Here is a 71,296-nt window from a genome sequence, read left to right as displayed (position 1 = left end):
ACACGTAACAGCTTTCCTGTCCCACAAAGCAACTGATGGGCAATGAAAAGGCTGTAAGGTGTGGGCTACCTACCATGCTGATGGAGCTACATAACCCAAAGGGTTACCCAAAGCGCTTTTTATCTCCAGAGCTGCAGGCTTCAGGCAGCATGTGAAGCTCACAGGGCTCCATCTCAGCCACAAAGCCTCCAAACACACCGCAAGAACTAGTGGAAGGGAGAAAATAGCACACCAAACCAGATTGGGTCAAATAAGTAAGCTTACACCCATGGAGATTTCACACTGTTAGCAGCTCTTGGGTGGCTGTTGGGCTAAAAGCAACCTGGGAGGAGGCCACCAGCCCTGGGAACTGGGGACCAGGAGATGCACCTTCTGCTTAGAGCAAAAGCATAGCTACAAAGACTTGCAAAAATAGCATCACTCGGAAGCCAGACAGCAGGGAGAGGAGGGCATATGTAGGAGGGCGTATGTCTGCAAAGATGGGTAAAGAAAATGGATAGTATAAGCAAAGAACAGCATTGGCAGAAGGCTGAAGAAATGCCTCCTTTCCATGTGCAGTATTCCAGTCCCTGTAAAATCCAAGTGGATCTCATCCACTTGGTGCAATCATTTCTCCTGTGGGTAATCCAGCATCTTCTCATGGAGCCCCCAGTGCTACTTCCAATGATTTCAGGTCAGCCCTGTGCCCACGCTGACAGGCAGCACAGCCCAGAGAAGCATGTACAGCAGGATGGCAGCTAGCAGCCTTTCCCTATGCCCCATACGCTGCTGGATGCCACCCCATACCATCGGTCCCTCCTGACTGCGGGTTTCCAGCACAGCAACAAGCTTCAGATTGTGGCTTTATGGTTTCCACTTCTGCTGCCCCCTCCTAGGCATGCAGCGTCATGGCCCCATCTCTGTCCCCATCTCCATCCTCAACCTATTCCCCAACTCCTCTCCAAAGAGCTGCTGTTCGACCTTTCTCCTCCCAGCTCTCCCATGCCTCTCCAGCCATTCCCACTGCTCCCACCCAGCCTTTTGCCATCTCTCTTGGGGCAAGCCAGAGCCGGGGCTACAGGACCAGCCTTGAGCACCTCAAGTCCAGGCATGGGCACTGGCCCACAGTCCTGCATCAAATCTCCAGAAGTCACCCACCAGCAGAGGAGGGGAGGACACGGCCAAGCAGGAGATGTGCTACCCTCCCTCATCCCTGCCCACCACAGCCACTCCGTCCCCTCTGCGTCACTGCCAGGATTTGATCAGCCGATGGATGTGCTCTGTACTATCCCTGGCACAGGCCTGAGTCAGTCCTGGTGCTTGCCAACCATTTATAAGACCACAAAGCATCACCGCGACCCCCGTCAGTACCGATTCCTCCCACCACAGGGCCAGGCGGCCTCTCTCAAGGCTCCTATGAGCCCTCCAGGAAATATCCCGCTGAGAACAAAATTAGATGTCAAAGAGCAGAAGGATTTCAGCTCTGGCTGAGCTCTGGCAGGTCCCCAAAGCTGGGAAGGAGAAAAGTGTTATGAAAACACTCGTCAGAAGGTGGTGAGAAATTAGACGTAGGTCACTTGAACTCCAGCCCCGAGGAAAGGGGTCAAGCGTACAGGGTAAAGCCCAGCTGGATGGGAAGAAGCCAGGAGTTTTTTTGGAGGAGGAACTGCTTGGTTTGTTAATTTGATGACATCCCCTAGGCTGGGTTTTTCTTCCACTTGGGATTACAGGTCTGGACCTACTTGCTCTCTCCCGCTCGAGTGGGGATGGCGGTGCCTCTCTTGCCAGCACCACAGAGCGGCTCATGCCTGTGTGTGATGCTTAGATTTTGGGCACGGGGCACCCAGCTGGCAGCACTGTTGGGTGATTTTACTAGACGAAGCACAAGAGCTGCTCGCCTGTAGGATGCAAACAGATGGGGCATTAATGACATGGTCCAGCCCAGGAGACTGGGACTGTAGGTCTGGTATAAGCTAGCGGCAGTGTGATGTGAACCTCCTTTTAACACATATTTTGGGGATTGTGGAGTGGTTTGCTAACCGCTATTTGACAGCCTTTCACAGATGCCGAACTTCCACTTTCAAAAGCAATTGATTTTTGAGCACATTGTCTCAAAGGGTCTTCGTCTCCCAAGAGAAACTTCCTTTTGAAAACAGTTTCCTAAAGTTCTTGGGGCATATGCAAGATGTTTTGCTTTTATATTATAATTTTTAAAGAGCCTTTAGAGGAAGAAGTGAAGCAATGGATGGGACCCCATGAACAAGCTAAGTTATCAGCAGTCCTTGTGTTTATTTTTTTCAGTGGAAAAAGTCCTTTTTCACTTTCAACTGTTTAGAGTGGCTGCATGCCCCAACAGAGCTTACAAAATATTTCACCTACCTGGTCGTGCATATTTTGGACATGCTACTGAGTGGATTAACTGGTGGATTGATGCCCCGAGCTCTTCAAATAATGTTGCAAATGTTTTTTGAGAGAAGCACATCGCTGGAGATGAAAGAAGTATTTGTTGGTTTTGATGGCTTGCATGTGTAAGTGTTCACTTTGAAATCATGGCCTTTTGGGGATGGGATAGGTTAACTCCTAAAAGATGCCGCTTTCTACCCCAAGGCATCCTGAGGGAGTGTTTGGACCAGTCCTGAACACAGCCCTGGAAACTGTCCAAAGACAGCGTTTCCTTGCACATCCCCCAGGAGGCTATTCCATCCAGGTCCATGCAGCACCAATCAGCAGGCAAGTTTATTCGCCCTCTACTTCTAGCTCCAGCCTACCCTGGAAAGACCGGCATCCTTGCAAGAGCTACTTCTTGGGAGATTTATAGTTCAGCTCGGCGGCCGTACACAGTTCAGAGTTTACATAAACGCTGGGCACAGTCCCAGCGCTGGGTGCTGACTCAGGCGCCCGCCCATGCGATGCTCCCACGTCACCGGTTCAAACAGGCCACACAGAGCAACCGTGCTGACATTTCACACTGTCACGGACTGTAACAGTCACCGGAGCAGCCAAATCACTGGGCTTCGCATCCTGGAGAGAAGGGGTTTTAAATCTTCCCCTCCCCAGACCCTGACCTCAAGCAAAAACAACGTAATTGGGTTGTCCCACTTGGCGACGGCTTTGATTCATTTTCCTGTGGGGAGATCTCTCTGGCTGGTTGCAAAAAGAAGCTCCATGGTCCTGGCTCAGTTTCCAGCGCCTGCAGAAGGACCAGCTCCCAGGAGCCGCTGTTGCAACTCAACAGTGCCTGTTCCGGCACCGCTGACCCCTGGGACACCATCATGGGTGATAGCAGGTCAAAAGGCTGATGCAGAATAATGGTCTCACCTGTGCTTCAGGAGGAAAAAAAATATTCTCCATTGCAAGAAAAGGCCAAGTGTGAGAAGCGAGGGAGACTCCCAAGACAAGGGAGAAGGGCACCCTTGCTGCAGCGGCTGAAGGAGAGGGTCATGGGAAGGAGATGCTGTAAATCCTCCCCATTATGGAGATACCTGCTGCAGCTCCATGGGTGGATTCATGACTTCCAGCCTGGGCACTGCTGTCACAGATCACGCTCCAGCTTGAGACGAGGATTCCTTTGCAGCCTGGGATGCTAAAATATGGCACAGAAAGGCTTTTTTGTTTTTTTTTTTTGTTTGTTTGTTTTGTTTTGTTTTTTTCTTACCCAAGATATCAAAAAGCTTGATTATTTCTTAGCCGTGATGGTGCATGGTATTTAATTTTATGTCTCACTGTGGGTTTTTGGAGCTGCCCGGTTCTCATAAGCCTGCCCTATGTATGTGTATCTCTGTTGTCCTCCTGGGAAGCTCCCCCCCCCGCCTTTCCTGAGATGTGGAAGCTGCAAATGCCATAGCACCATCTGGCTGCAGCAGAAAAATGGTCCTTTCTGCAGCAGTTACGCTGATGCCCCAACTCCTCACGCTGCATCTGAACAGAGCCTCCGGTATCCGCTCTTCCTGGCCGTATCTCCGTTCCTGGAAATTCAAGGCACAGCCACAAGCCATAGACCTGTTTATGACTTGTTGTACAAACATGATAAATGGCTGCTCTGAAAACATCTCCTCTGTGCTGCTCCTCATATGCTCCTTGCCTGCATTTTAATAAGCTAATGTTTGGGAATAGTTAAGTAGCTGTCTTGACTTGTTTAACTCAATAGCCACAGATATTTCACTGAGCTGACGTGGGATTTATGTCTCAATAATGCAATAATGTTTGGTAAGCATCGCGGTTTCGGGGAGATTTATGTCCCATCAGCAATCTGAGAGGGATTTATAGGGCCCGTCAGAGGTAGGGTTACAGGAGGTGCCGTCTGAGAGACACCGAGAGCCCTGTGTCTTACTGCTCGAGAGCGATTCCTTGGAGAGGCCAAGTCCTGGAGCGTTGTAGCCTGCTGACATATTGCCCTGCTAATGTTTTTCATTAATAAAACTAAACACAAGGGCTAAGGGAGCTGCCTGGTGATGGAAAGCATTTTGCAATGTGCTTCCCTTCTTCCAGCTTTATGATGGGTGAGGGACGGTGGCGGGGAACCCACTGCAACCCAGCCCCCAGGAGGGAGGCCATGCCCATCACCTGGCTCATGTTCCATCAGGGAAGAGGCCAGGGGTGACCACGCTACCGCCACATATTCCTTTGGAGCTGCCTCTCATGGGGTCACAACCAGCCGTCGACAAGAGCCTTGAGGCAGCAGTAGGATGCCTGGAGCAGGGGTGAAGCCCAAGAGGCAGCAGTAGGGCTACAGGATATCCATTTCCAAGAGATGGAGAAGGACCATTTCTCCCAATCACTGTCCAAACCAAACATTTCACAACGCTGCCATTTAAGTGCAAACCGTATGAGTTAGGGACAAGCTGCATTACAAACAAACATAAATTCAGTGTTGTAGGTGACTTTCCAGAGCAGTCCTGGTATGACGGAGCTCCCGTGCCTGGGCTTTCCCAGGGTATGCTGGCTAGAAACCAAATCCTCATCTCCAGCAAGTTCAGGAGATCTTTCTTTCTGCTGGGACAGCCTCCTTAACTGTTTTTTGACTGCTAGAGGTTTGATCGGTGTCTTTGCAATTTCCCTGTCAGAGGTTTCCTGCCAGAAATGAAGCCAAAGAAATTCTTGAATGTACAAGGGGGGAAAAAGAAAAATTTTCCTTTGTTTAGGAGAGCTGGAAAAGTCTGTGTAAACTACTCAAAGTGTGGTAGACCTGTGGGAGGCTCAATTGCACCCCAGGACATGAGCTCTGGAGCATCGCTCTTCCTTGAGTTCCAAAAGGCAATGTACTTCCCAAGACAAATTTCTTCAGGTTGAAATTGTTCCCTCCAGGGTCTCAGACTAGACATACATCATAAGCAAGATTCATGTGATAAAAATAGTTGTAATAAAGTGATCGATTCTGCAAGAAGCAGGTGCTGGAGTGAGAAACAAGGCTCCAGAGCAGAGCGTTGGAGCTGCTGAGCTGAAGGACCACAGAGCTGGGAACTGCATCATCTTTGCTTTCCAGCTCTCATGGTGACGGAATAAAACAGGTGAGGGTTGATGAGAATTAAAGTAGCTTTACATGTTGTTTCTCTCCTGGCAGTTATTAGGACAAGTTTGGTCTTTACGTCTGCAAACAACAGCGCCGAATTTCCTGTAACGAAGCTGTGTCTGGCAGCACCATGACTTGTTCAGTCTCATCAAGAGGAGACCAGGACATGCTTCGGCGGCTCCATTCAGCAGCCCTTTGGCTTGAGGGTAGCATTTACTGATTGGAGAATTGTCCAGATATCCTTCAAGCAGACCCTGCAATGGGCTGCCAGAGCTCAGCTGGAAGGAAAGAAACCTGTTGTATGGTTGGATACATCCATACAAGATCAGGATAGATACATCTAATCCTCAGATGGAGTAAAACAACCTATATCTCCTAGGAATGACAAAAAAAAAAAAAAAAAAAAGGTATCCAAAAGTTAAAAATCTCCTTCCTCATTGTCTGGTTTTTGATCAACTGCTCTGAGCGGGCTCTGGCACCAGAAGGAGCAGGCGCTCCCTGCTTTGAAAAAGTTCATCGCTTTTGTCGTTAACGTGGGAATTGTTATTAATCACCAACTGTTTGTGCCCCTGTTACTCATTCATAATGAGACACGACTGACCGCGCTGCCATCCCAGCCAGCAGGCCAGCTTCTTCAAGCAGTGTTTGGTTAATGACCCATACCTTGAAGGTATCCCAGGAAAAACAAGCCTAGGCAGAGTCATACCATGTCAGATAAACCATGAATGTTAGATTTCATTAAAACAGTGATGTTTGAGTACATAAGAGTTTTGGAGGGGGTTTTCACATTTTCAGTCTTCTTTTGAAAGATTTTGGATTTGTTTGTTCAGTGTATATTTTGGCCAGGAAAAACATTTTTTCTTCCTTTTTAAATAAGTCCCTCCAACTCTTTTTTCTTTTTTTTTTTTTTTAAACTAGGAAAGGTGAACAAAAAGCATGGAGAGAAAGCAGATTTTCAGCCACACTAACACAAACTCATCCTTCCCACCTTTCAGAAAATGACCGTTTGGGACAAAGGCCCCTATTGCACCATCCGGGTGGAGGGACAGAAGGGTTTATCCCAGCTCTCTCCAATGGGGTCCTCCAGCTCTTGCATGGTTCCAACCTCAACACACAGCAGACCCTCCCTCCAGGCTCTGCTCACACTCACTCCATCTCTCCCCAGGACCTACCCCCCCTCTCCATCCCTTCCTCTTTCTTTTCCCTTTTTTCCTTTTGCTGCCCCAGTGGAGCTGTGTTACCTGTTAGCATTTGATGAAGAAAAGAGCATGTGCGGTGGCCAGATGGGAGAGCAGAACCTGGACCTTCAGAAGGTAAGCACAGGTGTATTGGTGCTGTGAGGTCCAAGCGGGAGGCAACGTCACAGCTCTATTGCAGGTCCACGTGCGAACTGTCCCACGTGCAGCAACATGAGGAGTGTGGTGTGCCTGTGCTCTGCTGCAAATGCACTGCCAAGGGATGCCCACACCAGCTGGTGTCCTTCCTCAAGGTCCCACTAGGGCTCCTCCAAGCAGGATGAGAACCTGCAGGAGGGGAAACACACAAACCAACGAAATCAAATCTCACCACCGCTGTCCTGACTCTTTCACTTACAGCTGTAACTCTGCGCTCATTAGTGCGGCACAAGCAAACATTAGTTGCATGTGTGCAGCACATGCAACACCCATTGTCCAAACACATATTTTTGAGCACATGCACCTTCCCACTACCGTTAAGCATATGCATCTCCCCGTTGGTTTCAACAAAGACAATGCACGCAACAAAATTAGCTTGAGGTTACACACAGGCAGCAAAGCCATCTCCTCAAAGGAAAGCTGTTGAATGGGACCCACCTTTGCATGCACAGCTTCCTCGGGTTGCGTGCGGGGGATATACACACACGTGCATGTGGCTGCGTGGGTGCATTCATGCTTATGCCCTCCCTGTGCCACCTTGGCCACCTGTGCTGGGATGGCGGGGGCTGAAGATTGACCACAGCATTGAAGCCGCTGTCGGGGATCACATGCAGTGGACAGAGAGCAAACGTCCTGGCACCATTAGAGGTCTATGATGTGTTTTTTTAATTAGGAAAATAATAACTTTGCTGACTTTTCTATTCTAATCCTATTCCATTCTCTGTAACGGCTCTTATTGTAATAAACAGCATCATAGCCCAGACTCGAAGGCTGATGACTGTTGATGGGAAATATTTTGTTTCATAACAGCAGCCACAGCCAGCAGAGCACATGAGAACATTTTTTCAGGAACATAGAAGATGCTATTTTTAACTGTTCTCCCCCATATTTATGGTGCTTGGAGGAAAGATGCGCCAGTTTAAACACGTTGCAGCAATATACACCAATTAACTCTGTCCATGCCATAGAGACACAATGGGCAAAAGTCCCAGTTTTGTGGCCAAGTGGTGGGATGACCATGCTCACTGTAGGCTGGTTTGCTCACCGTCTGTCCATCTATAGCTTTAGAGCACCCAAACCCAAGACTATCACAACCAGGACACGACACTGTGTTCTGTGCACCACCACCCAGCCAAAAAAGGACCTTTTCATGCTGGCTCTGGGCCAGCAGCAGGGAGAGAGCGGGAGTCCATTTGTGGTGAGTGCTGCGGACATCCAGAGAGGGACACAAGAGCCTGGGCAGAACAAGAGGTGGCCGACGAGGATGGTCAACAGGTGGGTGCAAGTTGACCAGGTGTCACCTGATGAATTTTCCCCTTTGTTGGCATCCTTCAGTTCCCGCTGGGAGGGTCCTTCCCCTTGAGCTGGGCGCATCCCCCATACCCACTGTCGTTCTCACCTTTAAAGCCCTGTTCAGCATCGTGGCTTCCATTCCTTTGTGCAGTGCAGAACCACTGAAAAACCAGACCTGCCAAGGCTGGAGAGGCTCTCATGTGAGGCTCCAGGTAGGTCTAAGAGCTCCCAGCCAAGGCGCCAGAGACATTGCAACCCAACAGCATTAATGCAGACAGAAGCGGCATTTAAGTGCATAGTCAGTTGAAATCACATTCCTCCGTATCCAACAAAAATACGTTCTTAATAGTCATGAAGCTAAGTGGAGTCACCCAGAGTTATGATTTCCTTTCAGCAGATATTTCATCTTTGGGCTGTCACTTTCACTTAGGCCATGATTAAAACAATAAACCCCGGAGAAGCCACCCTGCTCCCCGTCAACAGCTGCTTCTCCTCCACAGGCTGCAATGGGAGCCATTCATCACCAAAAAGAGGGAGGGGAAATTAAAGACATATTATTATTATTTATTATTCAAAGCTGCCATGTTTGGCCAGCAAGCTGTCCTTGGTAAAGCAAGGGTGGTCACAGCTGCCGCCTCGCAGATGTCAACTGAGGAGGGAGAAGTCACCCTGCGATGTAAGGGATGCATTACTGTTGCATGTGCTCAGCACCCCTAGGACCTTCATCTCTCCTCTCATGCAACAGGCATGTCATTTTATTGGAAGAATTCCCCTTATTTACCCCTGAAAACCTTGGACATTTGCATTCTATCAGTGAAACCCCACCTTGACAAACAGCTTTGCAAAGGGAAAAAAAAAATAATAATAATAAAAAAATAATCAAGTATTGTCAAAATAACCAATAAGTGAATCACTAACTCCTGGCCCTGGTCCCTGTGATTTTGGGCAGCCTGTTCTCCTGGACTTCTGCTCTTCCTGCCCTGTGTCTCAACCTGGATGGCATCATGAGCCCCCTCACAGCCTTAAATGATCTGGCTGATGGGGAAGGAGGAGGCATCCAGGTTGTCCTCTGAACTTGCAATGCATTTTTTTTTCTGTGCCTGCAATTATTGTAGAGACAATGGACAAGATCTAGCCACCTGGGCTGGCCACAGGCCTCATTGGACAGTTGGAGGAGACCCCTAGAGCTAGCCCATGGCAGTGATGCTAGAGAAAACAGCCTACGTCCTGCCAAGCTCAGGACACAAAGCATCCTGCTCAGACATTTCACTTGGGCCACAAAGACAGGCATTGCAGAAATGCAACAGTTTTCTCAGAGTTTGTTTTCCAAAGGCTCGACATGTTCCACTTCAGTAAGGCTGGAAAATCTATCGTGTCAGTGCTCCTGCCATGCCTGCGCATATTTGCATTTTCCTTGCAGTATTTTTAGAGATTTCCACTCCTTGGTCTGATTTGGGATGAAGTCAAATATGCAAAAACTTGGAAGCTGCCACAGGAAACGAAACTCCATTTTTCAACCAGCTTTAGATACAGCCTTCAGCCATGGTGATAAATTTTCTGCCAGCCTGGAAAGCTGCATTCGCCTCCCAGATAAGGGTGCAACATGGTCCAGAAGGTCTTTGTCCCCCAGCCAGCCCAGGGAGGTGCTGCCGTCCCACCCCTCTGAGGATGGGCTGAAGCTTCTCACAAGAGACGGCTTCTCTGACATGTGGCAGAGCTCTCTGGCTCCTTGTCCAATCCAGCCCTCCTGAGTCAGATGAGTGGAGAGCTCGGTTATCTCTCCATGCCTCATCAGCTCTCCTCCAAGACATCCCCATTCCCCAAGGGTCCCGTATCTACAAGACTCTCATCTTATTGCTGAGGCAGGGGAGGAAATCATGGGGCTGTCTTGGAAGAAGCTCAGTTCCCAGCTCTATAGAAAGACCAGCCTTGGCTTGGCCATGTCGACCTACACGTCTGCTGAAGACTTACCAGCACAGCTCCTCCAGAAACTGTTTCTACCTGCACCACAACAACAGCCGGGAAGTTTTGTGGGGTGCAGTCCCACAGGCAAAGCACCTGCTGTGGCAGTCAACTCCTTCCACTGTGGCAATGGACCCGTTTTGTCCTCCTGGTCAGACACATGCCTTTCTGGTCCACACTAAGCAGTGCTTCCCGGGCAGGGTGAGTCTTCACCTGAGCTTGCTTTCCTGAGAAGGAAGACACCCTTAGCTGTCTTCACACTCCTCGTAGCAGGGGATGAAGCAACTCTGGAGCTGCATTTGTTTTTCCACTAACCACAAAAGGCCTTTCATGGAGCGACATCCCATTACATTAATCCTGCCTTCGTCTCTAGTTTGACCATAGTCCATATGTGTTTCCAAGCGAGTCCCAAGTCTGCACACTTGTTGGAGGGAGAGCCACCACATAAGCTCAGCAGTGTTATGAGGACCCACCTCAGAAGCATGGTGTGACCTCTCCTGTCCAGGGACAATCTTTGCTGGGAGCACCCACCATGCCAGCCCTGTGCTGGGAGGAGGGAGCCATGGGAAACCCCCATGTCCCACGCTCACCTCAGGGAAAGCTCACCACCTCCACCACTTGTTTGGTTTGGTCATGTAGGACCACTCACCTCCTTTGCACACAGCTGCTTTTTGGGCAAGTGAGACTGGTCTCACTGCCCAGCCCCCGAAATGGGGTGATTTGTGGTGTCCTGAGATGTGTTTATAGCGTGGCTAATTTTAGCACCTCCCATTCACAAGGAGGGCTCCACCCGGCCTTGCACGCAAACCACCTCTGGGCTGGAAAACAGCAGCTGTGAGGCAACATCTGGCATCGCTCGGACAGGCAGAGGCAGGAAGCGAAGGAAAACAGCGTCTGTCCGAGGCTGCTGAGGGACTCCAGCTAGACAGAGAGCAGAATTTGGCCAAGACACTGGAAAGAGTAACTCTAATCTTAAAAAAAGTTATTAAAAAAAAAAAAAAAAAAACACAAACACAAGACATTGTAAGATGCTGGTTACCGTTTGTCATCCTTCAGTCTGCTGTTAACTCCCACCATGCCTTTCCCTGCCATGACATGGAGATGTCAGCCCCTCCTGCCTTAAAGTCATTTGGGCTTCATCTTCATAGCTGGAGACCTCAGGGCCCCATCCCATCATCGTCCCGGGACCCCAGCACATGGGCTGGGAGGCTGCAGGGAAGCACAGGGCAAGGTCCAATCGTCTCCTGGCCCCACCTTGATAGAGGAGAAACCCTTACTTTTTAACTTCATTTTAAAATCAACACCTTGCTCTTAGATGATGCAACAACCTTGCTGGGGTTCCCTCCGCTCAGGGCACTCTGGCCCCAGTAGCCCTGCAGATGCCCTCCTGCTCCACAGCAGGCACCAAGGGGTGTAGAAGAGGGTTTGGGCACACCCTATGGTCCTCACCAGCCCCCAAAAAGTGGTTGTTGGCCTGCCTTCCCTCCCAGAGACTTTTTTTTTTTTTTCCCCGTAAGATCTAATTTCTGAATGGCCTTGGTTGCACACCACATCCCTTAATCACCTGCTGGTAGAAAATGCAGGTGCTCCAGGCTTGTGAAAGGAGCTGGGGTTTCCCCACTCCTCTACTCTTCTGAATTTTGCCATTTCATGTGATTTCACCACATTTGGTGAGCAGGCAGAATCACACAGAATAACCCAGTTGAGCCTCACCTGGCTGGAAGGGAAGCTTTTGGTGCTAAGCCCCAAATCCAGGCAGCAGAGACCCAACCAAACCACTGGCCAGCTGCTCCCACCCACCTGGGATCTCGCTGCAGGGGCAGAAGCAGGGAAGGTTGAGCAGCAAAGCCCCCCATGAGCAAACTCCCAGGCATGGAGACACCTGGGGGCTTCCCACAAACAGGGTGATGTGGGTGAGGGGCAGCAGTTGCACCAATGCTCTGTGATGGTTTAGGAGCCAGAGTGGTGTTTTAAGAGCAACAAGGATATTTCCATGGATGACTTTTGGACTAGAGGGGTCCAAGCCACTCAAGCCCTTTTTCTCAAAAGCTTTGCCCTTAAGCCTCAGGTGCACGGAGTTTACAAATTAAAGTGCAGATGGAGATTATTGAGGTATAACATGCCTATTTTGGTAATGAATTGCCAGCAAGAGAAAGCAGAGATGTTAGGGAACACTGTCAAGCACTGTCTGGATGCCAGGGTGCCCAGCCCTGGCCACAGGCACCAAATTTCTCCTCTTCCTCCCCAGAGCTGTGCTCACACAACAGCAGATGAAAGGCTGAGCAGCCTCCGGGACAGGCATATCAGCCAAAAACCTATTTGGCACATTTATTGAGTGTTTTCCTACAATCACAGAGCTCTATAGCTACACAGCTTTTCATTTCAGTGATGTTTTAAGCATCTTGTCCTTTCCCACCAGAATGGAGCAGAGAGGGAGGGCAGGGTTGGGGGCCAGCCTCTGTCTTGGATAAAGCAACAACCTCCCCAAAACCTCAAGACCAGCTCCAACCCTCTGTGGAGCGGGAAAGGTTATACTCACACTTCTCGCAGCTCTCCAACCCCTCTGCCCTTCCAGCGTCCCAGTCCCACCATCCAATCGCACCCAACCCTACTGTCGGGGAGGTGGGTGGGGGGTGGGTTAGGCAATGCAGGTTTTCCAGTGGCTCAGGAAGCCCCCATCTGAGTTTAGGGTCACCTTTGGGCAGGGATTTTTTTGTAAGTACCCAGAGCAGCTGGGCACAGCTTCATCTGCTTTGCAAGTCTCAGTCATGTCTGATCCACGACCAGCCTCTCCTTCCCTACTGGGAACAAGAAGAAAACCCTCCATGGGAACAGCCAAGATGTCTCTCCAGGACAGATGGGGAGTCTGGCAGACAGCTGCGGGGATTAGCTACATGACTTTGAAATATTCCTGGAAGCAGCAAGGGGTGCTGCAGAGAAAGCCAAGAGAGTGAAGGGCCCCCATGGCTTCACCTGGCAGCCCCAGATCTTTCCAGCACACTGCAAAGGGCAAGCTGGAAGCCATGCCAAAGTTTGGGGAAAGCTGCAATTCAGGCACACGTGTTGCTTGACATGGGCTCCTGGGAGAGGCTCTGTGCTGGGCATGGCCAGAGGAGCAGTGCTGGCAGGACTTCAGCTCCTGGCTTTCTAGGACAGCCCATCCAAGCGGGTGCAAGCAGCAGCCACGGATCAGAGAGCTGGACCTAGAAGGGACCAGCCATGCTGCAGAGATGGAAGGTCTCCAGGGGCATGGTGCGGTTTGGGACTCCAGCTCCAGCTGCTGGAGTTCAGGCTCCCTGAGTGGAAAGAAAACCATCCCCAGAACAAGATCAAGGACTTACCTTAACATGTCTCTTTTTCAGCATTCCCACAGCTGTTGGGTTCTCACTGGAAGGAAACCTCAGTCAAGAAGCCTCATGTTCAGCCCCTACATCCACATATTTTTCCAGCAGAAAACTAATCTAACACCTGTTATGATCAGAATAAGCGGGGCTGGATCTGCTCCACCTGATCCCAAAGAGAGGCTGTGATGAAGATAAGCAGTGTCACTCCTTGTCAGTAAGCAGGAGATGTCTTTCCTAGAGAGACGAAGCCCAGGTGAGTTAGGCATCTACTCCCATCGGGGGGACAGTATGTGGGTGTAATGTATGTTCAGCAGATATCTACAGAAGCAGCACACAGCAGCCTCCCCACGCACAGCAGTAGCTGTACACTGCTTCTGCCATAGCTTTTTTTGGTCCTGATGGGAAATCCAGGCTAAACTGGGACCTGAAGCTCCACGGGGTGGTAAATCACAGTGCATTGGTGACTCGCAGCTATCATGTGAGGAGCCACAGCAGTGCCAGGTAGGGAGATGGACACATGCCCAAAGTGAGCTCAGATGAGCTGGTTGCAGGTCCGGATGGACATCCAAGGCTTGTTTCAACTCAGTCCAAACCACTCCACTCTCAAAAATCAACTTGGAAGCTATGTTATTTTCAAGTCTACTTCTTTTGGCAACCAAGAAATAATAAGTAAGAGGCTGATATTATTATTATTTCAGCTTCAGAGGGGTGACTAATCAGGTCTGCAAGGAAAGCAGCTTGGTTGGCTGCTGAGGTCTTTGCAGAGATACCCATCTCCCCTTAAGAGGGACTCTCCATGGGTTGGGATGCTGAACATTATCTGCTCCATGCATTCATCCTGGTTACCAACCCACGGACGGTTAAAAGCCAGATCAGCCAGGAAACACAGACACACTCAGGATTCCCAACTTTTGACTCAAATCTGAATGAATCACTTAGAGACCAAGAAGAAAAGCCAGAAACCCACCAGCCCCACACACCCAGCATCTCCCCCTGCCAACAACAGCTCCCAGCAGAGAACTGCTCTCTGAAGCATAACTCACCAGCTCTACACCACTCTACTATCCTTCCCCACCCCTACTTTATTAGCCTGCACTAATTAGCCTTCATTAGCCTCTGAGTTCCTTCTGACCACCTCCTTTGCTTTGCAGTGGAGTATTTACCCTGCTGAGCCCATCTCTTTTTGCTCCCTGCACAGGTGATGGGACTCAACCCTTATCCTCTCCTAAATCGTGTTTTTCCCTCCTCCTGTCCCTCCTTGTTGGTCACCCACCCCCAGCACCCACACAGGGATTCCCAGCCTTCCCTCCCCTCCCCTCTCTTCTCTGAAGGGACATCCCCCCGCACCCCTCATGCCCCACTTTCAGCCCCACGCTGGTGCCTCACCAGCGCAGTGGGCTGTAGAGAGCCGGGGGCAAAGCCATGGGTGTGTCTTGCCTCTTCCTGAAAACCATCTCTTTTAGGAGAAGTCTTTGCTTCCTGCCCTATGCTCCTGCTGAATTCGTTTGCAGCTGCCTGCGATGCCAGAAGGATCCTGTGGTCCAGGCAAAGGCTGTGGACACAGCATCCATCTTTGCCTGACTCATTGGCTGGCTTGCACAGCACATGCTGCAGAGGGGACCCCATCTGCGACCGGCTGCATGGCGTCCCCAGAATAAGCCTGCTGGGCAGGCACCCACGAGCCCCACTGGCCCCAGTCCCCCTGTCCCCCCACCCAAGGCTCTGGCGTGTTCCCAGCCCCAGCCAACACTGTAGGGCAGCAACACATGACACATACGTGGCAGCTTATAGAAAGGATTGGGGAGACTTTTCCCCTTTTATTGAAAAAGACCATTTCTATTCTAGTGCAAACACTGTACATTTTACATCACAAAGCAAGAGATAATTTACAGGATACATTTCCATCTGGGAATCCCTCCTGTGGCTTCACGCGTCAAGTTCCACCAGCCTCATCAATCATCCATCCCTGTCATGCTCAAAAATCCCACTGAGAGGGAATCAGCCACCTATTTCTGTGTCAAGAAAACGGAGGCCTGAGAAAACAGTGTTCGTACAAAGCAGGTGAGAGGAATGTGCCTCAAGACCATTTTCTCCCCTGAATGGTACCCAAACTTAGTGATAACTGGGGTAACCATGGCAACTTCCTAGAGACTGAAAGTCTGCTAAAACCCTGGAGAACTCCACGTTTTCAGGATAAGGCCCTTAATTTGCACATATATTTACATGGTTCAATAAAATAGATTAAACGTACACGATCATAACATTTCGCTTTGGCTTGACAGACAACTAGACACTGCCTACTGGCTGAAGTCATCAGCAATTAAGAAACAAAAAACAAAACCCGTCCATTCATCCAGCAAATCCATGTTAATGAAGCAGTGTTGTCTCGGATGCTCTGGTTTACATCTTGATGTCACCCAGCTCAAAGGCGATATAAAGGTCTCATCTGTACTAATAACAGCCCAGTCAGCTGTGATGGCATCCCCAACCAAGTAGCCCGAGGCAAGACCCAACTAAAACTGGAGGTACAAAATCTTACACAAGCTTCCCGTGGGAGCAGCCCCATGGAAGTCAGTTCAATCCCTCACACAAATAAAGTGAGAAGGTTGAACAAGGGTTTGCACAGGCATTCATGTGAACCTCCTTCATGTAAACATCACACAGGGATGGATATCTCGGTCCACAGATGGATAATGGGGTAACTGGAGCTTCAAGCTCTCTGAACTGTCTCCTTGCTAACTTCAGAAATGGATGCCTGGACACAGATACTAAGGAAAGCTGCTCAAGGTGATTTTTCTTACTTCAGAAAAAGTGAGCAAAGACTAGGGGAAAGCTACAGGCCACCAAGATGCTGAAGGAAAGAGCTGAAACCCCCAGGGTGGACACTCGGGCAGCCTCAGGTCACTGCAGGGGCATTGGTTCAGGCTGCTGTCTCTGCTGGGATGTTGGTGGATTGCAGAGGAAGGCAGCAAGAGAAGGAGAGGGGAGAGCACCAGGCTAAGGCACTCAATGACCGGTTCACCTCTGAGTAACGTTACGTTGCACCAAGTCCTTTTTCTTTCTGATTGTGCAGACGTGTTCTTCAATAGTTTCTCTGTTTGTGTAGGCACAGGAACGAAGAGTGAGTTTCTAAGTGAAGGCTGAGATTTCCAATGTGATCGCTTGGCTCCAGCAGCTGGAATGACACTACTCATGACAGAAATATTTTGGTTTAGAGATGTTAGCTTCTCCAGACTACAGAAGGAAAGGCCAAAAAAGGGGATCAAACAGAACATCATGGATTTCTTAAAATGCAGTGCTTGTCCAGCCTTGCTTCCCCCGCTGGTGTTCTGTCTGCAAATGTGATCTGCGACTTCTAGGTTTTTGTCCTGATCACAATTATATTTCCTTTTTTTCCCCCTCAAAAATATCCATACAGGATGAAAAAAAAAATCCAGCAGCAACACACACAATCACAGGCCCAACTTACACCAGTTTGGATTTGGGACTTTTTTCCCCGGTGTTAGCTCAAATACTTTGGCTGGATTTCCATTCATCCTCTGCCAGTTCAATTTTCACCTTCACTTTAAAGAGATTTCTTTCTCATTTCCTGCAACATACTATTTTAGACTATCAAAGCCCACTGTCAGACATCTATATATGCCCAGCATGTCTGCAGCAAATGCCAAGATGAAGACCTAAGCCACTCTACCAGAGGTATCCCTCATGACTGAGCTTCATTCTCCTTTGCCTTATGGTCCAGCCTGGACCGTGGAGTAGCTCTGGTACCTTCAGTGGGACTATTCCATGGTAAAGTCTCACTTTGTTTGGGCAGGTGTCCTGCACAAGCACTATTTGCCATAAATAAGTCCCCTCCTCTTCTCAAATTTGAATGACGCTGTCATCACCACCAACATGCAAGATCCTAATTTCCTCAGGATGCTTGCATGGAACCCTTTTGGGGTGCATCTCCTCTACTCTTCATGCAGAGAAGGAGCTTAGGTCCTAATTAGCTCTCCAGATCCCAGGGGAGGGAGGACAGCAGGTAGGGAGAGCAAAGCAGAGTGGTTAAGGCTACGGGACAAGCCTCACTGGGCGGTGTTATGGCAACTGGGGGGAGATCCGGTCTTCGTGTGGAATGCTCCCTGCTGAGACATTATCTGCCCTCAGAGGGGCTGGCAGAGACTTTCCAAGGGGATGTCCTTATTTGTTCCCAAGAGCCACATGAACCTACCTGACTGGAGAGGAGATCCTCATCTTATTCTATGAAGCTACAAACGCCCATGGGAAAAAATCTGCAAAGGAGCATGGCTCCCTCCAGCTCCACTTCTTTGGGGTTTCTCACGGGAAGACGTGAGCTGGCCATTTCAAGCGCTGCCCAAGGCTACCGGGAAGAGCTCTGACAAGGGTGAGAGAGGCTGTGGCTGGAATTTCAATGCACGGCTCCAGGAACCTGGATGCAGCACAAACATCCCAAACATTTTCAATGGATTTTATTTTGTTTAATAAAAAACACCAACCAAGCTTGCATGTATATCTTATATATATAAATATATACAGTATATATAAAACAAATGCATCTGGACAACGCCTTTCCCTGTGGCACAAACTGTAAGGCATAGAAAGGAGTGTCCTAACAGTCCTATTCTTGGCACTACAGAGCAATCCCTCCCACTACAACCCCCCACCGCTCACACACCCACATTGGCTTTTCTCTCTTCTTTGGCTTTTCAAGACGGCAGTGCCGGGAATACTCAAGAAAGCAATGAAGCGCTGCGAAGCCCAAGGAGGTCTTCCTCACACCTCGGACTGGTCCAGGGAACCCGGGCAGGACGACCCCATCTCGTTGCATCAACAGCCTTCTCCCAGACTAACGGTAATGGTTGTGCCTCTGTGGCACAAGGGGACTGGAGGGATGAAGGGTAAGGCAGATACAACGGAAAGCGGTGACCAAACAACTTCTTCTTCTAGGGTGAGCTGGGGCGGAGGGGAGAGGAGCAAGCTTTGCATCTCAGCATGGTGGTGGGTGGGACACGTCCACGGGCTGAGATCGGCAGAGGTTTCTTTTTGCAGTCCCATACAAAAATGGAAACCAACAAGGGTGAGACTGTCCTTTACTGAAGAAGCTCGTAGTATATTGAGCAGAAGCAATAAACCTGACAATAACAAGAAAAAAAATGGTGGCATTATCCCAAAAGGAAGGAGGAACCTTGTCATCACAAGCGGTTCAGTTTGCTCCCAATTTGGTCCCCATGTTCAATTCTGGGTTAGGGTTGGCTTTTTTTCTTCTTTTTTTTCCTTTTTTTTTTTTTTTGTGGTTTTGTTATTTTTTTTTTCTTTCAGCACAAACAAGTTGCAAAGCAGGACGGGTGCTGTTGAATTTTCTCCTTCTGCAAGGCAGCTGCCTCCAGTCGTTAATTGACTGTGGGCACTTGATTCCTCTGTAAACTATATTCCTTTGCCTTCAGTCTCAGGTTGGCAATACTGTTGGCCATATTCATGCCCTGTGCTGGGCTGGCGTTGGTACACGTGGCAGAGTAGGTGGCCATGGCGCTGTGGGATGGAAAGAGAAAAATATCATGTCAGACATGGTCTTCACAGCACGCAGAGAGCAGACGTGCACCACAGCGAGGTTAAACCCCGGGGTTTCCGTACCTGCACAATGTATTTCTTATGTGAGCAGGGAATTATCACTACTTTTTATTTAACGCCCCTGTAAATCTCTCTGCTGCAGTTCACTTACCCAGGGATAGCCAACACCAAAGCTGGCTGAAGTCAATGGGACAATTTCTATTTCCTATTTTCTAACCCAAAAGCTTTACAATGAGGTCAGGGTGCCCAGCCTGCCAGTTAGGCCATTGTCCTTAAAAGTATTCCCACTGGAAGCAATGTCTTTTTGATGAGAGCAATTGCTGGTTTTATTGCTTGTGAAATCACGTCACTTCTGAAACATATGTTACATTAAAGAAACACTCTGGGAAAAACCCATTTCGACAATTGTGATGCTTTTTGGTTTCAGCCTTTTGGAACGAAAATTTCCACATTTTTTCCCTCAAAACTTCAGCTGATCATAATGAGCATGCCTTAAAGGCTGAGGGGAAAAAAACAAAACAAAACAAAACATTTTTCTCCCTTCAAATCATGACTTTATTCATGAAAAACATTACTTTTGGCAGCAGAGGCTGAACAAAGATCTCTGAGTCCTTTCTTATCCTACCAAAAATTTGCAAATCTGCATTCCAGGCCACTAGAAAACTTGTTTAACCCATGCGTCCCAGGTTTCTGTGAAAAACAACCCTCCCTCCCCAGCCTCCCAAACCAGCAAACTATCTGACCTGTTGCATTTCCTATACATGGGTCCACAGACCAAAACCAGTTGAAAAATACCAAAGTGAACTAGAGACACCCATTTAACGCAGCCAGCGTGTTTAGGAGAAAACCACAAATGCTCTCCAGGAGGCAAGCTCAGGTCTGGTGCTTAACCTTTCCACCTGCCTGCCTGTCTGAGGCTCTGGGAAATGCTCTCCTCCATCCCTAGCCCAAGAAAGAAGACAGCTTGGTTTTTTTCCTTTTTTTTCTTTTCCTTTTTCTCTCTTTTTCAAAAAATTCTTCCAGCGCTGACCTCCACGACTGGAAGAGTCTTTGCAACAGCAAATCTCTCTTGAAGAAAATGGTCATTTGCTGTGCAAACAGATCCAGGCTGTGGGCATGTATGCTTGCCCCAAAGCGCTGGTGGTATCTCTGACTTCATAAGGCAGAGCCGACCTGCCAGGAGTTTAAATGCAATCCAGCCCTGTCTGAATCCTCAGCCTCCAGGAGATCCAGACCAGGTTAATACTAGTAGGTCCCACCCCAGGCCAAATGACTCGTATTTCTCACTTTAAAATGAGGGAAAAGAACTTCAGGAAGGAATTGTCATCTTTGCATCAGGACCGGTGGAAACACAACAGCTTACACGCACAGAAAGGACAGGTAAGATCCATAGATACAAAGCTGCATACACCCATCCAGGGAAAAGCGCTGAAAACCCTCCCCAGGAGAGCAAACATTCAGGATACTTTGAGAGTCTCTAACAGCTACTGGAAGGACATGGAGGATGGATATTAAAATACATATATCAAGATAAAGGCTCAACTCTGCCCAACTCAGGGTGCACGGACTGCATTTTGCCGGGGTCCAGGACACAATGGATCAGCGTGCCTGGAGCCTTCCCCAGCCGTCTGTGCACCCCCTCAGCTCCCTCTCCATGGCCGGGTTGGTGACTTTTACCTCTTCTCCCCCATAAGTCAGCAGCAACTTGAGAAGCCGAGTGCTGCCTGCAGAGGCGTTGCATTTTCACAAGGTGTATAGCTCGGGCCTGCTTAAGCACCCATACCCACCCGCTTCCACGGGGTGCATCTCCCCCATGTTTTTGTGCTGGAAGAAATTAGAAGGGCCTCAAAGATACTCTACATTAGATAAAATAGGAATTTTCAGCTTTGGGTGTAAACTGTCCCCATTCAAATCCAGACTGCTGCCCAAGTCTGGTCTAAAACTCCAAGGAGCCTCCTGCTCTCAGCTCCCCAGAGGTGTGGGGAAAATTACCGTTGCCCTGTGAAATCTCTGCTAAACCAAAAAATCTCCAGAAATGCTCTCTTTTAGCAAGTTATCCCACAAGGAGCAGTGTGCAAGAAGGCTGTCTCCAAACATCAGTATAATTTGAGGGTTGCTCCAGAGACTCTCCAGGGTCTAATAAGGGTTGAAGTCACCCTGCTGCCCGCTCCTTCCACCCCATTCAGGCACAGGAGGAGTCTCCTTCCTCTACTCAGCTGCCTGCTTTCATGAAACGCAGAGGAACATCAATGTTTCCGAGGCCTAAAATCCTTCTTTCAAATATGGTTTTCAATGGCCCGTGGAGTCAAAGCCTGTTGGGAGTGGGAAGTGCAGGCTGACAGCGCGACTGCTAGTCTTGTTTTCTTAGGAACCTATGCTAAAAAATGTCTAAGCAAAACATTTCAACTTAAAAAAAAATAATAGTATCTACTTGGCTATCTATGTGACAGATCTGCAAATAGCTTTGGTTGACCTGTGGCTGAATGTATTTGGAGAATAAACACGCTGATTGAAAACTTTCCCCAGATCTAAGAGTAAAAACAGCACCGGCCACGCAGCTCTCAGCCCTCTCCCAGACCAGCCGTTAATCAGGGGCTGGTACGGCACTGCTGGGGAGATGGGGAGGGGGCAGAGGGCCATGCAAACACTCTGCATGGCTGTTTTTCACCAAGTGTCCAATACTTTAATAACCCGACTCAGTTCAAAGCTTTAATGAGGCTGTGACAATCTGGCCCAGGTGCCCATGTGATTGCTAAGAGATGGCCAGCAGGATTAGAAAGCCTGGGGACCATAAAGTGTCTGAGGGTCCTGACTGCCCTACATTGTGGAAACCAGTTGCTCTGCTCCTCTGCCAATGCCTCCCACCCCTCTGCAGGGCAGTGGGAGGGTGACAGTCCATCCTAGTTTGGCGTGCCAGCCAGCGGGGACAGCTGTAAGCTGCAAATGTCTTTGCTGAAACATTTTGGCTTAAGACAAAGGGAAGATATCAAGACAGCGAGGATGTTTTTGTACAGTGGAGAGGCACAGCCAGGTCTGGAGCTCAGGGGGAGAAAAACTATCCCTAAGGTTTTCCCTTCTCCCTTGCTCTCCTCATTCACATATCCCAGATGCCTTGGGCTTCTCGTTGCCCAGAGCGGCCCCAGACAGCCCTTCCCAGTGTGCCCCTGGAAGTTACCTTTGCAGGGTCTTCTAGAAGCCGTTATGAAGCCCCTCGTGTAAACAACATCTTGGGAGGGACGATCTATTTTTAAAAGTGTGAGAGGTAGAAGTAAGCCACAAGTGTTTAGTAAGGATCTGGTACTGTGACCAGAGCAGTCTCAGCGGGGTGGGGAGGGACCTGTGCTTCTCTCCCCTGAACTCACCACCCAGACTCCTCCCTAGGATGCTACACCAAGGAACACTTCACAGAGAGAAAGCCTTAACCCCAAAAAGGGGGATTTTGCCAGACAGCAGTCCTCAGATAAAATCCAAAGGATAAGGGCCATCTCTAAGACCAAGCTGGTGGTTGTCAAAAGCATCTTTTTCAGTACCTGGAGTGAGTGAACCTGTGACTTGTTCGTCTGGAGCTACAGGGTGGATGAAGAGGACCCCATGGCACTGAAGGAACAAACTATCAGGAAGGCCCTGTTTGCAGACCTAACTGTGCAAACAATGTCTGGGGTGCAAGAGGAGGTCAAGGTGACCGAGGAAGAGAGGTCCTGGGCATGGTGTGGCTCCTGGAAGCCAGTGGGAAGCTGGCTGTGACGAAGTCAGATGAACAGGAAGAAATCCAGCCAAAGGCTCCAAGGTTCTGACCAACAATGAAGCCACTGTGCTAAAAAATACCCACCAACCTCATTTTTAACTGCCTACAAGCCAGCTGGCTCCCCGCAAACCAACACATCCTGTGGCTCATGTGTCCACACCCAGTTTCTGCTGGGTTGTGGATGGCACGGAGGAGGACAGGGAGGCCTGTGACATGCATGGACATCCCAGATCCTTTGAGCAGACTGGGACTGCCACATCTGTACTTCTTTCCTGCCACCCCTTAAGCAGTGCTAGCCACAGGAGATGGACGTTGAATACCAGTCTGCCAGTCAGAGATACCTGGTCCTTATTGTGGGCAAACCACAGCACAGCACAACGGCACAGCTCCTTCACACACAGGCTTGTGCTCTAGCAACTAAAAAGAAATTGCTCACCAGTTCAGTGCTGACCATTGAGGGGAGAATTGGGAGCAACATGCATGGAGTGATTTCCCAGCCCTTCCTTGCATCCCAACCAGTGACTGCAATGGGACAGCCACAGAACTCCCTCTTCTGGCCACTGTGTGGTGGCTGTACCTCCCCAAGTGCTCTGCCATTACCTCCCCGGGATCTGTGTCCCATGAAAAGGTTTCTTCCTTGCTTTAAACTGGATGCACTAGGGAAGCAAGTGCAAACACTTCTGTTTCCATGTATTTTTACCTGATCCCCTTACAAAACTTTCTGAATTGCAGAGAGAGACCACCAAAATAGAAGCCGCAACCTCCCATGGAGCCGGCTGCCAGAAAGCCACAATGATGCTGAACCAAGCCCACCTTGCAAACCTGGCAGTGAGATGGGGTGGGATGGGAACAGGTAAGGAAAAACAGTGGGGTGGTCAAACTGGTGTATTCTGCAGTAGTCCCATGCGAATATAAACAGCCCGTTAGAGCTGTCTAAGGGCCACTCTCAGGCTGCTCTATACCATGCCAGAAACTTGTCAGCCCCAGAGGCGGTGTTCACTTACCTGTAAGGCGAGGCGGTACCCCAGGAGAGATAGTCGGTAGGTCTCGGAGCTGGGCGAGGTACTATGGGCTGCTCCACGGCGGTCACGTCCCCTGAGTAGGATTTGAGCAGAGAGGCATTCTTGCTGGCCAGCATTGCTCTCTCGTTCCGGCGAAACTTGGCTCTCCGGTTTTGGAACCACACCTAGGGTGGGAAGCACACAGACCCACCAACCATCACAACCAGCTCTGCTGTGGCACTTGTTGTTTCACCACACCACCTCTGCCCTGCTGCACAAGACAGGACTCTGTAAAAGCAGGCTGCTTTGGCATGCCTGTCACTGGAAACTCTAATGACAAGGCCTGATAAAGACGCCCACAAGATGCCAACTGACCACTGTGTCCAGCTCACCCTGGAGAGCATCTGTTGTTCGTTTAGTGGCCAGCCCAGCCCAAATCACGACACCCTTATGTGAGGAACTGGCACGGTGAGGTCCCTGTGGGACCAGGTCTGTCCCGTGCTGTAGGCAGCAAGGCCTGGGAGTGCTGTACAATGCATCACGTTCCGTGGTCTGCTTTGATCAGAAGGTGCAGGCTTGCAAGTTAACAGCTGAACAACTCAAAATAACGTGAGCAGCCTGAGCACAGGACATGTGACATCTTAGCCTTGAAAGAAACATACGAACACATCTGACTGGGCAGGTAGTAAGTACGATGGCAGATCAGGCCTGGCAGTCCTCCTCAAGGCATGGCATGCCTGGGTCTGTATACAGCATGACTCAGAAGCTTGGTGACCTGATGGTGTGCCATGCAGACCTCAAGGATTTCTACTGCCATACTGGAATGGCCTGATGACACCCACCAGGTGACATATATCAGCAAACTGTGGTGATTACCTGAACTCTGGCTTCAGTGAGGTTGACTCTGCGTGCAAGGTCTTCCCGTACAAAAGCATCGGGGTAGTGTGTCCTCTCAAAGACCCTCTCTAGTGCCTGGAGCTGGCTGCTGTTGAAGGTAGTTCTGTTCCTTCTTTGCTTTCTTTTCTTCTTCTCTTCTGAGTTCAGCTGATCATCTAGGAGAGAGAATTGGAGATGTGAAAGGCTAGAAAGCTAAGAGCCCACAGCAATTGGGTGAATAACCTCAACGGTTTCAAGATGGAAAGGGCCTAGGAAGGGGCATGCACAATTTCAACACCACACCTTAAACCACACTGTGTTAGTCCCCATGTAAAAAGGACGTGGAAAGCGCATTGACCCCAAGCATTAATTTCCCATCTCAACTGTGTAAGACTTGTACCAGCTCTCTCAGGCTACCTCCATGCCTCAGCTTCCTTACCTCTAAAAAGAAACAAAGTAGTCCAAAATGCATCTCCCCATTCCTGACAACCCTAGAAACCTTTTCTGACCGTAAAGAATCACGAACCCCCGTGCTCTCGTCTTCAAATTTCCAAAGACTTCCCCTACTGGGACATAATACAGCCCCCCGGGGTGAGCACGAGTCCTGCACCAGCTCTTACTGACTGTGAGAAGGTGTGCCTGTCTCTGAGTAAGGAAAGTGCAAGGAAATGGCTATTACTCTTGGGCTTGACTACAGCCAAGGTAATGTCATTCCCTATATGTAGCTCCACTTGGCTTAAATGAGGACTGCATTCTCTTATCCTCCCCGCATCCAGACCGAGAGGCGTCAATTCCGGCAGAGATGGGAAGCTGTGAACAAAGAGGTATCAGACAGTGGAAATGAAGCGTGACTGATACGGGCCTGAACAAGAGACAAGTACAAAAGCCAGTTTCGCTTGTATGCTTGCAAGCCAAGGACACGGAAGTACAGTCAGACAGACACGGATAGCATTGCAATTGGGAAGCAAAATCCCAGTAGGAGAGAGACTGAGCGTAAGCATGTTGGATACTGTTGACTGAAGAACAGCGCACTCTCCAGCACTCCCCTTGCCTTACCCAGGCCAGCAAGGTGGTGAGCAACAAACTGTGCGTCCCGTAAGAGCACATATTGGTTTATGCCTGGTTTGTATTTACTCCAGCAATAAATCAGTACATCCATACATCTGGAGTCCCACTTATCACTACCGCCTGCGCCTACGGTTACTGGAGCAACATCAGTGCTGAGATAACTATGAAATGGTTTTTCTCCGCAAATACCTGCTCTGCACCACCTCTGCTTTTTCCAGTCCTGTTGCACATGCCAATGTAGCAGCAGCAACGGAGCTATCAATGCACGGGTGCTCGCAGGTACTAGCAAGCAGTGAACAGCAGCTCCAGGGATTTGAATGCTCTGTATTAGGAGAAGCTGGAGGCTATGCCACTGGTTTTGCTTCTACCCTACCTGTACCAAAGTATGTTCACTTATCACACCAGTCACAGCACAGCAAACACTTCGGTTATGGTGGGAAGCCACACCGAAGGAAGTGGAGAGCAAGGCACCAGCCTGCAGGAGGGGGAGGCCACTGCTGCCTCCGTAAAACAGCCCCATTCAGGCTGCCGGACTGGTACACCGTCACCTTGTGCTCGTCCCTCTTCAAGTGCTCCAGTACGTGTGGTGTCCCACCAAAACCATGAAGGCTTCTCATGCTCCTGCAGCCACAGCCTCCAATGCTCCCAAGCACACTGGGCAGAGCCCCAGGTGGGCTATGTCAGTGTGGTCCCATCGTCTTACGTCGAAGAACAGCAGTTACACCTGAGAGGATCTGAGCCAATATTCGTCAGCAGGCGTTAAAATATATTGACCATTATATCTGTAAAATTGCATGTGCTAGTGAATTATATTTTAAGTTAATCACTGCGCATCTTGTCCCAGACGACAGGCTCACCACTGAGAGTCCAAGGGCTTGACCTGCTATATACAGTTGCAGAATATCCCCTCGACAGTCATTCTTCTCACCATATACAAATATGACAGCTCCCCTCATCCTCCTGTTCTCAAGGGGGTATGTAAGGCACAGGGAGAAGCTGACAAGGAAATTAAAGTCTACGGTTGTTGTCCTCACCACCTGTTTGTGTTGCTTTTCACAGCCCATCTGCTAACACTTACTGCACCTGAACGCCTTTGGAGCAAGGCCCATCCATTTGGGAACAAAAGGACATTCCTCTTAAATTAAAGTCGGTTTTTCAAATTCCTGCAGGTTTACAGCTCCTCCGTCCCCAATCCTTCTCCAACAGCCTGATGATGACCAGCAGACTCCTTTCCAGCCTGGGGATTCCTGGGTGCAAAAATACGCCCGTGGTTGTCTTGTATCTGAGAGGAGGTGTTTGGAGACCAGTTTTTAACAGGCACGTTGAATCGTAAAGCTGAGCTGGGAAGGGACCGGCAGAGGCAGGAACGTGCAAGAAAAACACACACGTAGGAATCCCGAGGCATTAAAACAGGGCTACAGGTGGATCTATCCTGCTCAGGTGGTGGGAAGCAAAGCGGTGAAACAGCGGGATGGGATGTAACCACTGGTTGTGCAGAACACCAGGCATGCATGTCTACCTGGTGGGGGGTTTAGTGCTGCCACAGGGTCCGTGCCTTAGAAAGCAGTGGAAAAGTCCTGCACGTTCCTTTCTTGACTCATCATCAAAGCCTTTGCAAAAAGGGTCAGCGATTCTCCCCCTGGCTCTACTGGTGAGCTTCGACGTAGTTGTGCTGCTGCGCACCACACAACACAGCAAACAGTGAAGAACATGCCTCAGGGCACCACTGTCCCTCTGCATGGCAGAAACATTGCAAGACCAGCTGCCATAGAGGCCAATGTCCACATGGGTGCCTGGCCTCCTTCTGAGTTATCCATTTAATGCTGTTTTCGAATCTAAACCCTGCCTACGTGGACTGGATGAACAAATCAATAAAAGCCTTTGGGAATCCTCTCCAGGCCTTTGAGGCATCAGTTCCTGCCCAGAAGATGACACACGGCTGGAGGGAGCACAAGCCCAAGGCTGTCTGGGCATCACTTGGATCCTGCGTGACAGTTACACATGAGGAAGGCTGAGCACATCACTCTGGGGAGCAAGAAGAAGGGCCAAAGCCCGTAAAACACTGGAGAACAAGAATCCCTCCTGCCAAGCACGTTAATACAATTTGCCTGTTTTCCTCCCGGTGTAAAGCAAGACACCAGTGATTCACAGCTCACCTCGTAATTACCAGACCCAAAAATAGCAGGGCCAAGAAACGGAAAGTCGCAGGCAGAGGCCATGTTGCAGTGACTCATGGTCAGGTCACCGTTGGCTACCACACCTCCAGCATCGGCTGGCACGCAGCAGGGACGTGAGTCACCCCCTTTTTCCAGGATGTAGCTGGATGAAGGTGGTGCGAGAGCGAAGCACAGCCTGTGACGGGAGGGGTAGGGATTTTGAGATCTCTTTTCACTGCACCTCTGGAACAGCACAACACAGCTAGATCCAAATGTCTACAGGAGTTACTTGAGTAGCAGGAAAAAAAAACGAATAATAGCCGTATTAGCCCAGAGCACCGCTGGGTTGATCACTCTTTGCGTTTTGCCATGCAGACATGCCATATGTTGATTACAAACTGCTAACGAGAGATTGCAGACACCTAAACCCCAGGTGTCTGCAAATGTCACCTTGCTCACAGCAGTCACCGGCTGCCTTCAACATGTCACCAGGGTACTGTTTTTTTTTTCTGCCATTATTTCTTTATCAGGAAACAATGCTGAACACTGAAAAATGGTATTCCTAAACAGTGTTGACAGCAGTAGTGACTGGAATCAGCAGAAACGGAGAGAACAGGAAAACAGCTCTAAAGCTTTTTAGATGGGTCAGAAGCCTTTCATCAACATTCTTTTAATCAGAAATATTTTATTACGAGCAGCGTTCTCAAAAGCTGAGCTGCTTGCAAACACGTCCCCCAGAGAGATCGAAACGCACGTTCTCGTCTCAGGAACCCAACGCTGGAAAATCTGGGAATTTCATTTCAAAATCCCAACCTTTCGTGTTGGGCTGGGGGATTTTGTTTCCTGTTTCCACATTTGTGTTTTCCTGTGCTATTTCTACATTCACCCATGACATACAAATCCTGGTGTCATCCACAAACGCACGCACTTCTAGGACGCACCAAAGCATTTTTAATTGCTCCTAAATGATACAGTATGAAATGTCCTACGCTTTTTTCCCTTGCTCATCATGTCTCCTCTTGCAACAAGGCAGATCCGTACTTGAAGACACTCTGATCTATGCGCCTTAGTGCACAGCGGCCGTCCTACTGTCTGTGACTATCACTGCGGTACCACCAGACGGCTCTTGTTGGGGACGCCACACTGAAAATACAGTGCACTATAAAGCAAAACAGAGTTGAGAATGAAATGCCTACATACAAGTTACAAGATCAGTATTTTTTCCACCAATACTTGCAACCGCAACATATTTTGGATTTCCAGCTTGCAGGAATGCTTGTGCATACTTGCTTTCATTCCAGGTCAGAACAAAAACTAATTTCCAGATGGGATTTACATTGTGTGGGCAGTTTTAAAAAAGTTTTGACCAGTTCTATTAAGCCCAGAACCAGCTATTATAGTACTTTAATTGGATCTGAATTGAAAGTAAACAATTTGATTTAATTAACTGAGGGACAGAGACATTTAACCGCAGTATCACATACGGTAAGGCAGGAAAGATTTGTCACATCAGTTATATAAACTGTAAACTGAGAAAGGATTCCAGGAAGAAAATAAGGAATCACACTATAATCACAGCCTTCAAAATAAGAAGTTACCACTAAAGTTTGAACACAGATTAAAGAAAAAACAAGACAAATTATTTCACAGGGAAAAAAAAATAAACTAGAAACTAAAAACCTAGCAACTGAAAACTCTTTTAAACTAAAAGAAAAAAAAATTCTGCTAGTCAAAAAAAGAGAAAGTTTTATTCAGAGTGGTGGAGAAAGAAAGGAAAACAGAGAATAGAAGGGAAAGGAAGTTTTTTTATTTGTTTTAAAGTTAAAATTTAAGACGCTTGAGTAGAAATATTTCCGCGGGTCCCCCCTGGGTCTGGGCAGACTCCTCTCCCCGACATCAGCCGTCCAGACAGTTACAGCCCTTTGCAAGCTCATGTTCCAGTGTTATTCACGCTCTGCTTTGCTTTCGATTCATTACATCCCTCCAAAATATTGCAACTCTTTTATGTGAAGGGCAGCTTTCTCAACTTGTATCATAAAAAAAAAAAAAACCAACCAAAAACCAAAATCCAAACCCAAAAGGTTTAATCAAAGCTAAAATAAGGTGCCAGGACGGGGACTGGGAAGCAGAGATGGGGACGTGCAAAATTCACCTGATGACAAAGCCCTGCCTCGACCAATTTGAGATGGGTCTCAAGCGATTTTCCAGTCGTGCAGGATGCTGGAGACAAGCCAGTGTGCCGTAGTAAGCGGGGCTGCCCACGGACAGGGGGTCCCACCACCATCACTCATGCAAAGATGAGATCGCACCCCATCTACAACAGCCAACAAACACCAACAGCGCTCGGCGCCAAGCCCGGCCGGAGCAAGGTTTACCCTAAACGAGACAATCTTGACCTGAAAAGCCACTTTCCAGCCTGAAAACATCACTCTGGCCAAAAACGGGGAAAAGCCTCACGCCTCTATTTTCCCTCAGCTTGTTTTCCATGTCTTTGACCAGGCTGGACGGCCAGGTCCATCGTTGGTTTTGCAGCTTCCCTTCCCAAGCACCACCTGGAAGGACCCCGCTCCTCCGCACAGCAGGAGCTCATCGCCCAGCAGCATCCGTCGCCTTCACAGGATGTGAGCAGGGACAGAATAGGGGCAAGAGGACCCTCACGGATAAGAACTTGTGCTCAGAGCTGCCTGAAGTATCTTTCTAAAAGCTACCAGGAGACAACGAACTCTGGTTTATACGTATTCCCGTGCGTGAAAAGTATTTTCAAATGGAAATAAGGTTTAACTTCAGGGTACGCAAATGCTACACGGAGAAGCCGTAATTACTTTACACCAGACATCATGAAAGTAGGCAATGTGGAAGGCGACACTTAAAAGAAAGCTAAATAAATTGAGGTAAGAGGGATACCTATTAAATCATGTACTGAAGCTTGCCCTAATGAGCAGCGATAACAGCAGGTTTGTATTTGTGATTTCAGGTCAGACTATGAAGATTTTTGAACTATCATTTTTCTCCCATTACACAACACTGGCTGAGCTTTTCTCTAACCTTTGCTGTTTATTTGTTTGTTGTTTTTTTTCTGCACCATCTGTGCACAAGATCTCAAATTATTTCAATTATACATAAAATTCAAGTATCTGAAGTACCAGTCTTGTTAAGATCACCAGGAACACAGAAAAAAAAAATAGAAGAAAACGGAGAAACAGATGCTATATTTCTTTTAAAAGCCGTCGCTTTTGATTGTCTTGTAAACTAATCAGGTTCAATTTTTGCACATAAAAAATAAGTTATTTTGTGCATGAGCGTGGAACTTCAGAAAGGCGACACTGAATTTTTCATACAAAAACTGAGTTTTAATATTAAATGGAAAAGTGTGTGTATTTTCAGCATTACCCGCGGGACTACGGCAGTTCCTCTCCCAAGTGTCTGCAATGTGGAACCTATCAGGATAATTTTTAGCTGACCGCATACAAACAATTACATATCATTACAGAGCTGTGAATAGCTTTTGCATGGATAGCGTGCCTACGGTCTCCCGTTGCACTCGGCTCTGCCTGCCATACTAGGGGAACTAACTGAGGTCCTGTATAACCACGGCTTCACCAGAAACAACGGTGAAACCCTCGTTGTCCTTCACCAGGACAAATGCTCAAGCAGAGGGACCTCCCGCCTGCGCCATGGCCCAAAGCAACATTTCCAGGTGGGTTTCAAGGCACAGCACCAGCCGGTGACCCTTGCCCACCAGAATCGAGGTCTTGGGGTTGTTGCCTTCTGGCTGGAGAGCCTGTAGACACCTCTGAGCTCCTGAAGACTAGTTTCTAGCATGCAAGAGTCTTCACCCGGACTTGCCAGGCATTGCAGGGACCTGAGTGCAGAGGCACCCACCGTGCTCTGCTCTGCACTTTTGCGGGTCTGCAGAGCTGGGAATCGGGTCCCCCTGCAACCCCAACCTGCTCTGTGACCCAGAAACCCTGTGCGTGTGACCCACAGAAAGGGCAGCGTTAGCTCCTTCCTAGCAGCTAAGAGCCCTGTCCTAAGGCAAATATAAGACGAGACTACTTTTCAGGGGGTTTCAGCTCTGGTGCTCTGCTTCTCATCTGATGGGAACCTGCAGAACACATGGGCAGTTACAGCAGCTAAGATGTATGTCTTCCCTAACCACGTCAACGTTCCTGCTTGCTGGAGTTGACAGAAGAAATGATGTTGTAAAAAAAAAAAAAAAAAAAGTAATCACGATCCAATAGAAATCCAGAGAGCCTCCCTGGAAAGACATGACGTTAAGTGTTAATTACTAGGAGAACAATGTTGGTGGGGGCAAAAGTATACATCCTTCTCCAGAAATTGGTATAAAGCCATTGAAAGTCCCTCTAGATCCCACAGGCCAGTCTGAGTTCTGCTGTAGCAGCTCTGCTTTTATATTCGCTAGGGTTTTCCTTCTGGGCATCCTATAGCTCATAAGGCACATGGCTTAGTCCCGCTCTTCTAACAAGTCTTTCCGCCGGGTCTTGGGGTCAGAGTGTTCCCATAATACAATAAGCGCTGTATGGATCTCATAAGCTCCAAGGCACAGTATGTTATGTGTTTGGAATTCCTTGTATGCTTTTATACTTTGTTTTACATATTGTAATTTTTATATGCATTACCACATTGATCCTTGGAAAATTAATTTAAAAAAAAAATAATCAAAAGCAAACACATATTTTAAAAGCCTGCCAGCGGCAAATCATGTTCTGTGAGACTGCACTTTGTAACTGACAAAGAGACCAAACCACCAGACCGTGGCGGCGGTCCAGCGGGGTGGATTTACCAGGCTCAGGGGGGGACAGGATCCAAGGGGGCTGTAGCCCCTCTCCGAGTTGCTCGTTAGGGTAGCCCAATGCCGCAGAAGCATTGGACCCGTGACAGAGGAGCAGAAATGCAATCGCACACCTCCGCCAGCCAAACCCCACCGCCATACCCAAAGGCACCATATCCAAAACAGGTCTGTCGTCCCAGCACAGCACTCAGCTGCAAAGACGTCCAGCCATTGGTGCCAGTATGACCACCAGACCTTCCCTCTCGAGCTGGAGCACCTCAGCCTTCACAGCCCCTTCCTCGCTCTTGGTTAAGACCTGGGATCAGTGCGTTTGGCAGGGCTGAACACATGTGAAGTCATGGTTTTGCAAGGTCCGGTGTATCACTTCCAACGCCCACATCCTCTTCCCATCAGCTCCCCTTCCCATGCCATGTGTCCTGATGTTTCATCTTAGGAACAGCATTCATGCAGCCAAGATCAAACTTCCTAACCTCCACCCTGCTCCATCGGTATTTTCTCATTTCCAAAGCCGCCTCTCTATGCTCTTGGCCCCCTCCCTGCCCTAGTTCATTCCAGACAACATCCTTCTCCTCTCCAGCACCCCTTCTTGTCCTTTCTACAAAGGCTTGAAAAGCCAAGTTGTGTAACACTGCCCCTTTTAACTCCAACGTGCATGCGGTGTACATCCAAACCAGTACAACGGCTGACAGTATTCTCCTCAAGAGTCACCACTGCTCTTAGCTTGACCATGTAACGAGAACTTCCCATGCAGTAGCAGACTGGTGCACAAGGAAAGCCAGGATCCATGTCCACCTGGATACCACCAGCTGCCTCAAAGACAGTGGCAACAAACCATCATGACAATTAGGCAAGGACAGGTTATTGTTCTATTTTCCACACTCATATCCCTCTGCAGCGAGCTCCATAGGGTTACACATTGTACAAAAGGCACACAGTATTATTTCTACCTGCTTCCCTGTTGGATTTACCTGGTGTCCCCTTTCTCTTTATGTGCAGAGGTGGCTCACAGACCTGTAGCTGGACATGAATCACAAACAGGTGTCACCTACGCCTCAGGCTTCAGGGACCAATATGCCCTTTGATCCCAAGCTGCTGGGACAAGACTTTAACAACAAAATACAGAATGTGTTAGGGAGACTCTTCCATCGCAGGGACAAAGCGTGGGGTGGATTTTGATTAATTCCATAGAAAGGAGTCCCTAGGAGACAGCAAAACCAATGCAGTGCTGGTGCTTGGGCCAGGGCTTAATGGGGTGTACTGGAGCCCGGAGAACAACACAGACAATACTACGGTTGCTCCAGCCCTTCGGCATGGTACACTTTAGTCTTTGCAAGGTCTCTCCATCCCTCAGAATAGTCCCTGAGACCAAGGTAGATAAAAAACACTTCCACCCTCTTCTGATGGCCACAGATTCAGAAGGTTGAGCCTCCCTGCCAGTACTCATGTAGAAGGATGCATCATCCAGAAACCACAAAGCGGGGACCCTGCAGTCCCCCTTCCACTGCACACCCACCTGAACTCTGGGCAACACTGCTTTTATTAAATTCTTTCTTGTATTTAAAAGAAGTGGCAAAAAACTCTCATGAACTTCAGACAGAAAAACTTTCTAATGGGAAAATTAGAGATATTTTTGCAAGAAGCAGTAACTGTAAAAAAAAAAAAGAAAAAAAGAAAAGAAAAAGGATTTTGGCAAGACAGAAAAAAAGGCTGCTTTTGGGGGATTTTTTTTTTTTCAGTCCGTATATACGTTGCAGATGAACCACTTGGCATTTTGGGCCTTTCAAGTAGCTCATTTCCAGCAGCTGCAAGAGTGTGCAAAGGTTACCCAGCTATCTCCCGCCCACACTGGGAAAGACTGACTCAAGCTGACCGGCTTCATGAATGTCTCCACTTGTTCAGGTCCCCGCAGAGGCCCACCGTGCTGCTGAGAAGTGCCATTATTAAACAGCCCCATCCCGACTGGATCTGGAAATTCACTTGGATGTGTTTTTTTCTGTACGTGGGACCCATGCGAGCAGACAGACAATGACCGGTGGGATGCGCACGCCAGCTGGCCCCACTGGTAGGCAGAAACACTGCTCTCAATGGATATTTCATCTGTTTACTGTTGAAATATCCATGACTGCAAACTGCATGGCACAAGAACGACTGTGCCAGGACCACAGGGTGCCACAGGCTGGGAGAAGGGGAAGTGCAAACGACAGGGAGAACATCGAAACCCGCTCTCCAAAGGCTGTGCTCCCCTTTCACTAGCATCCAAGAACAAATGTGTTTCGACCAAATTGGACCACCACTGGTCCACTACCAAGCAAACTGGACTGCAGCCACTGCAGAGCTTCACTTAGAAATCCAGATTTTCACTGCTAATGCATTTTATGGGTCCCTCTTGATCACAACTGGAAAAATGATGGCATCTGAGATCCAGAAATAACAGAACTTGAGCCCGGCTGTCAGCATCCAGCCCACCTGCCTCTTCCAAGGGCTGAGCATCCTGACCAGGAGCGTGCTACTTGGGTGGGGAATAAAGGACCTTTACATCCCGCATCACTATAGGAGGCAAAGGGAATAGAGCATGTAAGGCCATTTCAAAACAACTTTTTCTCCTTCCCAGGTCCATAGTGAAAACCTGCTCTTCTAAGGGCAGGGGACAGGGAGGAGGGACAAGGCTGCTGCTGGGCTCTGGGACCTTTTTGCTGGACATATGGACATTCAGCAAAACAGGAGGGCGGATGGGATGGACCACGGGCTCCAGCGTGCTCCGCACCCCGGCTCTGCAGGATGCAAAGGGAAATCAGGCTCAGATCCACCTCCATCCTTAGCCTCTTCTGGACAGCAAATGCATTTCACATTAGCTAATAAATTGCTACATCTTATGTTTCTTAGCCTGCTGGAATGATGAATATTTTGGAATGTATTTTGAATGGTTCCCTGCCAGAGTTGAACAATCATCTAGAGATTTTAAATCAAAAGGCTGAAAAATGGAAATCTCTGTATTTCCACAAAGTTCACTGCAGTTTGAAAAGCACAAGTCCCAGCAGAGGAGGCAGAATAATGACTGTCAGAGCTCCTGTGAATTGGGGCAAACAAGGGATATGTTGGAAACTACAATTGCTAATATGCAGTAATAATCTTTGCCTCCAGGTGATGAATATATTACAGGATATCTGCCTATTGCTGCCCTTAATCTGGCTGAAATCTCAGATGCTCTGACCTGGAGGATTAGACAATTTAGGGGACCTGTACAGAGATACAGAATGTCTCAGCCACCAAGCACCGCTTTTGGACTGGTGCAGGGCTAGCAGATGAATGCTGCTGTTCTAGCACAATTTAACAGAATTTAAGCCTTTTAAAAGGCGCTAGCTAATGAACCACATCCATTGCCAGACCAGGCACATCCTCACCTAACAGAGGAGTATCTCAAAACCAGCAAAAGATTTGATGGCTCACCCATGGTAGCACAGTTGGAGAAACATGACTATGCACTCGTGGTGCACCCCCTCTCCCTGTTCCAATCACTGCATCCCACAGCTGCGGGAGCCCAAATCAGTTCATGAAGACAACCGGTCACCATGTAATGAGGGCTGAGCAAGCTCAGCACAACCCCAAAGCCTGCACACAAAGTCTCCATCGATAAAGGAGACCAGTAAGTGGTCTTGTCTCATCAGAGCAGCCACAGATGGAGCGGGTCCAAGAAATAAGCTTCTCTCTCCCCCGTGGAGATGAGCTGTCTAGACACATTGGCAAAGCCACGCTGCCGAGTTTGCAGTGCTGCATCCTTCTTGTATACAGCCTGTCAAATACAGCAGATTCCTGTCCCCTGGTCTGTTATCATGGGCATTTTTTCAAACTTCCTTGTGTCAGTCATGTCCAGAAACGTCAATTACCTTTAATGAGAATTTTTAAAACAGATTTCCCCCCCCCCCCCCCCCCCCCAAGGAAAACATTTCATAATTTTTTTGATCAACTCTCTGGCAAAATAATTTGTTGGTTATTTCATTATGTCAATTTTTACTAACAATTAAAGTAAAAATAAAATAAGTTGAGGACAAAATATTTTTAAGTCAGGAATCACTGATATTTGAATATGAATTGCAGTGAAAAACCTGGGGAAAAAAAGTTCTCCAAATAATAAAAAACTATTGAACCACCTGGCACCTATGGGAGCCAGGTGCACTTCAAAATAAACCAGAAACAGGATGCATTCATGTTACAATTGTGCCATTCATGCTGTTGAGTTTCACAGCACAGAGAAGAAATTAACAGAAGTAATTAAAACACTTTCAGTATACGGTATGAAGGACACAGCAGCTATTTCATTTCAGTTGCGTATGCAAATGCTAGCTGCTGCATTTGTGAGTATTGCAGCCCACGTTTCCTAGCCATCATCAGCGCTAACAGTGAGTCTCCACATCGATGCTGGCTCTGCTCTTACCCCTTTGCAGAAAAACCGTCATTTTTGATTCATGTATGAAGGCAGGTGGACTTATTTCAGGTTAACAGGGCTCCATAGCAAGGTTTAATGGCACCCCAACAGCTGATGGGCACCACCATGCCCCTGTGCTGAGGTTTCCCCACAGCTCTGGAAGCTCAAGCTCAGTCCCCTCTGGGTCAGACACAGCCATGGCCATGTGACGGTGTGTGAGCACTGAGCATCACCTGCACAGGGCCCCAGATTGCCCCACTGCTGCAGTGCCGCAGCCTCCTCTGTCTCATCAACCTACCAAATCATCATCCCGGGGCCTGGATGTCTGGGTTGATTTAGACAGAAGTGGCCGTGGGATGGGCTTTCCACTCTGCTCCCTCAGTGGCATCCCTTGAGGGGACTTCTGAAATCATCTCATCCCTCAGAAAGAAAGCTCAGCTGCTCCTGGCTCTGCTCACAGAAACCTTGAGAGCCTTTGACTTCACTTAGGAAATCTCCACCAACCTCTTTGGTTGCACAAGTAAAATGCATTAGTGAGCGTGCAGGTGACCCCCTGTCAGAGGTGGCTTCCTCCCTCCTCCTCCTCGTGCAGCTCTCCATATGTGTCCCAGGAAGGGGTACCAGGTATGGACTCTGTGGCTCAGGCTGAAGGCCCTGTCCTGCCAGCCTCAGGTCCCAGCCACGCACTGGAAGTCCTGGCAGCAATGCCAACTGGGACTGGTGAGCAGTCGTGAGCAGCCAGACATGAAGTTCCTGGCCACGGGCCACTGCCAGCCCACATCCCTTGCAGGCATGCCCCTCTGACCAGCCCCAGACCCCTCACACCAGCTCTCAAGGCTCCCCCTTGGTCACAGAAATCGAATTGAAATGGAAAGACTGAGATCCCAGCATGGGAACCCAGTGTCCCAATACGCCAACAACTGTACCTACAGCTTGGTCGGAGCCTGGATTTTGAGATGGGTCAGTTGGGAATACCCTTCAACTTTGGGCATGAGGGACAACTCCAGAGCGTCGCTGGGTGGACCGAAACATCCCCCGTGCAGGTCCTGGAACATGCATATTGCTATGCAGAGACCATTGCTGTGCAACGTGGTGTGTAACAAAGATCAGAGCAGCCAAAGAGCCACAAACCAGCTCGCAGAGAACTAAAGCAGAACGGTCTGGTCCTGAAATAGGTCCTCTTTTTCTTTCAAGCGCAGCTCATTAAATGTTTGCTGGAAAAACAGAAAAGCATTTTCCACAGAGAAGAGGACATCCAAGAAAAGCCCTTTCGGACATAAATTGGCAAGAGGCTCCCAAGCATTTATCTTCGGCATAGAATGTGCTCTGTCAGGAGGGCTGTAACTAACAATACGCTGAAAAACATGCCACAGACTTCCACTGTATTTTATTTGGCGCTAAGGGGTTATTCCTCAGCACAAAGTATTCGCAACTGGCATCACTTAAACGAGAAATTACAACCTTCAAAAGACCTACTTAGCGTCAGCTGCAGAAAGTACGGAATTTGCCATCGGCTTCGATGACAACAGATTATGCCCCATAAAACGCTGAAAACACGCTCGGCTACAATGCCGGGCGCGAGCTGCCAGTTCAGCGGGGGGACTGGGGACCCGGCGCTTCCTGCCCCTTCTTGGGAGGCTGCCGCTTGCTTTAGGACTGGTGACACCCCTCTCCCCGACCCTCTGGCTCACGTGCCTGCCAAGTTCAGCCACAGGGCTTGAGACGCGGCACGCTGATTTCGGCAAGGGCTTTGCAGAGCCAACGGGCAGCCGGCAGAGCCGGGCTTGCGCTGGCTCTAGCCAGGCGGTGAAGAACCTCCGAGTTGCACAGCAGCATCTTGCTCCACTTGGAGCAAAATATCCCAAGCTTTTTAGCCCCGCAGCTTGTTAGTGCTATGGAGGAATAAGAGGGAAGTGTCTCATTCCGCTGTGCTGGACATCCAGCTGGGACAGACTGAAATCATGAGCATGGAGGGGGTCAGGAGGGCATGGAACCCAACAGGTGGGTTAGCTGGCTCTGTGCCCAAGGTGGTGATTTGGGAGCTCCATCACCTCCCGATCCCGCACAGCTCAGCTACATCCCAGGACGAAAGACAGCTGTGCTGCCCCTGTCCCGCAGGATTATTCCCACCTCTCCGGGAGGAGGAAAGAGCTCTGCCAGCAAACTCCCCAGGCCCTCAAACCTCTTTCCACTCCGGCTTGCCGCACGCTCCAGAAAAAGAAACCTCAGAGTCAGGAAACATTCCTGGTGTTTGCTCAGGACGAGCACCGTGTCCATGCAGGAGCGCGCATGGAAGCGCTGTGCGGAGAGTGTGTACTCCCATTTCCCTGGGGATGGGAAAGCCCGTCACCCGGCCCCTGCTGTCACCCAGGCCAGCACCATCTCGAGTTAACACAGAAAAAGTGGCAGAGATTCTTGGTCCAGAAACAATCGCTGCCTCGGCTCTCAGAGTGGGCTCCGGAGAGGTCAGCCTGAGGTAGGTTTTCCTGCCGCAAACTCGGAGCCCGCTCAGCGAGCTGTAAAACACTCCCGTCCCCGCGCTCCGCAAGAACTTTACTGTTTCCTTCCCCAGCCTGAGTCAGAGAGGCGCAGCTACAGCAGACCTACAAAGACAGGGGTTTATTGGGCAAAGACCCTTCGTTTACCTTGCCCAGGCAGGAAATTTAACCATTCACGGCACTTGTGCAGCAACAACAAAAATGAAAGGTGGAAAAAGGAGATTTTTTTTGCACGCAGCTGCAGCCTGCGGCAGGCAGCCTGCCCTGCGTTAGCACGCACCGCTCCAGCGCTTGTAAAGCCCTGACGCCTGCACGGCGTCTGCAGCCTTTGAGTTAACCCCTGCTCCTGCAAGCCCAGAAATTGTCACTTGGCTTGAAATGGTGTCTGTGAGTCTTTACTGGGCTGGGGGAGAGGGGATGGCCTTGTCTTGGCGGTGCCCCCCAGCATTGTCTGCACAGAGCAGGAGCAGCCAAAACGCGACCAACCTAAACGTTCACGGACCGTAAGTTGGACCCTCCCAGAATCACACGATTGCCTCCGTGGCAGATCGGCATCGAGACAGGCTCCAGAGAGACCGTGCCTTCTCTTGATGCACCCTCTGGGTTTTTTTTTTAACCTTGAAGCTGGCCGAGTCTCATCCTTCTGACTTATACACGCTGCCAGAGATGTACTTTTTTGACCCCAGGTTTCCAAAAGACCGCAGAATCTGGAGCTTAAAAAAAAAAAAAGAATAAAAATAAAGAATTAAGAGCCACAGTCCTTCAAGGAGTCACAGCAATGCTGAGCCTGGACTTTGGTCCCGTTGTACTGGCACAGCACATCCACGCGGTAAACGACAGTCCTCCCATAAAGGCTTCAGGCGCTCTGTTAGCGAGCCAGGCAAAACCTGGCATCCTGGTAGTAAAGGCCTATCGTTAGCCAGTTGGCCCCATTTTAAAAGCTGAAGTGTGACAGCTAAACCCATCTGCAGAGCCCTTTGATGCTCAAGCCACTTGCAGTCAGGCGCCTAACTACAGGCTGAAATGCCCAACTTGAGGCAACCGCACGGGAAAGTCTCAGCCACTTCCCACTCCAGAAGTCAGACAGCGTTTTCGACAGGGCAGACCCCGGAGTCCTCTCCTAGCTTTTTGTCAGGGGAAAAAAAAAAGGCTTTTCAAATTTACTCTCCTTACACAGAGACTCACAGGGAGACCACGCTAACATCATCAAATGATTGTATCAAAATCATGTTTTATTTCCCAACGTCTGACGGGAAGAAGCGTATCAAACCGCATGTCATCTGCTGCCGCGGGCTCGTTCCTCAGCGAGTGCCTGCCGAATTCACAGCGGATACAGGGACCGCTCCCAGCTTAGACACTGCTTTTACTTTGCAGTTAAGTGCCCCTGATGAACAGAGACGATTTCCCGAATCAAAAGCAAGAGGAAGAAAAACCCAAGTCTTCACATAAATTATGCCCAAATAATATTTGGACCAAATCTGTTCCCAGCATTAGAAGGATTGCAGGAGCCGGAGATGAAAATCTCCTTTTAAGCTGGAGAATTCACCCCCTCATCCCCGATGAAGGATGGACGGGTTACTAAAACAAATATTACATTTCATTCTGGCTAACAGCACTCTGATATTGTCTTATATGAACAGGGGAGGCAAAAGTGCTCCCGATGATTATAACTTACACACAGATGACTTCAAGTCCTCTTGCTTGCTGAACCCGGGCTGTAATACAACATGCAGGTTTCTCCCACAAACCTCTTCTGTTGCTCAGGCATTTGTTTTGTAGTTGCTCTGGCAGTTTTATTGGATCTATCACCTGGGCCCACAGGTAATAAAATACTAAAACTCCTCACCCCTGAGCACAGCCTGTATCTTTCCCTGGTTACCTGCCAGCCTATGGCCAAAGTCAACAGTCCCATCCTCACCGCCTGCCTTGGGCGACCTGCTGCTGCCCTCACCCAGGGCCATGTCCCACAGGGCCAGGTGCCCACATCCACCCTAAGCACATGTCTGCCCTGTAGCTCCACCACCAGCTCCACGAGCACTGGCTGAAACAGGCCAGGCTGCCCCAAAACAGCGCTGAATTCTGAAACTGCAAGGGCGGCTCTGGGGTATCCTCTCCCACCTGGCAGACCTCTGTACCTGAGCATCAACCTTTCCAGCTTTCAGGTACAGCCTGTCACCAAGAACTTCCCATGCCTCCAGTTTTCACACAGAAAGGGCTTTGGCTTCTCTCAAATCATTAGAGAAAATGAGCCTGGGAAATATCAAGGCTTGAAACCCAAGCACTTTAAAAAGTTAATACCGATCGTAACCAAAGGGGTAATACCTCCTGTGCTTGCTAGAGCAGAGAGTACATTTGCATAGCAGAGATACTGCACCCAAGGTATTAGGTCTCCTGATGTGGGTCTTGCCTTTAAACTGTAAAATTAAAAAAAGTGGGAAAGTTTGTTGGAAAACCCCATCGAAGATCTCTTCCCCTCTCCTGGCTTTCACTCCTCCTCGCTCCCTGTGCCGGCGGAGTTCAAGGCAGTCTGTGTCTCGCTCAGAGCGTGGCTTGCCACGTTGAAGCAAAGCAAGCTGAAGACGGGCCTCGGCCGTTTGAAGAAACCACAACAGAGGGGACATCCTCTCCCCAGGGACGCGCCACACGGGGCTGGCCCAGCCACCGGGACAGCAAAGCCAACATGCAACGTGTGACAGGAGAGAGGCAGTGACAGAGAAGAAGCTGTGGGCCAGAGCTCGCACCAGCCTCCCACGGGAGCCGGGCACCCGGAGAGGAGACGGTGTCCTCAGATGGGCTGCTCTGGCCACTGCACCCTTTGGAGGTACCTTCCAAAAGGGCAGCCCATCTTCCCCAGCTGGTTTCAACTGGGTTTCTGAAGAAATCACTTACAACACGACACACTCTTTGCCTCTGATTCCGCCGGCAGTTTTTGAGTCGTTTGCCAATTTCAACTGTAATGACCATTTGAACAGGAACTGTGAAGGTAATTCAGCTCCTACAGTTTTCTTGAAAACCTGGTGGCTCCATAAAAGGAAAGAGGCATTATTAATGCTGGTAGCAAGAGACCAAGCAACTGGGTGAGCCCAAGCTCTTACAAGACACCTGAGAACCTAAACCAGAGCACATTACAGTGCTGACAAAGTGAAGGGAAATCCCAGCAGAACTCAGCCCTGATTGCTCTGTGGACATCCCAGCCTGGAGGTGCACAGTGGCAGGAGCATCATCACCAACGGCTGCCTCCTTCACATCACCCCCCCTTGCCTTCCTCACGAGGACAAAGATGGAAGAGCTCAGGGCTCAGACCAGGTAGCCCGAGCCCCAGGTTTTGGTATGGCTGCACCAGTCTTTTTAACAAAGTGGAAAGTGGATTTTCGCCTTTAACTAATGCAAAAGTGGAGACCGAGGTGATGGGGAGAGCAGGACTGACCGCATCCGTGTGTCCTGCGCAGGGAGAACGAGCAGTCCCCTCTCCTGAGGAACCCTAGCCACACCACACCGTTCACCCGTGTTTCCCTCCTCTTTCCCGCTGCCACAAACCTTTCTGTGGGCTCGGACCAGTAGATGGCACCAGAATAACAGAAAAGCCCCTCCAGCCCTGCCCTCCGCATCTCCCCAAGTCCTCCTGCAGCATCACCCCCTGAACACGACTGGTGTGTACTTTAAAACCCTGTTTGGAGCTGACCTCTAACAGCCCTTCTAAAAGTTTTAGCAAGCAAATTCGGGAGAGGAAAAAAAAAAAAGTCAAAGTAGTTTCTTTCCATTTTAAGGCCTATAAAATCTTACCTCCTCCCCCACCATAGATGCTGCTTTTAAATGAAGACCAGAATCAAAAGTATTTACCCAAAGCATCTGCTTTCTCCGTAACTGCTTTAATTTGGAGGACGTTTTCCCCCCCTTCCAGCCGGAACTGACAGAAATTTCCTGCCTGCTGCAGTTGAACAGAATCTGCATTTCTCAATGTAGAAGCAATTCACCTTCTGTGAATTGTTGCATTTTTAGGTAGGAAGGTGCCCTTCTCTTTGGCCCTTGTGACTGTCAACATTGTTAAAGGAAAGTCTAGTACTTCTTCCCAAGCAGCTTCTGCTATTAGCTAATGACAACATTGTTGACCCCGGTGGGTTGAGCATCCTCTCAACTCTCTGAAACAGGACCAGCTCGGGTCAGGGTGGGCATTTCCCTCAGGAGATACCTGCCTGTCTCTTGCACACCGGGCATGCAAGCATTCTTCTCTTTACAGAGAGGCTGACCTAAAGCAGGACTAGCAGCCAGGGCACAGCCTCCAGAAAAATCCAGCCACACCATGGCCAGTTTAGGATGACCCTACTCACATCCGTGCCTTGTGGTACCTCCTGATCATGGCAGTGGATAGCCACATTCTCAGAAGGAGGACTTGGGCAAAGATGATGGTGGTTTCCAGGGATGCTCGCTGCAGCACAGACAGGACTCCCCTAGTTCCCAGCTCAGCTGTGAAGCACGACAAGGTGTACTCACTGTGCAGTGATGCCGAACGCCCTGGAGCCACAGCCACGGCGCTGCCTGGGGGAGGTTTAACATGCTCACACGTGCTCATGCAAAAATCATGCACCAGGATTTTTTCAGAAGCTTGAATCCTGCCCGGAGTCAATCTGGGACAAATTCAGAGACCTTCTGACTTTTCACACCCGGAACTGAGTTTTGAACATGGCTCAGCTCAGCAAAGTTTTAAGAGGAGCTTGATTATTTTGATCTTTTCCCCTCATCCCCATTATTAATCATACCAAAGCAAAGCATAATGTCTCCAAACCAAACCATTTGCCAAAGCATTTCTCCACATACTTTTTACTTAACAGCCCTTCCAGGAATGGAGCACATTTGGAAACCTCCGTGCCTCCATCCTCCTTGGGCAACAGTGTGTCCATGAGCACATGGCCGCAAGTACTGAGCATCAGTGCTGGGAAATGGGTGGAGGAAAGTGCCCATCCCCACAAGCAAAGCAGCAGAGCAGAGGACCAGCCACGAGGGCTTCATGTGACAAACACTCCCGGGGGAGCCGTCTTTGGCTATTCCTGAGTTTAGTGGGCTGCTCCCCAGCTCGCAACAAGCGAATGCAAAATGGAGTGCAGACATGGGCAGCAAGAGACAACTCTGACCACCATGGCCCAGCAAACCCTTTTGCTCCCTTTCCTTGCTGCCAGCCCTGCACAAGCATCTCTGACCTTCCCAGGGAGCCCACCCTAACAATTCGGAGGCCCTCTGTGACGCGAGGATGCTAAGCACGTTTATCGCCCTACCCCACCATTGATTAGATTTGCAGCTCTCCCTGTTTTCCTCATTTTACCCGAAGCCGACGGGGTTGCGATTGTAAGAGACACCGTTCACACAGACTCTCAACCTGGCCAGAAATACCAGAAATCTCATGCAACAGCCTGTTTTCTTCAGAGCCGCAGTAAACTCAGAAGAGGTCCCGAAACAGGAGATCAAGTTGGGCTATTTCCATGTCTGATGTTCCCCCTTCGTAGCTCTACAGAGGTTTCCCTATTTCTGCTATTCTTAACAGCAGGATTTTGGAGGGGATTGGCCTATAAATGAGCGGGGCAGCTGGTTCGCTTAAGAGTTATGATCAAAGATGAGGACATTGCTTTTCTTTTTTGTTTCTCGCTATGTTTTGGTTCAAACCTGTAAACAGACTCGCACCGAGTGGATCTGCATTCTCCATCTGGTCCTGTGATCCAGTTTCCTGGCAGGAATATCCCTAACATCAAATTGTGCAGGAATGCTGCAGCACATCCATCCGTCCCGCGGCCAGAGCCGAGCTCGTCAGTTTGCCGGTTTCTGTGTGAGACCCGGCCATGGCGTTTCACCCAGTCACCCCGCTAGCGAGACCAATAACTCACAGCTGACAAAAGCAGCTCTTCCAAAAGGGCTTCCAGATATTCATACATGGAGAAGCCAATGCTCTCCTTCAGAGTTATTTCTAGTGATTACATAGCATCTCACAATTAAAAAAATGCATGTTTTCTACCTCCTTTGAACGCATGTCTGGCTTTTGCTCTCAGCCACTGGTTCTTGTTCTACCTTTCTCTGACGGATTGAAAGCGGGGGGAGGAAGGGAAGACCTCTTCCTAGAGACTCACGGAAATGGGGATTCAAATCCGTCATCACAAGTGTCTGGAACAACTCTCGGCATTGCACGGCATGAGAGGGACAGCGATACGTCACACGACGAAAACAGCTCCCACTCAGAGTGGAGACCAGGGAAGCACAGCAGAGAGCAAAGCCCTTCCAAGGAAACCTGGAGACCAGCGCCATGCATGTAGCCAGAGGCGGCGGGAGAATGGGGAGCCCAGCACCACCACTGGTGAGAAAAAAATCAGGATTCAGCACCCAGCTCTGCACCAAGTGCTCCGACCCTCCGAAAACAAGGCGCCCTCTTCACTGGCTCGCTGTAACCTCCTCCAGACACAGATGATCTCTGGCTGGAGGAGCACACGGCATTCACAAAGGCAGATACAAGCCTGTCCAGATTGATGAAGGGCAGCTTTTTGGGGTGGTTTTCTTGCTAATCACAGACTAGTTTGTCTTTTCAATCACACCAGCTACTTCCAGCTCACAATGCCCAAGCCAAAAGGCAAGTCTAGGAAACCTGTTGCCTGGTTTCTGAGCAGCGAGTTCACCTCCAGTGACCATGTCCCTTTTCCATTCAAATGCTTCCCCTCAGCTGGATGGGTCCTCCTTGCCCCACAGGCACCTCAGTTGAACACAGCACAGCAACCTCCTTGGAAAGCGGGGGAAAATTGGAGGCAGCACCATTGTGCTGTCCAGGACAGATGAAACATAGGGTTAAGCACACTGGCACGTTCCCACTAAATCCACACAGCCACTGAAACTTGGGAGAAGGACTCCCTTCCCAAGGCAGGATAACCTCTAAGCTGCTTATTCCTTCACGTGTTTATCTCCATCAGATCTGTGCTTGGGGTCTCCACAGCATCCTTGCACCACCTCTTCCAGGGTTTCCCTGTCCTCATTAGACCTGGGAGGATTTCCCTACCACCTCATTTACATCTCCCTTGCTGCAACAGAAGTAGGTAGGCATAGAATCACTTGGGCATCGGTTTATACCCTCCTCTTCTTGAGCTTAAGCACCTCTTCTTTCCTTCTAAACTGGATGCTGAAGCTCTCCTTACCGCTTTTCTTCTCTGGACTTTTTTTGACCCAGTTCACAACTTCTTCGACATGCAGCTTGCCCCAAACACAGCCGACTTGGTGCCATCTCCACGGCTGAGCTCCACAAACGAGGCAGAACTACAGGAGATGCTGGGGGTGAAAAACATCTGACTCTCCTCATAAAGATGCAGCATTTTGCATTGAGCAGGAGAGTTGGTTCAAGGCCAGAAGAGCAGATTTGCAAAGGGCATGGAGCCACAGCGCTCTAGTGTAGGCTCCTTACACTGAATTCAACCCCCTTTATAGACAGCAGGTTGACACCAGCAGCTCCCATGCTGCCCTCCTTTATAGGGCACCATGCAGAAATGCAGGGCTGTGACGTGGGAGAGATCTGCTCTGTAAACTCATCAGAAGAGCGAGAGCAGTCACTTCCCCCAGCAAGCTCAATTTCCCCACTGGGAATCACTGGTGGAGACGAGATGGATCCATCCCGTCGGGCGCCTGTGACCAGACCTCGTGGAGCACGTTCCATGGAGGACCGGCTCTCTCACAGCTGGAGAGCTTGGCTGGTGGCGGGGCATTCAGAGGAAGGGTTAGCACCAAAATAGGTCATTAGTGAGCGACGTGGGGTTCTTCATTCTTCTCCGGGCCCCTCGTTTTCCTAAGGGGAATGCCTCAGAAAGCCCAGTGGGGGGGGGAGGAGGAATTTACAGTTCCCTTCCAAAAACCAGTCTTTGTTTGTTTGATCCGTTTTTTTAAATGATCGAGTAACTTGTGAATACATTTTCTGATGATTCCCACATCCTCCCAGCTGGAGAACGGTTCATGAACAGACTCCAAACTCTGTAAATGAGCTTGTTAGTCATAAGTCTTCAAACAGGCTTGATAAACAACTTTCAGCCTGCAGGATATTCATCAACCATTCTGTCTGCCTGGTCTCCTGACACTAATTTATTATTTACAATGAGAGATCCTGCTCCTAAATCACAGGTGATTGTTTCTTTTTACTGATTAGCTGATTTATTTTTATTTTTTTTTAAGGAGAAGTAATGAAAAACAAATTACCAACAAGCAATGCATTGCAAGCACTTTTTCCTGTTCCCTAGTTTCCATGAGACGTATCAGCAGTTGTCTAGATGAAAGAAACCGTAAGTAAAGATCTTTTTGGCCAAACCTTCAAGACAAGGCAATAGCCAAGAAAAAGAGCGTGACCGTCCCAACCAATCACTGGGAATTCCAGTGTCTGCTGTCAAATGCTTCACGGACCTTCCAGCTGACCGGCACGTGCCGCTCTGCATCCTTTGGGTTTGTGGAGAGCCCAAGCATCTCAAGATGTTCAGGAGATAAAAGTCCGCACGCAAAAATCCGCCACCGAACACTGCTTCACCCCTTGGAAGGGTTCACGCAGCAAACACAACTCTCCCCAAGTGCATCAGGCGGGTTCCCTGCAGGAGCAAACTTGCTGGAAGCTGCTCCAGTTCATGGAAGGGGATCTCCTCAATGCTAATCGGTTAATTAACACAGAAGGTGCTTGATTCCAGTGACAGAGGCAGATGAAACAGCAATTTGCTGGGGACAATGCAGCGGGAAGAGAATCTTCCCGAATTGCTGTTAAAGCCAAGCTCTTACGTAACATCCATCCAGCAGATTTCAAAGCCCCTAATTAGGGGCCAGGATTGTACCCAGTTATATGAGTAGGAAAACTGAGGCACAGCGAGGTGAACTTGGCCAAGTTATGGCAGCAAGTATACAGAAAAAAAAGACCTCAAGACTCTGTGGCCAAGGCACTAAAGCATTTTGGAGCAATACAAGACAGGCTGGATCATCCTACTGCACCATCTCTACTGACGATTGGAGGAACAAAAGCCCCACTGTTTTAATTTATATTTTGGGTGCAAACCTTTTCTGGATAGGCTGCCCCCAGCACCAGCAAACGCCACACTCTACAAACCCTGCCCTGCTGTACCCCCAGGCAGAGCGGCCCTGCACTGCCTGGAGAACACACAGAGCAGAAGAACGCCCTCCCCAGCAGGCTGCATTGTGTGTGTGTGTGTGCCTAAAATCCAGACCTGTGTTTCCACCACCACCACCTTGGCTTCCCATCCCTGATCCACAGAGAGGTACAGACTCCCGTCAGCATTCAGAGTGAAGGCAGCAGGATGCAGAGCTTGGCTCTGGACTGGCCTTGAATGCTTTTTTTCCATCTCTCACTGCAAAATCACCAATACGCCTCCTCTGACAACTTCAAGCACTCAAGACCGGACAGGCTGTGCTACCATCTTTGCCTAGAGACACCCTTCCCAGTGTCAAATGGGAGCAAACACTCTCAGGAAAGAGACACAAACTTGTCACCAGCTTTCTCCAGCACTGTCAGCACGGGAGTCATCCATCCCAAGCAGGAACTTGGTGCTGGGTTCACAAACCTCTGCTCCGTACCTTCCATGCAGAGGGAAATGCAACGCTGCACAGGACAGAGAAGGATAACAGGTATGAAGCGTTACCGGCATTTCAACCCACGGGGGGGCGGAGAGCGTTGTAAACCTTTACAGGAAACCAGCCCAGACTTCACGGGGACAGGAGCTGCTGGTAAAGGCAGCCCTTTCTGCAGCACCAGAGCATTAACACCCTGTTTTCACTGTTATGGCTCGGGCACTTTGCCCTGTTAAAGTCCAGTCCATCCCTGAAGAGCCCTGACTCCGCTGAGCTGATGCGGAGAAGTGAGGGCTCTTTGAAAGGCACTAGCATGATTTCTTTTTCCTAATGTGGGTTGTATTAGTGACGCTTCCAAAAGAGGACAATTTCCAGAGCAGTGAGCAGGTCTTCATGGCTTCACCGGCACACTGGCTACAGCTCAGCCCAACTCACCTGCCACTCACTTAGCAGCAACAAACACAACAAAACCAAGAGCAAACAGCAGACTACTGAAGATCCCCATGAGTTCAAAACCTACCCAACCTTGACTGGTCCAGCATCTATACTGGCTACAAGAGAGGGCTGGGAGCTACTTGGATGCTGCCTTCTGTAGCCACCCACTCTGATCCAGCACCCCCAGGCATCCCGGTTTGTTCCCAGTGCCCCTGGGACCACTGGTCCCCTTAAGAGCTGGATGCCATTTTTCTTCTCCAACCCTGCCCACTCAGCGGCTGCTGCTGGCAATTTTGTCTTGTCCCCAGAGGCACAGGGCCATGGATAACTTTGGTTTTACTTTGGTCAAGGAGGCCACAGGAGAAGTTCATCTGCTGGTGGGCTCAGAGCAGGAAACAATGTCCCCAGGCTCCTGATGAATTCCAGCTCTCAATGCAAAAGCAGTTTTGCTGCCTGAGCAGCTCATCAAGATGTGGAGATGGTCCTAGCCAGATACTCTTTGGACGTTTGCCCTGCCCAGCAGTCTTGCTGACTGGCTGGAGTTTCTCCTGTAGGAAAATTTCTCTAGCCAGAAATGGGGAAAAAATTGGGTGGAATATGAACTGGACGCTGCAATAGGATGTAGTGACTTGTTAACAGCACAGCTGGCTCCCTTAACTTCTCTTCTACCCTTCCCTTCCAGGAACACAAGGCACCAGGAGGTCCTGGACTGCCACTCCAAGGCAAACGTTCACTTCATACGGGCACAACAAATCCAGACTGTCTGGGACAGTGCTTTAAACACTGGCGTAACCTTTTCTCGGCCTCTGGAGATGAGAGAGGAGCCCAGAAAGCTATGTAAGCTGAAATAGATGCTCACTGGCTTGCTCATCAGGCCTCTCTTCCCAGCTTTGGTCTTCGCAGACTCATGCTTGCAGATGCCAGGCTTTCCATTGCAGGAGGTGGCCCTCAGCTTCGGCACCACTGCTCCCCCTTCCCTTCCCAACCAACATCCTCCAGATGTTCTCGTTTGAAATAAACTTGTCTCAAAATTATGCCACCGTAATCACGGCAGACACGCAGTCCACCTCTGCTGAGGTCCCATCTCCACCTCACACCATCTTCCGGGGCTACATGGTAGACACCAGCCGAGCCCAGCAGAAAGAGTGCAGAAAAGGAAATGGCAGGTTAGGTACATACCATGCGTTTACAGATCAACGTGTGAATGACAAACATAAGCACAGCCAGCAAATCTAGGAGTAAGAACTGCAGGACTGTCCTGGAGGACCTTCGGACCCCTGGCTATAAGAGTGCTGCAGTCACAACACAGGGTGACAAAGGACAAATGCTTACAGAGCAGTGCCGTGGGGCTGGTGGTACCCGTGTTTATGCACGTGTGAACTTGCATTGGCATAGTCTGTAATGCGGAGTCTCCGCAGAAACTCTCCAGTGGCTAGTAAGAGGTTGAATTTATGCTGCATCTCCCCCTCAAGGGGAGGCACCGCTAGCATCCTTCTCCACACCCCACCAGACTGCCATAAAACCCACTGGGATTTCACACCCTTTGAACTGTCTGCTCTCCCACCAGAGCAACCAGTGGGTTCAGCAGATATTTCCCACGTGCTTGACCATACAACAGGTTTTTCTTGGGGGAAGCCAGTGTTCTGTGCTCCATTGCCCAAGCACAAACTGAAACCTTTCTGTGCCCTGCGCATAAATTCGTGAGGACAGTTCAAACAGAAAGTCAGATCACGGCCTTGGACAACAGCTCCTCCAGCCAGGCTGTGATGATTCTCACTTCACATCTCCATAATCCGCCCCGAAATCCAAGCCTCCTTTAGGAAATGCGAGTAGGGTGGGGAACCAGCAATGCAGTGATTCATCCTCCCCAGAAACAGAGGCCCAAGTCTGGAATATTGTGACACTTGGTAAATACTCGTGATGTACTTCATTATGCAATGGAGGCCCAGCAGGAGGACAGCTCCCTCAGGGCTACTTAATACGGGTTTCAAAAACGATTAAATATATCATAAACAACTTCCAACCAGGAATAAACACCTATAATCCTATCAAGCCATTCTGGTGATGTCAAAACCATGGGCGCAAACTCAGTTACCGAGGGGTGGGGGGGTGGGGAAGAATATATCCTCGAAGGAATTATAACCCTGTAATTCTGTGTCTGCCTTGTCAAACACAACTCTCCCAGCCCCTCCTGCTTATTTATACTCTGTCCAAGCTCTTGTTCTTTCTTTCCACGCTTCCTCATGTCACGTATTTTGATTCATGTTGCACCTCTGCCGAAAGCCAAAAGGATCGTGCCCCTGAATGTAGACAGCAAAACTGTTTCATGCCTGCGCAGAAATATTCCACCGGCCCGAAATAAAAGTTTTTTGCATGACTCAAGGCTGCCGGTCAAGACTTTAAACGCTAATACTCATCAATTGGCATACATATAAGCAGTCCATTGAATTGCATGCAACGGCGTGAGTAAGGATTGCACAAATTAACCCTGAGATAATATTTTCCCATGCGGTCACTGCTTTATACATCATCAAAAAGATGGAAAATAGACTGGCTAGTAGTGGAAACTCGGTGCAGATGACAGAAAGCTGATGTTCATTAAAAGTGTTCTAGCAGTTTAAACCAAACCTTTAAGTTTTACGAGTGATTTCAAAATCTAATTTTCATGGAAATGTTTTTATTACATTAAGGGAGAGGGGGGAAAAAAAAAAAGTAAAAACCTTCAGCAAAATCTTTTTCAAATTAGAAAGCTGGAAGCTTTGTGTGGATGGATTGAAAACACAAATACCATCAGCAAATTATGAATCCATGAGAACCAGAAAGCAAAACTGATTATGATCAAAAAAAAAAGTGAAATTCACAAACCAATAAAAGTCTAGTTTTGCCCATCAAACGGAGGGCAGCGTGGCCAGCACTTGCAAACTGAGTCAGCTCCCTTCTTCTAATTCACATGGCTTTTCTTCCTTTGTTAGTAATAGTACGTTGTCCATTTTTGTTTGCTTTTGGGGACTCCTATTTTTTTTAAAGACTCCAGGTTTGTGATGGAGTCACATTTCCATCTTCTGTCTGCATCCAGAAGCTCTAGAAATTTGTGTGTAAAACACAAAATGTTTTTCCACTTCAAACTGTCGGATTCAGGGATGTAAGAAAAACATCCAACACCGCAAGATACTTGGCGGAATAACCACGCACCAGCCAGCCTGAGAGTGAAATTAAATAGATATGCCCAAGGAACATAAATGGAAAGAAGGTCATCTAACTTCTAACAACTGCTCTGTGTTAGTTATCGGTCTGTTATTCAACTTTTACTCAAGTGAACGCTGTTCACTCTTCCTGCGAGAAGCCCCTAGGATACGTGCAGTACAACCAGCACGCGTAAAGATTACTCCCGCAAGAAAAAGCAAGCTGTTGTATTTTTCACACAGATAACACAAACAACACGTGTCTTAAAAATAATATTGAACTGATCCTCAATTTTTCCACATCAGCTGCTGGAAGGGGAGGATTGGTTCTGGAAAGTCTTTCTTGGCAGCACCTCCTAAGGATGCTCACCACTGCCGGCGGGGTTGAAGGCACTGCTTACCCTTGTGTAACCTGTGGACATCAGCCGTCAGCTGCTTCCTGCAGACGCTCCTTTTATCCATCAGCTATGCAGGACAAGAGAGGAAGAAAATAGCTGATAGATTTAATCAATTTACCCTGCATTCCCCCCCTCCCCTTTCTATTCTCTGTACACCCCCGGTCTACACTCTCAGTATCTTCTGGGAATAAAGGCTGTGTTTTACTAACAAAAGAGCCACTTACTACTTCAAGATAAAGCAAAGAATTGCAAAGAAAACCCTGCAGTTGTCCCTGGTTCTTCCTCTCACGTTCACCCTCCAATTGGACTCAGCAGCCCAGAATCACTTTTCATATTTCAAAGCAGTGGCCGAGCTTTTCCACCTGGTTTTAAGAAGGCATATGGGTTTTTTTTTGTGATGGGTGGAGAGGCACACCACCACAGACAGCCTCAGGATCAGCAAAAAAAAGATAAAACAATTCAATATTTATACACACCCTTTTACTCCTGCAGCAACCTCACTTGTTCTGATTAAAAAGAGGCAATTAAAGCATAAAGAACAGCCATATGGGAGCAGACCAAAGCTCCTGCAGCTCAGGATCCTGTCTCAGACTGCCAGTAAGGACAGAGTCAGGAGGTATAAACCCAGGCACCAATAGAGCAATCTCTGCCCCAGCTCGTCCTTCCAGTCTCCGAGACTCGCGGCTCACCGAGCCCAACGCTGCCCCCATACGCTGCTGCAGTGAAGAGCCATCCTCACTCATCCCTGAATTTGTCTTGTCCTTTCCTGAAAAAAATTCTATTTCTAATCTCTGCAAAATCCTGTGACAATATGATCCATCACCAAATGACGTGCCAGCTGAAAAAGCCCCTTCTCATGCTCTCAACCCGCTGACTGAGAAGAGGAGGCTGAATCCAGCACAGATGCTCCACTTGATCCAGCCTAAGCAAAGAAACTCACCTCCTCCCAGCCGCCTCAGCAGTGTTTCTGCTTCCTTGGGAAGAAGCAGCAGTGCCGAGGGGCCACGATGCCCGCCAAGACAGAAGAAATTGTGGGGAGCCGCAGGCAGCCTTTGCCCCATCTTTAATTGCAAACCAGCCCTGACAGCCCGACGTAATCCGCTAGCCTGGGAGAGAAGCGCAGCCCCCAAACTGCCATTGCTTTTATACTGAAGAGAAATTAAAGGACAGTAATAACTCCAATACGCAGAATTTGTGCACGTACTGGACCAAAGTGGGGTTTATTCATTCCTTACAAAAGAAGTCCAAGCATAACAATTTTTCTTTTGCTGCTCATGCTTTCTCCGCATCGTTTTATGAGCCATCAACAGTGAGACTCAAACAAACAAACGAAAAAAAGCAGAAGTCAAAAATGCCATCTTAAGAAAAAAAAAAAAAAAAAAGAAAAAAACAAGCTAATAGCTTACCAGCTCTGGATTTGGAGAATTAACCCTCCTCAGAACTCTAAGCTCTGGGAACCCATATGCCACCAACAGGTTTCTGCCGCCCCTAAAGGACATGGGAGCAACAGGATCTGATTGCTGCGAAGATCAGGGGGTCCCCTTTCGAGCTGGGACGCGCATTTTGACCCCAGTTTTAGCCAGAGTCAGAGAACGCCCTTCTACCAAAGCAAGAGCTGGTTGTATCTTAACAGGTGGTTTTGCAATGAAGAGGAAGTTGGATTGCAAAGTCTTCCTGGCGAAGCGGCAGAGGCAGGGAGGTTTGCTGTGAATTGTATCAGCTTTTAGGGTATGGTTTTCAGAGCTGCAAGTTGAACTAAAGTCAGTAAGAGTGACAGCTTCGCAGCACTACTGAAAAACCAGCTCCTTAATACGCTGACAGTTCTCCCTGTAAATATTACAATCACAGCTACTCCCAGGGATGTTGGTTTTTTTCTTTTCAATAAGAGAAACGTTTTCTCCCGAACCGCTTTCAAATGAATTAGTGGTGAAATAGTTCCTTCAATCTCAAATGTCTAAATAAAACCTTTTGTCATTTCTGCAACAAACTTTTTCCCTTAATTTTGGATTACAAAAATAGCACCAGTAATTTGGCTTTTCACTTCAGTTTGGGACAGAAATCAGTGACAGGTTAGCTGACTTTCCTCCAAGTTGGAAGAACATTTTTAGTGTTCCTGAAACACTCCACATTTTCTCCAAACAGTTTTTACCTTCTCTCCCTTAGTAACATGGAGAATAACCGAGCCCTGTGTTAGCTTTTCCACTGAACCAACTCTCATTTTTCACCAAGAAAGGCTCATACCTCTGTTGCATTGCCTCGCTCCAGCACAGTCCTTTTCCTGCATGGACTGCAAAACACTTCACAAAACACATGCAATAGGTGGGGAAACTGAGGCACGGAGACTCACGGGATCTGCTAAACACATCCATGGAAGAGTCAGAAAGCCCAAATGACAGCTCTGCCCAATAAACTAGGGAGAATTCACCCCCGTGTTGTTTTTTTGTTGTTTTGGGTTTCTTTTTTTTCTTACTTTAGAATACTTGAAAAACTTTCTAATTCACCACAACAGTATTAAAATTTTTACAGCATTCAGAGAACTTCTAATTAATTTGAAGCTGCAGTTTGGTCCCTGCTTGGCAATGCTGGCTGGGAAACACACCCTCAGACTGGGATTTTTGATCCGTTTCATGCCCTAAGAGCATGGTGGGTTATCGGGGAAACACAGCCCTTCTTTTCCAGGCTGAGAGAGCTAGCTCCGGAGGGCTCAGCAGTTGGCAAGGGGGCAGCATCAGGAGTAAATAGGGTCCAAATAAAATATGATAAACGAAACCAGGAGGAGGAAATAGAAGGAAAAAAGGAGTTGTCTATGTAACTTCTTGATTAGTATCTCGGGGACTCTCTGGCTGCAGCGTTGCAGCACAGGGAGCTGGATCGGAGGGAGCAGCAATCACTGCCTTCGCCGCCAAAATACACCCCTTAGGGCCAGAAATTACATTTTTCCGGGTCCTGGGAAGGGAAAAAAATTTTTAAGCAATCTGCCAGCGGCGGTGGGTCCGTGAGCCGCTCCCCGGTCCGGCTCTCCGGGAGGGAAGGGAGCCGCTCCGGCAGCCGCGCACCGCTCGCTGCCTTCCCGACCGCGCTCCCGCAATACACCCGCCCTCGGGATGATGCTTCCCCGCCCGGAGAAAACGTCTTGCCGGGGTTGAGCTCGGGGATCCCACGGGCGGTGGTGCAAGGAACGGCTGCTTTTTGGAAGGCTCCCCCCTTCCCCATCCCAATTTCTCTTCGGGATACCGAGAAAGCCACGTCGGATCCACGGGGAAAAGAGGGTCGGAGGCGGCTCCCAGCGAAAAAAAAAAAACACAAAAAAAACCCAAAAAACAAAAAACCAAACCCAAACGAAAAGCGAACGAAAATTGCGATTTGCAATTTTCGTTCGCTTTTCGAGGTTAGTTCTTTTTTTTTTTTTGGCCTTTCGCCGGCAGCCGCAGGGCAGCCCCCCGGCTCGGGATGGGGGGCACCCAGGGAAACGAGCTCGTGTCCGCAGACGCGGCCCCTGCCCACCCCACGGGAGCCACGGCGGGGGCGGCCGCAGCCAGCCCTTACCCACAACGAAAATCGCGGCCAGTCCCTGCGGCCGGGCATTTTTTAAATGTTGGGTTTTGTTTTTTTTTTTTTTTTTCTTTTTAACAGAAAGCAGAGGGAGGGCAGGGGTGGTGGTGGGGTGTTGCTGGCCCTGCACACCCACCTCACCCTTCGCCGCCGCGGCTCGCCTTTTCTGACGGCGCTGCCCTTGGAAAATAACAAGCGGGGCTTGGAAAATGCCGCGCAAGCCGGCGCCCATCCCCGCTGCCCCTCCAGCCGCTGGGCTGTTGTTTTACGGCTACTTGCGTTCTCTAGCGAGGACCCGTTAGAACTTCCGCCGGGTCTGGATCACGCCCGCACCGGGAGAATCGGGACTCGGGGAGGAGGGGACCGGCGGCTCCACTTTGCAGCGGCGCAAGTGCCCTCGGGCTGTTTGAGAGCCGCGATGCTCCCGGCAGGTCGTCGGACAATCGTCGGGTCCCCACGCAGACCCCCGAACAGCTTCCCGGAGTCCCGCAAACTACGGCGCCAGCCCCAAATCCGACGGGCTGGAGGGACGGGCGGATGGATGGACGGACGGACGGAAGGCGGCTCAGCCGCCTGCCGCGCCTCGCCCCGTCCAGCCAAGCCCCGTGCTCAGCCCCCCGACAGGCGATGGGAAAGGGGGCTCAGCCCTCCGACCCGATCCTGCCCGCCCCGGCTCCCAGAGCTGTTCTCCTCCGGGTCCCCCGAAGGGAGACGGAGCAGCGCGGCGCGGGACCCGACGAGCGCGGCACGGCGAAGGGCAGCTCGCCGCTACCCCCTTTCCCGGGACGCGGCTGGGGGAAAACACGCGTTTTCACACGCTGCCGTGTGCCGGTCCCGCCGAGGGCAGGGGGGACGCGGGCACGGCCGGCTCGGGGAGCGGGGCCAGCCGGACCACGGACCGGCCGGCGGCTCCTCCGGCCGCATCCCCGCGGGAGCCCCCTCGGGGCCGGCACCGGCCGCGGCGGCGGCGGCTCCCCCGGCCGCTCCGCTCCGCCCCGGGAGCGAGGCACACGTGGAACCGCCGCAGCGGACCCTCGCCCCGGGGAGGGATGGAAGTGGGGTGTCCCCGGACTTACTGTCCTGCTGCGGGGTGTCGCTGCCGCTGGTCAGCCCGGGGGACTCCAACAAGCTCCGGCCAGGCTCTCCGCCGCCCTCGTCCGCCTGGGCGGCCACCATGTCGCCCGCCTCCTCCAGATCCAGCAGGTGACTCACGGAGAAGTTCTTCTTAGCTTGTAAATTGTCCAGGCCGGCGGGGCCGTCGAGGCGGGCGGGCAGCAGGGCCTGCCTCTCCATGGCGTGGGCATAGCTGGACGCCATGGTGTCGAGCGGGGCTTTTCTGCCCTCGCCCCCCCCCCCCCCCCCCGGGCGCCCACCGCCCCCGCTCCCCCCCCAGCCGCCGGCCCTTCGAGGGGGGATGCGCAAGGGCCAAAGAGGGGGGAACGGGACGGGACCCGACGGCGGCGGGAGGGGAAGCCCGAAGGGGAGCGGGCAGAGTCGGGTTTAAAACATGCCGGAGGGGGAGAGGCGGCGCGGCCGGCTCGGGGCGCCGGGGCGGCGGCGCGGGGCACGGGGAGCTGCCGCCGGCCGGGAGGCGCAGGGTGGCTGTGGGGCCGCTGGGGCGGGTGCGCCCCGTCCCTCCGCCTCCGCTGCCGGCGGCTCCCCTCCCTCCGCCCCTGCGCTGCCCTCCCCTCCCCTCCGCCCCGCACTTCAAACGGCGGGGGCGGCTCCGCGGCGCTCCGGCCGCGCCGGGCACTCGAGGGAGGGCGGCCCGCGGGGCCCCCGCCGGGACGTGGTACCGGCGCGGCCCCCCCTTCATCCCACCCCCCCGGGACGGGGGTGGGCAGCGCCAGTCGTGCCGCGCTTGTTAGCTCCTCGTTGTGGGGTGGCTGGGGAGCCCTCGGTTTGGGGGCGAGAGGGACGTAAAAGGAGTGTGGGGCCTCCCCGCTCTTGTCACCCGGAGGTGCACCTGGAGAGGAGGATGGGCACGGTGCTGGGGAGGGCTCCCGGGGCAGAGGAGAGGAGCAGAAGGAGAGAAATAGTGAAAATGAGAAATGCAGATGAAAAGGAGACAGAGAAATGGAAGAGAAAGCGTGAACAGGAGAGAGGAAAGGAAGAAGAAAATAGTGAAAGAGGAAGAAAAAGTGCAAAAGAGAACTAAGAAAGAGAAGACAGATGAAAAGGAGAGAGCAAGAGAGCAGAAGAGAAAGGGGGTAAAAAAAAAAAAGGCCAAAGAGAGAAACAGCAAAGAGAAAAAGACAGGAGGAGGAGGACTCACTCGGAGCCTCAGGCCAGCAAGCAAGAAGGTCCCAGCAGTTTGGCCTGGCCCAGCCGGCCCCCATGGCCAAGGCAGAGGTGCAGGGAGGTACCCCTGGAGCCTCGATACCCCTGGATCCTCGCTCGCTGCAGAAGGGCCCCGAGGACAACTGGTCTGGCAGCGAGGGGTAGGGTCCTGCCGGCCAGGAAAGGCCGCTGCGTCCTGGTGGCTGGAGCCTGGGCTCCGGGCTGCCACAGCCAGCCCAGAATTTCCATCCCCCCTGATCTGGGGAAAGAACATTTGATGCCATCAAAGGGCTCCAGATTGAAAACAGATGTGCTTCCCCGAGCCTCTCCATGCATTTAATTAAGGCACAGGCATGGAGGAGACATTTTCATCATTAGTTTGCTTTCAGCCCCCCCTCCTCTGGTCCCGGTTTACCCTTTGCAATCTCAAAGACCCAAATGAGCATGCTAGGGCTGCGGGGCTCTGCGGTCCCTGGCTTGGGGGCAGCAAAGCTGGTGGGCACAGACTGGAAAGGTCAGAAAAAGCACTGGGGCGAGTTTGCATGCGTGTGCAGAAATGTGTGGGTGCATATATACCCAAAAGGCCACGTGTGCATCTATGTACACAGCAGTGTGTGCCTTACTGCGTACTGGTGTGGCCCTTTTTCTGCATTTGTGTGTGATGTCCTGCAGTACGTGCTCACGTGTTGGATGGGGAAGGAGCTGTGTCTTCACATGGGTGTGCGAGGCTATATTTGGCTGGCTTTTCAATGCTGGCATCTTGTACCCTGGTTCTCAGTGTCTCCAGGTTTAGGCACAGCAGGATGGGTGGGTGTACACACTCTGAAAAATGGTTATCCATACCCACCCCTGTGGGCTGCCTGGCACACAAAACATCCTTTTCTCTGCCTTTCCCAGATATTTGGTTGCCTTCTTGGTGAGCTGGGGTTTACCCTCTTTCTCCCTGTTCTTCAAATGGATGTTGCAACTGACCTGGCTTCTCTGAGATGGTGTTGCAGAGTCATAGCCATAAAGATCCCTTTCCACTGACAGTAGAGTCTGCTCTTAGCCCTAGGCAACCTCTGCTATTGGGGTGACAGCAGAAGCCACAGAAACCAGAACAAGAGCTCCCTGTGCCACCTTCACCAGTATCCTCAGTGACATCCCTGGTAAGAAGTATTTCTCCTTAGATCTCCCCATGTCTAAGGGCACCCTTCAGACAACTCTCCCTCCCAGCCTCGGAGTTTGGGATTTCAGCCCAATACCAGCAGATTCCCTGGAAAGATGGTGGATAAAAGCATGTTGGTGCTGTGGGTGACCACATCAACATGTGTGCATCTGCTACAAACGAAGAATCTCACCTGTAAGGCAACAAAGGGGCCCAGCTCCAAGACCAGCCACTGTGGCTTTACCCTGAAGTGAGCTATGGATGCTCCCCATACATACAGCACCCGCAGGCTGAAGAGCAACATGGGATGCCAGATTCACATTCTGGAAGTGGCCTAAACACCTTCTTTCCCAGATGCCTCCTGCAACACAACTGGATTTCTGTGATTGGGTGGGAGAACTCTGCTGAGGGGCAAGATGAACCCAAGGGAAACTCTTCCAGCTCTGTCTGTCTCAAAAGAAAGAAGGTTGGAAACAGTGGGGGCCTCCAAGACTGCACAGAACACCACTCGGCTGTGGCTCTCCTTTTAATTTGCTATGACCAGGCAGGCCCTAGGCCAAGGCGCACCTGCAATGTGGAAATGAGTGTGGCAGGAAACTCCTGGGCTCTGAGAGGGATGGTGACTGTGCCGCCACCTCAGATAATGAACTGCCTCTCTTCCTAGATCATCCGTAGTGTCTTTAGGACCAAGCTAGTCTTTCAAAGCAATGCTGCTGTTCTGCATGTGCCAGAGGGCAGAATTAGTGCAGCATCCGCGATACTCTGCTCCATGGAGAGCATGGTTTGCCTATAGGAAGCCTAATGAATGGTACAGATAGTGCCAGGGAAAAAATCCCACCAGGAGAAAGTAGTGGAATGTGCTCTTTGTAGCAGGGTGTCCTATTGTACTGGGGATCAGCCCAAGCTTGAAGGAATGGGTGGGATGGATGAAGGGACCTTGTCACATGCAGGAAATAAGTCCCATGAGAAATAAGTGATGGACCAAAGCGGCACACAAATACAGTGAGCAAAAGACAAACAGAAGAGAAAGAATCAGAACGATGAGGAGAAGGAGTGGATGAAGGACATGCTCTCTGAGCTACTGGGTGAGCAAACCGAGGGGTCCCAGGGCCCTACATAGCTGCAGATCTCAGCCTGCTGCTAGAACAGAAGTAGGACCATCTTTACAGGACAAGCATGAGACATCCCTTCATTAGCTGTTTCCTTTAACTTGAAACAAAGTTTTAGAAAACTTCAGGTTAGATTACAGGCAGATATCTTACCTGAATGCTCAAGGGTATTGCCTTCTACTGTACATCTTCTCTCCCTCCAGCCGCTAGCACTGAAGGCAGAAGAGGATGCCACCCATCTCAGATGCATCAGTTTCTTCCCGTGTGAAAGTCCAATAGCCAGTGCACACACTCACTCTAAGGTCTCCAGGAGTTCCTGCAGGATAAATAGCCATAGGGCAGGTATGAGCCACACGATGGTCTGCTGTAATCCAAAGATCTCAACACATTTCCCCCCTTTTCAGATGGGGAAACTGATGCAAAGGCAGCTTGTCCTCAGCATCAAACCCAAAGCAGATGTGGTAGGATACCCCAGTTCTCATGACCTTGAGGCTGGATACAGGTGGCCCATGACAGGAAATGCACATACCATTTCAACATCCCACAGGCCGTCAGGTTAGACATCTGTTTCCCACCTCACCACTAGCCTGGCATCAAGCTGAACAGATAGCTCCTGTACCCCACCATCCTCCCATCCCACCTTTCCTCTCCAACGTTTGCCTGCTCGGCAGCTGCTCACAGCCCCATTTCTCCACCTTCCCAGGATGTCCAGGGAATGATTGCATCCTGCGCACACTCCCAGCAAGGCAAGGACCTCTGAGCCTCTGCTGCCAGGCAGGGAGAGGAGAAAGCCCCAAGGTCCTGAAACAGCCAGAAATCTGCAAGGTAAAGCACCCACAGCTGAAAGGCCGAGCCTCACACTGCAGAGAGCAGTTAGACCCCAGTTTGGCCCTTCCTGCTCCCAAAAGTGGTTATCATTTTGAAGGACATCAATGAGACTCATCAGCTGGAGCCCTGCCTCAAAACCTATCTATCTCCTACACTGTGACCACATCTGATGCTCAGAGAAGGTGAGGCAGAAACCACACTCTCCTGTTCTCCCTCCCCTACTTGCATATCAAGAAGGGGAAAACCAAAGATCTGCGCCTCTGCAGATGACCAGCACGTTTGCTTCTGCTTTCTTTTCTCATAGAAAATTACAAGCTCAATCTGCAGTGTCAGTGAGAAAACCACCAACTCCTGCCCCAGTTCCTGCAATTTCCTATGAAATCCTGCACTTGGAAGTTCCTGTGGTTCCCAGCTCCAATACATGGGCTACCAAAGTATGCTATAATCCCTCAGAAATGTTCCCCTCACCTTCTCATCAGTCCAAACAGGGAGCTTCCTAGCACATGCAGCTGCAGTCGTGGTGACAGTTTTCAGGTACAACAAACAGGAGCTGACAAGCTTCCCAAGGGTCTTGCAGCCAAGAAATACTCAGAGCAGATGAGCAGCTGGGCAGCAGTAACATACCCAGGGCAGCTCACACTCCTTGTGGCTGGTGTTACCGGGAAGCAGGAAGGCACCAAGCACCGAGTAAGACTGAGTAAGCCAAGCCTTCGTTTGCTCTGCTCCCACATTCAGCTTTTCTGCACTGGCCACCACATCACCCACCTTTCCCAGCATAAACTACAGACTTGTCTCAGGTGCCCTAAATATCTTCTATTCTACCTGAGTTAAAAAAAAAAACTACAACAACAACCAACAAGCAAGCAGGCAGAAGAACCTGTGGAGGCTGTGACACACAGGTGTGGATTCTCAGCTCTCTAATATCGTGGCACTTAGATGAAGCATTTTGCTCAGTGAGGGAAAGTAGTTTGGGTCTGTCTTCCCTACCTTATTTTCATGAGACTTGTCAGCATGTAATGTCTTAGAGCCCTTTTTCGATCTGCCAAATTTGTTTCATCCTAGCAGCTTAAAAATGATATTGCAGGAGGGCAGCAGGGAGGAGCTAACAGCCAGTACCCTTGCACAGGCTTGGGCCTTTAGGAAACCTGACCAAAATGCACATGCAGTTTATTACTGCTCTGTGCTTCTTGGCCTTAACCACGCAAGGTGATCAGCTATTCTAAGACATGCTGGGTGCCCTCCAGCACTGCTCTCCTGAGGACCTCGATGGGGCGCGAGCAGTTTAGATAGGTGATTCAGAGGACAGGAGGGCACAAATGATGCTTCCTTCTCTCCTAGGCCCATAGCGGCTGCTGCTTTGGAGAGGGAGTGGTCCGAGATAGACCTCCGCCCCCTGGCACCCCAAAACATCAGCCACAGCTCCTTAAGGGCAAGTTGATGAGAGGCATCGAATCAGACCATCTCTCTGCTGCTGGCTACTTCTCAGGCTGCATCCATACTATCCTGTCCCTTGCCCAGCCCAGCGATATCCCCATTGCTGGACTCTGTTGCTGATGCCCTGGTGCTGCAGAGCCAAACCAGAACTCCTTTGTCCTGGAAAGTTTTCCTCCCATCATCCCATCATGCTGATTCACTGAAATGTCTGGTCCCAAACCTCTTCGCGCTTGCTCTGCCCAGGGCTGGATGAGAGCTACACTGAGCTGGAGACAGAGAGCACCTGCAGGAACATGTGTGTGCATATAGGTGTATCACCTTACACGCGTGTGTGAGCATTTGGGTACGTATACACACATTCAGCCCTGGAGCCAGACCTCTCCCCCACAAACTGTTGCTATATACTTGGACCAAATCTCCCTCTTTTCTTCCCCACATAGAGGTGTGTTATTAGATCTGTGGGGATCAGGTAGTCTACAGTCGTTTCAAGCTGTAAACTCAACATCACGGTTTCTTTTAATCCCAAACATCTTGATATCATCTGGAAATGCCATGAGCAGTTTATAATTAGGGTTTAGCATGCAGATTAATACCAGCAGCTCCAGGGTGAACAGACCATCAGAGTCTAATCAAAGCTTAAATGGGGCAGCAATTTAAAACTGAGATTTATTATTCCTCTGCATAATATTTTGAACCAGGGGCTGAGTTCACATCACACACAATCATTCCTGGAAGTGCTATCACATCTCCAGTCAGAGCAAGGTGGCTTGTTACTTGTTCATAGGGGTGATAAATACTAGGCTTCGGGAACTTATTTAGGAATATCGCAGCATTGACACTGTACAAGATTTAGAACCTGAGGCAGGAGAGCACTTGCACACATGCACAATGCATGGGGCTCCAGCCCCACACGGATGGTGGGGCAAGGCAACGCACTTTTTTTTTCTGGGTACCAGTTGTAATAAGGCCCCAGAACACCGGGTAAGGGGTTCTCTATTTGCTGTCTCCTCTGGCCACATGTGGGTGGGGGAGAGGAAGGATGGGAAGGTGTGTGGTACCCAAGGGGGGAATAAAGCCACCTCACAGCAACAGCCAGGGAAATCTCCTCCTGAATGATATTTCTCCAAAGTCCCATCTGGATGGCCCCTGGGAGTCCCCCCAAGTTTCAGAGGTTTGATTTTCAGGGTAGGGGCAGCTGGGCTGTCTGTGCAGCACCTGCATTGGAGTTTTCACTAACAGGGCTCCTACCTTTTCACATCTGCCCTGCCCAGCCTTCCCCCACCCAATTAGGGCTGGAGTCCTTCCCTTGCCTTGTCATTTATAAAACACAAGTGGAGGAGGTGGCTGGGAGTGGAAACTTGTTCACCAGTTTGTCTGTACAAGTCCCAATTTTTAGATTTCAAGACAGACTGAGCTTCAACAGTTGCCACCTAGCTTTCAACAGAGATGACAAACACATTCACCATCTGGCAATGGCAAGAACTAGTTTCCTATTTTCTTTTTCTGTAAGCTTTCCACCAAGTGGAAGAGGGGCTATGAGGAAGGGAATGTCCTCATCTCCAGCCTGGATGGTCTCTGGATCTGAACTAGAGTTCAGCTCTTCGCTTGCCTGGCTTTGCTCTTGCTAGGGATGCCCGTGTGGCTATCGGCTCTGCCACTGGCCCCGGAGGCTGCCTCTGTGGGAGGTGTGTGTCAGCACTGGCCTGAGATGATCCCAAGGATCAGCACCATGTCTGAAGCGGAAGGAGCAGATGTCACACATCATGGCCTGTCAAGACAACATAAGACGGGGAGATTCATAGATCCCACCAGGAAACCACCACAGTATCAGCACAAACATCTCCCCACCACAGCTTTGCTTCAGCAGCCAGGAGCCATGTGAGCATGGGGTGACAGCACACAGTCCTGCAGGTGGATGACTTTTGTCTTCATCGCACTAAAGCTGCTCCATCCCCGTCAAGGACTTCAGTGGAGTTACCTGCCTCAGGAGCCAGGACTCTGCCCTATTAAGAAACCAGGCTGTGGCCCTTTCAGGTTGCCTACCCACATACCATGGCTACCTGGAGGCACTGAGATGGCCACCAGGTCACCCCGCCCCAGGCCAGCTAAACAGAGCCAGCCAAGCTAAATCAGGGCTAAGCCGCACGTTGCCAAAGGCTCAGACCTGAGCTGGTTCCAGAGCTGGCGGCGTAAGGAGCCGCAGGTTTGGATAAGCCAGCCGTTTAAGCAGGGTTTTATTACCAGGCAGGGTAACAAAAGCACTCAGAGGTCACCCGGGAACTTTAATCAGCACCGAGGGTCACTGGATAGCAGGCAAGGTGGGAGGAGGGCAGGGTCCAGGGCACACAAATAAATAAATAGATGTATTGAAACCACCTCTCTTCCTCCAAATGATCTCCCCTCTCTCTCCCCTTCTCTATGAACATTATAAAGATCTCTTCTCTTTACAATCAGATGTTCAAATGGACCTAATTTCCCCAGCAGAAACTCCAAGATCTCCTGCAAATTTATCTGAGAAGTTTATCCACAAGGCTTGGTTGTTTTTTGGTTTTTGTTTTTTTTTTTTTAATCCCTCGCTGCTGGAGATGAAAGTTCAGTCTGCTGGACTGCTCTTGGGCTGGATATCAGATATCCCTAACACTGGAGAGAGAAAGCGTCCCACCAGCTTCTCTTCCCTGCAGGAAAGAAAAAAAAACACAACCCTCCCATAATCAGAGTCTGGGCAGACAAATTGGCACCACTGTTTTCGTCTTTTTTCTCTCCACCCCCTTTCTGGAAGAGGACTAACCCTTTGGAACACAGTCACAACTCACAAATATTTGTGGGTATTATATTGCAAGAGGGAAAAAAATCCAAAGGAAGGTAACTGTTAAAAGCTTAGTCCCTCTCCCATGGAAAGCAGCTTTATGCACATCCATAAATCTCCTTTGTAAGTGGTCATTAAAATTGCGTCTTGTTTAATTTTTTTTTTTAATCTCGTTTAAACACTTTTTCTCATCTTGCAAACGAATGATGTCATTGGCAGGCCCAGTAATGAACTGAAAAAAAGTCAACTTTCTAATGTTTTGGGGACTCTCTCAAAAAGCAAACGTTTCAATACCAGTCCGCTAATGCAGCCAAATACTTAAGCACGTGCTTAACAACCAACTTGTATTTAAGTGCCTTGCTCCCACGGGGACATCTGCCACACTCATCTTCATGCACAAATGACACGCTTAAAGTGTTTAAACTGTTCCAGGATGACAGTCCCTGGGCTTCGCTGCTGAACTACTCATTGCACGGGATACACATCTGAGACCCCACAGCAGCTGCACATGGGTGCCCTGACTCACTCGCTGATGGTCACTGGTCCTCCCTCTCCTTCTGCAATCTTGAGACTGATGTCCTTGGGGTTTCCTGCATCGCTGCTTTCTTTCTAACAGACAAGCCCACCTCTTCTTTTTGCCCACTGTTCAAAGGACAGGGCTTTCTCCAGGTGCCACAAAGCATGATCATCACTAACCTGCCCGGCCCTTTGCTTCACAGATACGCCCTTGACACCCAAAATGCCATTTGGTTGAAAGGCTCCTTGCCAGGTACTTGTGTTGCTTGGTTTGGGTGTGTGGCTGGGGTTTTTAGGTTTGGGCTTTTTTGGTTTGGGTTTTTTTTTTTTTTGGAAGCCGTTTTAATGAAGTGGAAGCAAAACCAAATAGTAGGCGGTGCAAATGGGGAAAAATAAATGCAAAACTTGAAAATGAATAATTGGCGTGGTTTTAATTAAAAAGCGGTTAACTGTTTCAGGGTGAGGAGCATGGGTTTGGGTTGACACCGTCTGAACCCTGGAAAGAGCACGTTAAGCTGTTCACATGCTGCGGGTTAAGAAAATGGGAAATAAATACATCCCAGCCACTTGGAAAACTAAACCATCTTTAGGGCTCAGTTGTAAACTTTCTTCAGCAATTTATTAGAGTTCCAGAAAACACTTGTTGAGTAGCCTTGGCCTGTAATAAATATCAGTCCTTGTTTGTTTGTTTTTGTAATGGGAACAAAACCACATCTTTTTCTTTCTGAAGTGGATAATTTAATTACATGGCAAGAAACACATTCATTGTCCAGAATACCCAGAGAAGATTGCCACAAAACTTACAGTTCAGTGGAGAGAGGAGGGGAACAGAGCCAGCTGATACCCAGAATCGGTTTCAGGGAAGATTTTCTTGTTGTCATGTCCACTTACACTGGCGATGACGGTAGCACTGGGATTGTCATTACAAACAGGAGGTGGAGATGGGCGCCTCTGCGTAAGGCAGTTCTTACCCCAAAGGATGTAGAGCATCAGAGGGGCAAGACGAGGGACAGTGAAGGGAAGGGATTTGTTCAGGCCATGCAGCAGGTCCGAGGTGGCAGGGGGAGCTGAGCTCCAGCCCTCTGTTCTCAGCCTGCTGCGTGCGCTCGTGCATTTGTCATGATTTCCTCCAGAAAATGCAAACCCTAGTATTCTGCCTCCACTGCCAGCAAGGAGTCTGTCGCATCCGTGTGCCAGCCCTGCTCCAGAAGCCCTGCTCAACTGCTTGCTGACACGTTCTGTGTGCCTGGTAGTGGCCTCTTTCGGACCAGTTCCAATAAAATGGGTGTTGTTTGAAGGCAGAAAACCACCTCTGTCCTGCATCTCACATCTGATCTCGTGCTCTCTCTCAAGCCTAGATCCAGTCTGATAATATCAATGTTTTCTTCTAGAGGCTGAAAAGTTTCAACATTCAGCTCTGCAGGCTGTCACCCCTTTTGTGGGGACTTGTCCTGGCCTCAATGGTAGGAGGGAGATAGTGGCAAAGATCACAAGTACATCTGGAGGTGATACCCTATAAGAACGGGGAGTGCTTGTGAGGATCCGTCCCCTTCTGTCCCCCCATTTTTGGGAGCCTGCCTTGCAGAACAAGAAATAGGAGTTGATCCTTTAAAATCAGTTCTTGGTGCGTTTGGTTTACCCACCCTCTGCAGGCACCCTGGCTCTGGGTTTAATACTAGAAAAGTCTCTGAGCTGAAGTAGCTGAAGGGGGGTACTGTCCAGATAAGCAATTACCCAGTGCGCTTTCCCAGAGAGAGCCCAGCAATTATGGTCAGCAATAAAGAAATCTGACGGTTGTCAAAACACAGACCCTCATTCCTCCAAGCTCTTCTTGAGGGGCACAATTAGCGTGCTGATGTGATTAAAGCCATGTTTGGCTCTGTGATAGGAGAGCCAAATGCACCCAGATAACTGCTCCGAAGCTAGCCACTCGAAACCGAGGCGTTGGTTACCTGATTTGTAGCCAATCAAGTAGAAATCAACCATTCCTGTCCACATAGCTACATCATGCTGTTAAACAGCCAAACCCTCTTCTCTTACATGTCTTTGAGAGAGATGAAATCCATATGGCCCGGAGAGTGAGCACAGGCTAGGGATGGAAGGAAGGACAGAAACAGCATTTCTTCAGGACAGAGACAATGGAAACGTTTCCACTGATTCCAATAGGTTCTGAATCAGCGGCTGCAACCAATTTTCCTCCTAAATGGACTTCCATATGTCTAAAAAAGTCTCGCAAGCGCTGGAATTTGTTACAGAACAAACCTGTACTTTATTACTCTGCTCCCCGACTCTGAGTGTTTCTCCCTTTAAATTCCTTGGTCAGCCATTTCTGGGCTTCAGGGTTCGCTTTCGAGAAATGCATTCACTTCTAAAGCAAACATTTTCCATGAAACAGAGAAAAGTCTCCCCCCTCTGCTCCCAGACTTCACTTCGCTTTGCTGGGAACTTGCGTCTTTAGCTTCATCGGAAAAATAAGTGGCTCTATGTGAACAGAAAAGCACAGGGAGGAAATCAAGTTCATCAGATCTGAAACCTTCTCTACTTTACAGATGGTCTCTGAAATGCAGATATTTGGGCAAAAGCCTAGCAAAGCTGATTTTTACCAGAATTTTTCCATTTGCCACTTCTCTGAAAGCAGAAGAGATTTTATTTTGCCCTCTTTGTGACAGGTATCTTTAAACTAAAGATTTTTCTATTTCCTTCTTTCATTAAAATGAAAAAAAATTGGCAGCAGTGGACTTTTTCATTTGCATCAAAAACTGTTTTGTAGGGAGAGAGAGTCACTTTCCTGTGATGATATCCATGCTATGCACTACATTTAAAGGGATTTAGGAACCTATTACCCATTTTCAATAGCCATTTAGGCACTACAAGGAACATGTCCATGACCAGCTTCATATCTATATTCCAGTACTATCAGTAAAGGTTAAGCAGTTAAATACCTTTTATCTTGTCCTGAGGTGTCAATGAAAGCCAGGCTATCTACAATGTCTTGAAAATACAGCTTAAGTTTGATTAAGTTCCTAAAACCTAACAGAATCTTTAGAACTTACTCCTAATGCTATACTTAAATGGCCATAAACATTATAGTTTTCAAATTCATCTATCTGAGCAAAAATATTTTCTATTTCCTTGCAAGAATGAAAACACAGGAAGAAAGTTTCAAAGCAACTCCCCTAAGGAACATCCCTAAGGCCCCATTTAATTCACAATTTTAAGAAGTTTCTAAGCTTCCCAAGTATTTTTTAGTTGATGTTAACTTTAGTTTAAGGGTGTTGTTTCAAAATGAAATCTCAAAACATTTCATTAGAAAACAAATCCAAAATGCTTGGATTTCTTTTTCTTCCGTTGCCAGTTCGTTGAGCTGATGTGAATTCACAAACATTTTCAGCCAACCTAAAGCACAATCTTTGGCAAATAAATAATTTGCCTAAAAAAAAAGAAGTAATTGTCCCATTCTAAGAATAAGAATAAAATCTGTCCATGATTTTAAGTGCTCAGACTGAACAATGATGGAGTATTTGCCCTGACGATAGAAAAAGAGAAATAAATTTTGCTTATTACTTTACATATATATTTATACATATCTGAAATTTATATACACACACATACACACACGGCCCTTTCCGTCCAACATGAATGTTTTCAACACAGAAAAAGTAAAGAGAAGAGATTTAGTGCTGATTAGAACAAAAGTCGCACTGTACCTTACAGATTTCAGCATGTCTCATTAAAACCAGGCTTGAAATATACATATCCTTTAATAAATAAAGCTTAAGGTACATAAACACTGCAGCGGATATAAATTATTTTAACCAAAGTATGTAGGGAAAAAAAAAATTACTGGAACACCATGATCCAGGGAATTTTACAGTAAATTGGACTTCATCAGCGGTTTTGCATTTTTATTTGATTTTGGAGTTCCTCCACTAAAGCTGTAAGTTTTGTAGAGTTTATTTCACACCTTGTAATTTAAAACGTTACACTCCATCGAAATTCCTCTCAAAAAAAGGACCTGAGTAATTAATGTCTTTGGGCTCAACGTTCATTATATCCCACTAGTGTGAAAATTCATAAAAATAAGACATGGGATTAGGAGCTTAACAGCCTCACACATTTGCAGAGCTGCTGCATTGGCAAATATTTCTCTGCCCTTGCAGAGAGGAGCGCTCTCCTGGCTGCTCTCATTTGTTTCGTTGGATCATCCGAGTCATTAGGAAGTGCTTGAAAAGAAACCTCACGTCTCGTGCTCATATGCTTTCTTGGAAGCAGAAAAATAAAAAGGGTTTGGGCCATTTCTTCCCATGCTCTTCTATTTTCTTCATTTGGTGGCAGGATGTGCTTTAACTCCTCGTGGACACAATGGGAATTTTGGCCACTTGCAGCAAGGGGACTCCAGATGCC

General features: G+C 49.3%; 1 protein-coding gene across 2 annotated transcripts; it reads right to left on the bottom strand.

The window, feature by feature from the left end:
- Positions 1-17,282: 17,282 nt before the first annotated feature.
- Positions 17,283-58,107, bottom strand: PRRX1 (paired related homeobox 1). Of its 2 annotated transcripts, XM_082484706.1 has the most exons (5): positions 57,849-58,107; positions 24,675-24,850; positions 23,802-23,983; positions 22,228-22,293; positions 18,947-19,013 (listed from the first exon to the last, which is right to left on the bottom strand). In XM_082484706.1, the coding sequence occupies exons 1-4, from the start codon at positions 58,087-58,089 to the stop codon at positions 22,242-22,244; spliced, it is 651 nt and encodes a 216-aa protein (XP_082340832.1). In that variant the 5' UTR covers positions 58,090-58,107; the 3' UTR covers positions 18,947-19,013; positions 22,228-22,241. The 2 variants fall into 2 exon arrangements, with proteins under 2 accessions (XP_082340831.1, XP_082340832.1); XM_082484705.1 differs by lacking the exon at positions 22,228-22,293 and having other exon boundaries at positions 17,283-19,013.
- Positions 58,108-71,296: the final 13,189 nt, after the last annotated feature.

The sequence above is a fragment of the Vanellus vanellus genome, assembly GCF_965231255.1.
Source record: "Vanellus vanellus genome assembly, chromosome: 5".
Taxonomy (NCBI): Eukaryota; Metazoa; Chordata; class Aves; order Charadriiformes; family Charadriidae; genus Vanellus; species Vanellus vanellus.
The sequence above is the reverse complement of the archived record's forward strand: the minus strand, read 5'-3'. Positions and strand labels throughout refer to the sequence as shown.

Coding starts and splice junctions, on each gene's coding strand:
- PRRX1 (XM_082484705.1), bottom strand. CDS start 58,089: ATGGCGTCCAGCTATGCCCACGCCATGGAGAGGCAGGCCCTGCTGCCC. Junction 24,851..57,848: donor CGACACCCCGCAGCAGGACA/GTAAGTCCGGGG, acceptor TCTCTCTCCTAG/ATGATCAGCTGAACTCAGAA. Junction 23,984..24,674: donor TCACTGAAGCCAGAGTTCAG/GTAATCACCACA, acceptor TTCCCACCCTAG/GTGTGGTTCCAAAACCGGAG.